Here is a 72,089-nt window from a genome sequence, read left to right as displayed (position 1 = left end):
ATAGCAAGGTAAGGAATTTTTCGGAAACATAAGATGATGGTTTTTCTAGGGATAAATAGTACTTCTTATTTTTATAGCCTTATATGATTTTCAAAAACTTTTACATAGTTAACTAGTTCATAGCACTGACCACATTAAAAAAACAGGTCACTCATTTTACAGATAAGACAAGTAAGATTCAAAGAGAATAACTGGTTTGTTTCAGGTTTCATAGCTGGCAATTTGTGTATTCAGGACCAGTAAACTGATTCTTCTGATACTGAATTCAAGGTTGTTTTTACCACAACCTTCTATTGATAAAATGAGTAGATTTTATATTCCTTATAGTGTTTAGTACATGTTAGGTATTTATAATAGGTATTTAATACATGTTTACTAATTGCTTAAGGTAAAATACATATTTATTCTTTTACTCTGACTTATCAGACCAAAGATAATTCACATCATTTAGTAGTCAATCTTACTCCAAAATCTTACTAACTCTCATATTGATTGGCTCAGTACTATTTTAAGGTATGAAAGCTACTGTAATGGGCCCATGATTTTATACTGATATTCTTAAATACTCTTTGTCTTTCCCATGAAAAGACACCCAGTCCATTTTCTAAAACTTCTGTAAGATTGATGCCTTGGTTTCATGACTTGGATCATTTTCCTTTGAACCAAAGAATAAATCTTCAGACCTTGTAAGATCTGCTTCCTTCTGTATGTGTGATGCTTACTCCTCTTCTTCCATATTTAAACATTCAGAGATATTTGACTTTAAATTGTCTTACATAGGGGCTTAAAATCTGATGCTTTAACTTTCCATCTCATACTCCCAACATTTTCTACATATAATAAAATAGAGAAAATAGTGTGGTATATTTATATTCAAGAACTTATGTTTGAAATAATAATTTCTTTTTATTTTTTTTCAATTATACTTTAACTTAATATTATTTTGTATTAGTTTCAGGTATAAGCATAGTGGTTAGAAAATCATATACTCTACAATGTGTTCTCCCTAATATTTCCAATAGCCATCTGGCACCATATAAGTTAATACAATATTATTGACTATATTTCCTATGCCGTACTTTACATCCCCATGACTATTTTGTAACTATCAATCTGTACTTCTCAGTCCCTTCACATTTTTCACCAATCCCCCAATCCTCTTCCCCTCTGACAACCATCAGTTTGTTCTCTGTATCCATGAGTCTGTTTCTGCTTTGTTTGTTTGTATGTATTTTGCTCTTTAGATTTCACATATAAGTAAAGTCATGTAGTATTTGCTTTTCTCTGATTGACTTATTTTACTTAGTATAATACCCTCTAGATCCATCCACATTGTCACAAATAGTAATGTTTTGTTTTTCTTATGGGTAGAGTAATATTCTGTTATATATATGTACCACAACTTTTTTATCCACCTACTGATGGGCACTTGGGTTGCTTCCATACCTTGGCTATTGTAAATAGCCATAAGTGGAATCACTGGATCATAGGGCAGTTCATCTTAAAATACGTTCTTTTTAATAACTTTTTATTTTTCAATTATAGTTGATATACAATATTATATTAGTTTCAGGTGTACAACCCACTAGCAAAACATTTATGTAACTTATGAAGTGATCACCATGATAAATCTAGTACCCATCTGACACCATACAGAGTTATTACAATATTATTGGCCATGTTCCTCATTCTGTACTTTACATTACCATGACTATCTTGTAACTACAAATTTGTACTTCTTAATTCCTTCACATTTTTTATGCATCCCCCCAACTCTCCTCCCATCTGGCAGTAGTCAAAATGTTCTTTGTAGTTATGAGTCTATGTTCTTCTTATTCGTTTGCCTTGTTTTTTAGATTCCACATTTAATTGAAATCATATGACATTTCTCTTTCTCTCTATGACTTATTTCACTTGCACAATAATGTCTAGGTTGATCCATGTTTTTGTAGATGGCATAATTTTATTCTTTTTTATAGCTGAGTCATACTCCATTGTATATATGTACCACTTCTTTATTCATTCATCTATTGATAGACACTTAGATTACTTCCATATATTGGCTATTTTGCATAATGCTGAAATGAACACATATTTATTGCCATTTTATTATTCATATTTTTTATTTTCTATTTAGTTTTTTTCTTCTTCTTAAAGAAGGCCCTTTAACATTTTTTGTAATATTGGTTCCTTATAATGGATTCCTTCAGCTTTTTCTTGTCTGGGAAGATCTTTATGTGTTCTTTTAAAAAAGATCTTACTTATTTACTTTTAAAGAGGGGAAAGGAAGGAGGAAGAAAGGAAGAGAAACATCAATGTGTGGTTCTGTCTAACGTACCCCGTTCTAGGGACCTGGCCCATAACCCAGGCATGTGCCCTAGAATGGGAATCAAACCAGAAACCCTGTAGTTCACAGGCCAGCACTCAGTCCACTGAGCCACACTAGCCAGGGCCTGGTGTTTAGATTCTAAATGATAGCTTTGCTTGGTGGAGTAATTGGTTGTAAGTCCTTGCTTTTCATCACTTTGAATATTTCTTGCTAATCTTTTCTGGTTTATAAAATCTTGGTTGAGAAATCAAGTGACAATCTTATGGGAGCTCCCCATGGATAAGTAACTGCTTTTCTCTTGCTGCTTATAAGATTCTCTCTTTGTCTTTAACCTTTGGCATTTTATGTGTCTTGATGTGGGCCTCTTTGGGTTCATCTTGCTTGGGACTCTGCACTTCCTGGATTTACATGTCTATGTCCTTCACCAGGTTAGGGATGTTTTCTGTCATTCTTTTTTCAAATGTTTTTGATTTCTTGCTCTCTCTCTTTTCCTTTGCACACCCCCATGATGTGTATGTTGATATACTTGTACTTATCTTAGAGGCTCCTTACACTATCCTCATTTTTTTAATTCTTTTTTCTTTTTGCTGTTCTGATTGGGTGTTTTCTGCTTCCTTATCTTTCAAATTGCTGGTTTGATTCTCTGCTTCATCTATGCAACTATTGAATCCCTGTAATGTGCTCTTTATTTCAGTTAGTGTATCATTCATTCTGATGGTTTTTTTATGTTTTCTATTTCTATTTATATGTTTCCTATCTTTTTGTTGAAATTCTCACTGAGATCACTGAGTATCTTTACAACCAGTGTTTTGAACTCTACACCTATTAGATTAGTTGTCTCCATTTTTAGTTCTTTTTCTGGAGTTTTGTTCTATTGTTTTATTTGAGACATGTTTCTTTGTATCATAATTTTGGCTATGTTCCTGTGTTTGTTTCTATGTATTAGGTAGGGCTGCTATGTCTCCTAGTCTTGGTAGAGTGGTTGTATATAGTAAGTGTCCTGTAAAGCCAGTGGCACAGCCTTCCTGGTCACCAGAGCTTGGCACTTCAGATGTGTCCCTTGTGTCCCTTGTGTGCACTGTGTACACTGTTATAGCTGAGTCTTGGCTCCTGCCAGTAGAAGAGATTTACCCCTAGGCTGATCAACTACAAGGACTGGCAGTGCCCATAGCAGAGGACCCACTATGCAAGAGCCGACCCCACATAGCAGGACTAGTTTCAGTGGGGCCCTGGTGCCCACTGAGTCTTCCTCTGAAGTGTGTCATTTGTGGAGGTGGTTGAGTAGTGGTATTTTGATGTGGTCTGAAGATGTCCATTATGTGCACTGGCTCTGGGGGCTCCCAGGAGGTGCAGGTCAGCTGTTACCTATGCCCTGCCTGGTGCCACCCAGCATGAGCTACAAAGAAATCTGAAGATAGATGGCTACTACTTCTGCTGGACATGGAGGTACCTGGAAGAGGCAAAGATACAAACCAAAGCCACCTGCAGCTAGTGCTGGGCCTAGGGCCACTAAGCAAGAAGTATGGGGCATGCTGAGGCCAGATGCTGCTTGTCTGAGATCTGTGAACCTTTGAGAGATTTTAGGTAAGTCTGCAGCATGAGCCAAGATAGGAAGTTGGTATGGAAAAGCCACTGGAAATGGCTTGGGTGGGTCCAAAGGTTGATTGGGGTGGGGTCCCAGGGAATCACCAGGGCTGAGTGAAGTGTTAGCCAGGTTGATGGAGACTCAGATATGAAGCCTGCCTACTGGCTCTGTGTGAGGGAAGCCTCAGCAACAGAACAATGGCCTCTGCCAGCATTTGTGTCTGGGAGAAAGCTGCCTCTCCAGAAGCCTGACAATTCAGGCATCCAGAAATCTGACAATTCAGGTTCTCCCTCTATATCCCTGGTTCTTTTTGAGCTGCTGCCCTAGCTGGAGCTCACAGGGAGTGAGTATGAATAAGTCCATGCATGGACAAACCATGCATAATCCCTGCTGGTTTGTACAGCCAGAAGTTTTAGGGACTTCTCTTCCCAGCACTAGAACCATGAGCTGGGGAGCCTGGTGTGGTACTGAGAACCCTGGCTCCTCAGGGGGAATCTCTACAGCCTAGATATCCTTCCAGATTTTTAACCACCACACGCGGGTGTGATACCAGCCCATTTTGTGTCTTTACCCCTCCTATCTACCTCAATGTGGCTTCTTTTCTTTTTTGAAATTTTTTAATTTTATTTTTAGAGAGAGGGGAAGAGAGGGAGAAAGAAAGGAAGAGAAACATCTATGTGAGAGAGAAACATCAACTAGTTGCCTCTCACCCAAAATAGGGACCAAACCCACAACCTGGGCATGTGTCCTGGCTGGGAATCAACTAACGACCTCTCACTTTGGGAACAATGCCCAATCACCTGAGCCGCACTGGTCACGGCAATGTGGCTTCTTTATATCCTTAGTTATAAGACTTCTGTTCAGCTAGATTTCAGATGGTTTTGAATGATGGTTATTCTGTAGCTTAGTTGTCATTTTGATGTGGTTGTGGGAGGTTCTAAGTACTGCATTTACCTACACCAACGTCTTGACCAGAAGCCAATCATAATCAAGTTTTTTACTGAGCTATAAACAATGGCCTCAGAAGAAAATTTGGCAGATACTATATGATAGACTTTTATCTTTTTTATTTCAACTATATTAAGGAGTAGTTTCTCTAAAGCCAGAAACACTCATAAAAATCTCTTGTTTTTCTAAGCCTGATATGAAGAGCTATCACAAACAAAAACTTTTTTGGAAAAAAAGAAAACAAAAGAAATTTAGGCATTTGGCCCTTAGGGCAATTCAAAACAGCAAGCACAATCTTTTGTGGGTCAGTTGTATGTTGTGGTTTATCTCCCCAAAGGGGTAGAAATATTTTCTCTATCAGCTATACCCTTGGTGACACTCATGTGATGGTTGTTAGGGCTCACCAAGGAAGCTTCCCCAGTGAAATTCACCTGCAGGTTTAAAACATTAGAAACCAGGAAGCTCACCTCCCTCAATCTCTTCTCCTCAACCTCCACTATTGTTGTACACATTTTACCTGTCAAGAACATACAATAAAAAATCTGATCCAGTAAAGGAAGGCACACATCATCCAAGTTTGGTGGACATCATGTCTAGACATTAGGCAGAGAATGTGTTTTACATGTCACAGCCTACTCATCTAAATTGTTATTCTCTGGCACCTGCACACTAGGGTGAGAGTCCAAATTAGTGATTGGACAGCAAGCCATGCCAACAGATGGGCACAGGGATGAAAGCCAAGGAGCTATGTATGTGCATCAAGGATAGGTGTTGAGAATAGGAATTCCAGCTGAGAAGATCAAAATGACTGTCTCAAGCTTATAGTTATGTTACTTCATGCCGTGCTTAATATAACTAGACTAGAATTCAAGAGAATTGACAGATTTTGACAAAATCTGACATTTATTTTTGTTTTTGTAGAAATATAAAAATAACAGATATTTGCAGTAAATGATTTGGTGGCATTTTATTGGCAGAAAATATTTTGACTTCTTCAGGAGTTGATGATTATTCAAGCTTTTCTTAAGGAAATATAGAATTGAAACTTTTAAGAGAAATAGCTGATCAGTTTCTTATATGCTATTAAACTTCTTAAGTGCATTCAACCCTATTATTTCAATGTCATGCATAACTCTTTAGGAAATTTATCCTAACAGATCAATAACATTGACTTTCCTAATTTAATCATTCATTAAATCTCAAAAATACCTGAAATCCACTTACTTTGTTTTTAATGCAGGAAAAACAACTAAGAGGGCACTTTACTGGTGTTTTAAGTTTTCTAAAAATAATTTCAAAACTTCAATTTCTAATACTATATGGTTTGAATCATAAATGGGAGAAGGGGAGATTCAGAATCTCCAAAGATTGCTCACATGAACAGAGAAGGGAATATGTGGTTTATATTATTGAAATTATCTGTGCTTTTTTCCTAATTAATAAAATTACAGAATTTTTCTAGGTTATCTCTAAGGTCCTCTCCAGCTCTAGAAAATTCCCTATTGGTAATGCAAACAAATGAAATGATGCTGTCTTTTCAAAATAGGAATTGAGCCCTAACTAGTGTGGTTCAGTGAGTTGGGCATTGTCCCACAAACCAAAAGGTCACCAGTTTGATTCCTGGTCAGGGCACATGGTTGGGTTGCAGGCCAGTTCCCTGGTTGGGGACCTGTGAGAGGCAACAATCCATGTTCCTCTTCCTCTCTTTCTTCTTCCCTTTCTAAAATACATAAATAAATAAAATCTTTAAAAAAATAGGAATTAAAATTCTGAGTGCAAATTTCCTCATGGCTATTACAACTTCAAAAGAAGACAGGCTACAATGATTCCCACTACACTATATAAGTTGCCCCAGATTCCTAAACTTTTTGGAGGTAAGAAAGTCTTGATTCATCCCCACTCTTTCAAAGGCCCTTAGAAACAGGTTTCCACCTGACTTACTTCACTTAGCATAATACTCTCCATCTCCATCAATGCAGTTGCAAAGGGCAGGAGCTCCTTCTTTCTTTCTGCTGTGTAGTATTCCTCTGTGTAAATATACCATAGTTTTTTATCCACTAACTTACTCGTGGACATCTAGGTTGCTTTCAACACGTGGCTATTGTAAATTGTGCTGCTATGAACATTGGGGTGCATAGGTTCTTTTTGATTGGTGTTTCAGGATCCTTAGGGTATAATCCAAGTAGTGGTGTTGCTCGATCAAAAGGGTGTAGAGGGGGCCATGGAAGGGTAAAAATGGAGACAGCTGTACTTGAACAACAACAAAAAATCCCTCCCCCAAAAGAAACAGGTTTCGTCTATCAACCAAAACTTCCTTATAGAAATACTTTTAAAGTTTTCAATGAGGAATAATATAAATAGAAAAGGACACATATCACAACTGTATAATTCATGAACTTTCATACTCTGAATATGTCCATGAAAATAGCAACAGATCAAGCAAAAGAACATCATCAGCACTCCAAGAGGCACTAATACTCCCTCTTGTCACTACCTCTTCAATAGCAACCACTGTCAAGACTTCATCAGCATAGATTAGCCATAAGTGGCTTTTGAACTTTATATAAATGGAATCATACAGCATACATTCTTTTATCTGGCTTCTTTCACTAAATGCTATGTTCATGAATTTCATCCATATTGTTGCATGTAGTTTTAGAACGTTGTTCTCATGGCTGTGTAGTAATCCATTTACCTATTCTATTGTTGACAAGCATTTGGCTAGTTTCCAGATTTGGGCTATAACAAATAGTATTCCTATGAATATTTGAGTACATGTCTTTTAACAAACATATGTAAGCATTCCAGAGGGTGTATATACTAAAGGGAAGACTTGCTGTGTCATAGGTTATGATATGGTTCAGCTTATCATATGGTTCAGATACGAGGCGTCCCCCCAAAAAAGCAGAATTCTCTTCTGGAGAGCAGGCCCCTTGTAGTACAGGATTTCTCTGCTAGGTAAGTGTTCTAGGAACCCATCTGTACCAGCTGACATTGTTGTGAGAGGCTACATTCAGCTTTGGTGAAATTTTTCTGAAGACTCTTTCAGTGCGTTTACCCATTTCATGATGGGTGATTTATGAGTGCACCTGCTCACATCGCACTGAGTGCTCAGCAGTTTTTAACTGAAAACGGCACAACCCCTGTGTTCCACCCTCCATATTCACCTGATCTCACCCCAAGTGACTTTTTTTGTGTGTTTCCCCAGATGAAAATGTCCTCAAAGGGAAACATTTTGCTGATGTGGAAGAGGTGAAATAAAAAACAGCAGAAGCACTAAAAGGCATCAAATCAACAAGTTCAAAAATTGTTTTGAGCAGTGGAAAAAACATCTCAATATGTGTATTGCATCAAATGGAGAGTACTTTGAAGGTGTCTAAAGTTTAAACATGTAAGGATAAGTACACATTTTTTTATAAATAAATTCTGTTTGGGGTTTTAGGGCCCCCCTCATATATTTTTTCCATATAGGTATCTAATTGACCCAGGACCAGTTTTTTTCTCTAATGGCCTGCAGTATCACTCACCTTTTTTATAACTTAGGTGACCATATATGTATGGATCTTCTTCTGGATTCTTTATTCTAATCTATATGGCAGTTTGTCTGTCTATGCATAAATACTACATTGTACTAATTATTATAGCTTTTTAATATAAGTCCTAGTATCTGATAGTGAAAGTCCTCCAACTTTGTTTTTCAAGATTGTCTTGAATATTCTTCACCCTTTGCATTTCCATATTAATTCTAAAATCAACCTGTTAATTTCCACAAAGGAAAAAGAAAAGGCCTCCTGAGATTTTGATTGGGAGAGTGTTGTGGCAAAAAGGTTTTGGAAGCTGAAAAAATAAAGGACACATCTAGAAGTTAGGGAAAAGACCAGAAGAAACATTGTTTAATTCAATAAAATTTATTCAGTGGCTGATTTAGGCCCTTCAGTCTGTGAGGTATTGGATTTGTGTAGGGATATAATGGTATATAAGACACAGTACCTACACTGAAAGACCTAGTCTCTGAATTCCACACTGAGAATCTCCACAGAATTGATGCAGTCTGTGTGTTCCTTTTTAATTGTGTCAGTTTTATAATGGGTAAGATTAGACAACTGCTGAGGCATCTTGTGATCATTTGTAAATGTTTTCGTGATAAAACTGGGCACTTTCCGAATCTTCTTGAGGTTTCACTTAAGAAATAGAGGCTCAGAGTTTATTGAGTTTTTAATATGTGTGACTGAGCACTTTACAGATTATTTTATTTCATTCTCATAATATCACTCAACATTGAGGTAAATATTATTCCCATTTCTTCAGGTGAGAAAATTGAAGCTTAAAGATATTGAGTAATTTGCTCAAGATCATATAACAAGTATATTTTGGATCTCTTGTTGGAACTCAAGTCTTCCTAATTCCAAAGCAAGTGCTCTTAACCAGTGTACATAAAAAGTAGGAACAATATAAAACTATTATTCTTATGATTTAATTTATTGCGACATTTGCATGTTCAATGTTATAACAGAAAAGCCATAATATGAATGGAGTCTTAAACAAAGATAGACATATATGAACATGTTGTTTCTGTAGTGCTCCACAGAGGATGGTGGTGGTGGTAATAAGGGAGCTAGGATTGGTTATCTGGTCCACTTGGGACTGAAAGGAGTGAAAATACAACTCATTCTGAAGGATAGGGCTTTGATCTACATATGTATCTAAATGGCAGTTAACTATGGTCACCTGCCATGAAGTGATACAAGGCATTGAGACACTCAAGGGCTGTTCCTAAGAAACAGTATGAAGGCATGAAGAATGCAAAGACTACAGGATGGTGTCAGTGCTTCTAATGATACTGGACAGCTTAACAGAAGAGAATGTCCCCACTCAAAGTTCTAAACTCTCAGATTATGTCACAGGCTCAAACTAGGAACTTCCTATAATTCTTTTTAAAATTTTGTTTTATTTATTGATTGGGGGGGTGGAGAGAGAGAGAGGAAAGAAGATAGAGAGAGAAACACCAATTCATTGTTCCACTTAGTTACACATTCATTGGTTGATTCTTGCATATGCCCTGACCAGAGATCAAACCTGCAAACTTGGCATATCAAGATGATGCTCTAACCAACTGAACCACCTGGATAGAGCTATGATTATTCTTAAAGGATCTCATCAATCATGGAGCAGGGTTGATAGGTCCCAAAATAAATGCTGAGATTACTGAAAATCAAACATCAATTTAAACCTTGTGGGTTATCTGATTGCAATATTAGTTCAAATACCAGCCTTACCAGATTCTTCATGTTAAAGTTAACACACTGAGTGAGAAAGTCTAGGATCCTGAAGATTGGAGTATGGATATATGAGAGGATTATAATTACTCAGAATATGAGTATACCAAACTTCCAACCCCCATTGAATTTCCCTTGATAACTGAAGCTGATCAGACTATTCTTGCCTTTTGAAGACTTTGGAAAGACCTAGCCTGATGAAAAATATTTTCTCCATACTCTACCTCCTCCATCCCTCATTGTGTCTGCCTGTCTATCTACCTATGTCATATATATTTTTGTGTGTATGTGTGTAGTTATACATGTATCTATAACTATATATGTTTATATCACTATATAACATATTACTATATACATATATAACTGTATATGTACTATATAGAATACATATATTTGTATGTATATATATAGTATATAGTTACATATATTATATACATCCTAACATGCCTTGCTAGAGGTGAGCTATAACAAAATCCAAGGAAAGAAGTATCATCAATACATCACAAGAATTGTAGAATTATAGTAATTTATACTGGTAAATTTTGGAAATGGATTCTGAGGGTTTTAGGCCAAAGACAATGGCACAGAATTTTAGGTCAGGTTGAATTTATTAGGTGTGCTGACTCAGGAAACTGGGAATGTTTCTAATGGTTTGCTCAATTGGTTGACTGAAACCTGGTTAAAAAAAAATTGAAACATCAAAATCCTTTCATATGATATTGAGAAACCCAAATAGTATGGAGATGAAAATGTTGAAGTGGATTGGCCATGCAGAGGCTGCTCTTCCGACTTCTGACTGTAGTCTATAATATTCCTTGTTGAAGTGAGTGTCAACACTGAAGAACAAATGCACATTATACTGGCTATTCTGTGTAGTCTGGGGATGTGCTGGGTAAAGTGGACTTCTGATTTTATTCCCCACTGAACTCACAATGGGAATTCCAAGTTCCCAGGTTGTATCACCAAGGCAGGTGTGTGTGGTGGCAGAGTGGAAAAATCCCTCCAGTGATATTTGTTAGCAGATATTTGAGTATTCATTTCCTAAAACCAAAATAGATGGTTGGCCCATTAAACACCTACTTGATCTAAATAATGAAAAATATCTAAATATGGTGAATATAGACTTGCTATGAGACTTGATGGTGGAGATTCAGACTTATTTACCCAATTGCAGAACCTGAGTCAGTTCAGTGCCCCAGAGTCTCTGCATTGAAAAGGAGGCTAGGTCCCTTAAAGGAAGAACCTGTAACAATAACATACATATGTACTGTGATTCTTCTGGACTTTGCCAAAGGCACCTGCAAGTCATTGATCAGGGTAACTGTACAATGTAAAGGCAAATACCTTGATGATTGGGAATTTTTAATTCCTGAGTGAAATTGTGATTTTTGGACAGAATGAGATCACTCCCTTGTTTCCTTTCATCTTAGCTCAAATAAGGCCTTCCTTGAGCACTCTATATAAAAATGCAAACACTTCTCCATGTAGAATTCCCTGTCCCCATTCCTTGACTTACTTTTTGCTACATAGAATGTGTTGTCTTCTAATGTGCTATATTATTTAGTTAGTTAATTTATTTCCTTTTTAGAATAATAAGTTCCATGAGGGAAGCATGTCTGTTTTGTTCCTTGCTGTTTCACAGCAGCCAGAACAATGTCTTGCATATATTTAATACTTAATAAGTATTTAATGAATAAATAAAAATGAGGAATAAAGTTATGATCTGAGTTTTTCTCGCATAGGCCTGGTGGTACCCTGAGCACATATCGTGTTTAGTTCCTCTGTTGCAAAGATCATAAAGGAATAGATCAACTCAAAATCTAGAAGTATCTCCACAATGACTCCTTATCATAGCAAAAGCAAAAGCTATTAAGGCAGGAGGGGTCACATTCTGGGCCCTTGGAGCATCCCCTGTGTACCTCTCCATACTAGGAAGTCACCAAAAAGCAAAACCCCATCCCTCAAGGATCACAGAGATAGGGTTATCATAATAAACCTATTAGGCAAGAATAATGATTTCTTTCACATCTCTTTTTAAGTCACTTGTATAGTCAATTTTTGGGAACCGCCCTGCCTGGTATCAGAAGCTGTAACCCCTGCCAAGGCTAAGGCTAAGGGAACGACCTTGGACCATAAGCCAGCAAGGAGACTAAAACTTATCTCCCTGGCAGGAGCACTGCTTCTGCTCCTTTTACTTCACCTGGCCTGGCCCCCAATACTTGGTTGGTTAGCCAATGACGGGTAAGATTCCCCAAGGGTGGAATAAACTAAGACAGGCACGATCATGTGGGAGGCCCCCAAGGAAGGACTTTGGGGGCTACAGTAAAAGGGGGTGATGGACCCTTGCCCCTTGGCTTTAACAAAGCCTGAGTCCTCATGGTCTGTGATAAATATCCTAATCTCTTGGCTGCCTTACTTCCCTTGCTCTACCTAAGCCTGAAACAATGACAGAGGGTGATGCAGCCCTATGCTGGGAAGGATGGGTTCCCCGGTGATCAGGCCTAAGAAAGAATATGTAAAATCCTGTGAAACCTGCTTTGTTTAGAATGCTCTCAATTAACTAGGGTCCAAGGAAGAAGTAAGTTTGTACCTCAAGGTTTTACAGCTCTTTAGCTATCTGACCCTGACTCAAAATAGGCCCTCAGAGTTCTTTATTATCTATTGTTTGATCTTTACTTCCTGGCAATGATTAATGAGCTTTACCTGAATTCCTGTGTAAACAAACCCAATAAAAGCCTGCTCGGGTGGGAGAACTAGGCACTCTCCCTTAGGGAGGGTGGCCGGAGTGCTCCCCACTAGAGAGAGTGGCTGTTTTGTACCTATTTCCCTACAGGACCTGGTTGTCTCTGTGTACGTTTTTCTCATGTTTTGACGAACCATCTGCAGCATTTCGAGGTCACTGCAGGCCAGTGGTCGTGTCCATCAATGAAGCTGATAAATGTCTTTAAAAGACAGTATATTATAAACAATCAAATTTCCTTTATAGAAGAAGCAAGACAGTGAGCAGATATTCATGGGATTCACTTATCATGTATACATCACCCAGAAGAAGTTGGCTTTATATAATGGTGGAATAGTCTGTTTGAGACAAAAATACATGTCTTTGACACAATAGTGTACTCTCTTAGGGGATGCAACAAACCAGCAACCAATTCTCCCACAGCTACAATAGATGGATTTGGGGACCAAAATATGGAAGTAAGAATGGGACCTTTTACTATTATCCTTAATGATCCTGCACAATGTTTGCTTCCTACCCAATGATACTGGGATCTAGCATAGAGGTCTTAGTACCCAAGGGTGAAATGCTTCCAACTAGAGGCAAACCATTGGTTCCCTTGAATTATAAGCTGAGAATGTTACATGGCCAATTCAGGCTTCTCATGCCAGTGAAGAACAGTTCAAGAAAGCTCGACATTGTATTCTGGGGTGAACACTCCTGACTGGTAAGGAAAAATAAGGTTGCCAATACATAAAGGGTAAGGGAAGAGTATGCACTGATTCTTGAGGATACATCAGGTCACTTCGTACTACCATCCTAGCAATGATGAAATGATAAAAACCCTATATATGTAGGGTCATTATGGGCTCAGATTTTTCAGGAATGTTGGTTTGAGTCATCTTTTTGGCTTAAGAATCCCAATTAGCTAAAGGCAAAGGGAACATAGCAGAGAAGGAAAATCATATTACCTAATACCTACTTTGGCCTGGTGATTCATAATATAAGTGAGGGCTGTTTTCTTCTTTCCTAACTCAAGTATATAGCTATAAATTTTTAATGTTCTATTTTTCTCTCTATATAAAATAGGCTCTAAATTAATCTAATAATTAACCTTATAACTTAGTCTACAGGTAACAGAATATTGAGAGGGATGGTGATAATCTAGAAGAGGCACATCATCCTGAGGTCCTGACTTGGAACTGGATGCAGTTACTAATGAGACTTTGGGTTGACCACATGCGGAGGGAGGGGAACACATTCTCCTTTGGGACTGGAGGTTACTCATCATGTTAGAATCATTGCTTTCCTTCCAACACTCTTCTTTTCTCTTGCCCTCCTTCTTTTCTTCCTTTTCTTTTTTCTTCTGTTTTTGAAAGTTTAAGTAATGAAAGAACATTGTATGCTAATATGAGGCAGTTTAAGGAGTGATATGTAGAACTGGGTAGACTCTTGCTATCTTCTTGCCATCCAATAGCTGAACTCTTTTTCAATTTTTGGAGAAACCCTCAAGCCTGTTAGCTTCTAAGCTGAAAACATGAAATACTTGTTTTTAAAATTCCCTGCACCTAAGTGAGAGCTGTCAGTGAGATGCATCTACCAATCAAGGTCTTATAAGCTAGCAACAAGAATATACAAGAGTCATGTGCTCTGGTGACAGATGCCAACTGTGGCCATTTCTGGAACTGACAAGGGGCAGTAGTTCTAGCAGTACCCTCCTGCACCCAGCTAGTGACAGGTCTGTGTCCAGCTATGGTGCATGCTATTTGTTCATTCATGTGCAGTGCTATCTTCCATGGAGCAGTGTTGTGGGTGATTTGGGGTTGGTGTTTTCTGGCTGGGTGGCTTAAAAGCATTGGCATACTAGATAGAGCCAACTATACCAGCTTGTAAAATTCAGTTGCTAAATTTTTAGGAATTTTGTAAGTCAGTCATTAAATTTTATTCTATTAAATTATATAAACTTATTAAATAAATTATATATAAAACAAAGAATAAATATTGAAAACTCATCATTTCCTAATTATTTTACTGTTATCTATGAACTTAAGGTTATTTACATATATTGCATCTGTATGGTACATCTTTTCCCAATTCTATGATCAGATATCACATTGAGAACTTGTTATCAGCTGTGGTGGGAGTATTTATACCACAGAAATTGGCAAACACTGCAAATTGGGGCTTTACTTATTATTTTTTGATTGTCTAAAAAATTGATCATGAAATGTTAATAATACAGATTAAACTTAGAGGTATGTCATGTCTATAATCATTATAGAAATTAAGAAAACTTTTTTTTCCAGAGAGCTGGTTTCACTTACCAAAAGCTTCATTCTCTGAATCTCCCAGAGATTTTTTCTGAATAAATCAGTCAATATATGTTTCTAATGACTAAGAAAACTGATGGATGCACTACTTTATTTATAATGGAACAGGTATTTTTTTTAGTAGCATGTAGCAAAAATCTCTACAATAAATCCACAGTTTCAAGATGGGCAGGATTCTGCCTTTCATTCTGAAGCATAGCTTCAGCCTGTATTAAGAACATCCCAACGTTTTAGATAGTAGTCAAATTCCTATTTTAAATTGTTCATCTTTCTATACATCCCAACTTAACATCTCTTCCACATATTATGACATATCCCTAATGTCCCCAAATGTAAGTTTGTATTCTGATGTAGTACTATTTTACATATTTTTGAGGAACTAAGCTACTCATATTAAAAGTTAGAAACATTTATTGAGTACAAACAATTTGCACAATATTGTAGCTGAAATTTTGGGAAAATAAGAAAGTTTTGTTTGGTCCTCAAAGACCTTTATCATACAGTACTAGAGATCATGTAAACACAGTGACTATAATTCAAAATAGAATGTATAGGGAAACATGAGAGGATTAAATTACTATGAAACCTACTTATTTCAGCTAGATAAACACTAAGCAATCATAACATCTATAACAATAAGCCATACTTGATAATGTCATCCAAACAAAAATGTTAATGGCTTTTCCAGTTGAAATGATGGCTGAGATGAGCTTAAGAGTCAGACAGATCTGGGCTTGAGAAGCAACTCAGTAATTTGCTTGCTGCATGTATCAGTTAATAGTTCAATCAGGAAGGCAGAACCACGAGAAGTGATGTGGAATAAGAGATTCATTATAAAGATTACACCTTACACAACTGTGGGAGAAGATGTGGTAGGAAAGCTATGTAAAGGAGAGGATAATTGGAGGATCAAATGAAGTAGCTAACCTGGGAGCCTATAAAGGGCTCTACAGAAGGCTGATTCCTCAGCTGGTGGCCCTGACATCACTCCAGACCAGAAAGGAAGGCTGTTGGTAAGAAAAGCTGGACATGAAATACTAACACAGTGTGTTGGCTTTTATTGTCTCTCACTGCATCTAATCTGGCCAAGGATTGAGAGTGCCTGAAAGAGAAGATTGGCAGAACCTGAAGGAACTGCTTGCTGCCCAAAGCCAAGAAGGTGAGCCAGATCAGCAATAGTGTGCTTTGGGTGTCGTGGCTGCTGCCTCACTTATACATTCCAAAGTTTGCAGATCTGTCTTGCAACAACTTTAAATGAGAATCATACAAATCAGGGAATCTTAGGAAACATAATTCCAATTTAGCTAAACTGACAGTGTAAATCTACCACACTTTGTTACCTCAGGTAAGAGACTAAAACTCTCTTAGCTTCAGTTTCCTCATTAGTGAAAAGGGAATAATAATACCTACTGGAAGCATTGTCATGAAGATACATATCTTAAGGCATACCTCTTCTTATCTGGCATGTAGCCTATAGTATTATTTATCCCATAAAACAAATTACTTGAAATCCTAGAATGCCACTTTTATAGTACTTCTCTCTTTCACATTATCCTCTTTTGATAAGATTATCATTATGATTTGCTGTTTTATTTGCCTGTAATAATTGCCAGTTTTATTCCTCTGGCTAAGAGATCCAGAGGTGATTTAAAGTTTACATGTTAGTAGTTATTTCATCAAGAGTTTAGGTGCTCCCCCTTGCCCTTCTAAGCTTGTGGCAAGTTACTTGATTGTTTTAGGTATTAAGAAAATTTTAATTCTGTCTGTGACATATGTTCATTAAAAATACATATAAGCAGAAAGAAAACTCACATCACACAGAAATAAACACAGTTAAGTTTTCAATGCATGTATGTATACACACATGTGCACACACACAATGTGAGTTGATACTAATTATGTTGTTTTGTAACTTGTTATATTTTACTTTACACTATGGGATACTGTAGGGCAGAGGTGTCAAACTCATTTCACCAGGGGCCACATCAGCCTGCAGTTGCCTTCAAAGGCCCAAATGTAATTTTAGTACTGTATAAATATAATTACTCTTTAACTAGGGGCAAGGAGCTTGGCGCTGCTGCAGGGTAGACACAAGTTCTAAAACAAGGTGGAGGGCTGGATTTGGCCTGAGGGCCTTGTTTTTGCCATCTGTGCTGTGGGTTAAATGGAGGCAGTCTGGCTTCCTCACCCAGGTGTCTAGGTAACTAAGGGAAGCAGTTTTCCCCTAACCTTGAATGGACTTGATAAGCAGTGTTCTCATAGCCTTGAGACTGGGTCCAATAAACGGTTCCCATAACATGAAGTGAGCTCGTATGTGCAGAATCATGCTATGTTAAATAATTTTTTGGCTTTTTGCTGACTTTGTTTGTCTCTAGTACTTCAGCAGCTAGGGGCTTCTCACTAGAGGGATGTGCAGCTTGCAGTGTGCGTGGCTTGCCCACCTGTGAATAAAGGCATGTAAAGCATCCCCACAGCTCAGTGCATTTCCTTCCATCTCCCTGAACCTAGAGTGGACCTGCCAGGCCTTTATAGGCTGCAACACAATTGGTGTAAGCATCAGGATTCACATGATACGAAAGTGGAGAAGCCCCTAGAATCTCCCAAGGGGAACCTCAATGGGTGGTCTGATTTGAGGGGGCCGTGGCACCCAGTGGTGAACCCCCTGGCCTCATGGGCCACCCCCAAGGGAGTGGCCCGATGTCAGTGGTACATCTGACACCAGGGAGAGAGCCCTACAGGAGGCTGGGGAAGATCCTAGAAAAGACTATTGCTCATGGAGCCGTGGGGACTGTGGGCTGGGTGTTTCAACTTTCCGAGCTGAAACAAAAACTGCTTCTCTTAGTTACCCAGATACCTGGGTGAGGAAGCCAGATTGCCTCCATTTACTCTTACAGATATATATTTTCATGCATTTGTGTGAAAATTCCCAACTGAAAAACAGAACTGGAGAATGGGTCAAAATATAAAATCCTGTCAGATGCTAGTAACAAGGAAACTAAATAAAACAAAATTCCATCAGAGGATTAAAAGTAAAACAAAGGTAAAAGATACATCAGAAAATGCTAACAGAGAAAAAGCAGTAGCCAGATTGTACATTAGATTAAAAAAATAGAATTCAAGGTCTAAAGCACACAGGATAAGGATGTCCATGTGAATGACTTTGCTTTCAATGCATCATCACAAACTTGTTTCTTATTCTTCTTATTTTGTCCCTAAGCCTTTCTAATTCATCTACTGCTCTTAGCATTTCTTCAGCATCCAAATACCTAAAAGGGCTGTCCTCTTTAAATCCTTGGACAGGATGGGTCATCCTGTTACTAAGGTTTCCTTCTGCTTCCTGGCTTACACCCCCAGAAAATTGAGGATTTCCTTCTGCCTCCTGTGGGACATCTTCTGAAGGCTGGCCTTCACCAGCCTTTGGCTTGTTCTGTGGTTTTCCTTCATTTTCTTCATAAGACTCTTGTATGTTGAATATTTTTCTATTACTTCCTTTTTGGATTAATTAATCCTGCATGGATCCAAGGGATTTTTCTCCTTCTCTCACTTGATTTGTGTCATGCCCCAAAGACCAAGAGTCCTGAAAGGACCTTGGGCTCTTTTTTTCTCCAGCAGCAGGGAGCTGCTATAGTGAATCAGGCCCCAGACTAAAAGGACTTCTGCACATGTATGACTTTCTATTTTTAAAGAAATTACATTTAATTTTTTGAATATATACTCATATTATGTTTAGTGTATCATTTTCTTTGGTTAAAATGATTTTTAGTATTATTGAGAGCAAAACTCATATGCAATTAACATTTACATTTATGCATTATATGGCCCCTAAAATTGGCATATGGTTTGGATAATATGAGTTTTCTTTAAGTCATCATCAGTCTTGTCCTCAACCTAACTGCATGGGATTTTTAGATTCCTCCAAAAATGTTGTGATCCTTTTTTGATGCCCTCTTCCTTTAAGGCCCTTGTGACCAACATCTTTGCCAGATTCAGCAATAGAAATATAAAATGCCCTGTTAAATTTGAATTTAAGATAATCAATGAAAAAATTTTAAGATAAGTATATCCAACCCAATATTTGGGACAAGCTTATAAAAAAACATTCATTATTCATTAGAAATTCTAATATAACTGAGCATCCTGTGTTTTATGTAGTAACCCTCTCTGATTCTCCAATCCTTCAGAGGCACCCTGACCTCACTAATTCAAGAATCTCTCCTATTATCATATCTTTCAATGCTATTTTGCTGACAAGTCCTATAGCAACTCTACACTCAACATATCCCAAGATGAAGCATGACCTTGACCTCTAAAATGACTAGGTTTTTCATCAAGATATTTGCATCTGTACTATTGACATTCTTCTCATTTACTCAGATAGACTTTAATTCTTGAGTATACTTCTCCATTTTACCTACTTCTGGACATTACTAAATTCTGTTAATTCTTTATTTAAAGTAATTTCCAAGTGCTCACTTTCTTCTTCATTTTTACTGTTACCACCACTGCCCTATCATTGGCTAGATCATCTTCTTAACTCCAGTCTCCTTCTTTGATAAATTCTGGATTACACTCATCTCCCTAAACCATTAATGTTTCACTGTTCTGTGCTTCTCAAGAACTTACAACTGCTTGCAATTGTCTATTGTATTAAGTACTATAACTACTGTCAAATCATTTGCTCTTTGAGAGACAATGTTAAGAAAATGAAAAGTGACAGCTCTCAGAAATAATAGGTAACTTGAATAGTACTATATCCATTTTAAAATAAATCATAGCTAAAAACATTAAAACAAAGAAAACTACAGGCCCAGGTGGATTCCCTGAATTCCAAAAAAAACACTTATTTTAAAAATAATGTTAATTCTGTACAAACTGTTCTAGAAAGTAAAAGAGGAAGGAGGTCAGCATTACCCTGACACCAAAAAGGAGACAAAGACATTAGAAGAAAGCTACAGACCAATATGCTTCATGAACATATATACAAAATCCTCAACAAAATATTAGCAAATTATATACAGCAATGTATTAAAAAATAATACATCAAGACCAAGTGGGCTTTACCTCATGAGTACAAATTAGTTTCAAAATTTAAAAATCAGCCAATGTAATTCAACAAACTAGAGAGTTGTATGATTATCTCCATAGTACAGAAATTGCCTTTGAAAAAAAATTCATCATCTATTCACATTGTTTAAAAAAACTCTCAACAAAGTAGGAATATAAGGGATGGTATTATGTTTCTCAACCTAAGAAAAGATATGAAATAAGGTAAGGATGTCTACTTTCACCACTCCTATTCAGTATCATACTAGAAATCTTAGGCAGTACAATAAGGTATGAAAACAAATTAAAAATCCACATATTGGGTGAGAAGAAATAGAGCTATCTCTATTTACAGAAAACATGATTGTCTACACAGGAAAATCCCAAATAAAGTCTATAAAAAAGGTACTAAAATTAATAAGTGGGTTTAGCAAGGTCATAGAATATAAGGTCAACACACAAAATCAATTATATTTTTATATTTTTGCAATGAATAATTTGAAAATGAAAATTTTAAAAAGCACCTAAAGCATAAAATATTTAGGTATACGAGGTCTGTCTGGAAGAAGTCCAGCCATTGTTAATATAACAAGAATGATTTGCACAACATTGATGTAACCTGGCAGCCAAGGAGAGTGGACAGGAATGTGCATATGTGAACAACGACAATTTCACTCTACTAGTCAGTGCAGGTTGTAGATGCTGTTGAGTGAGCATGTGTACTGTGTGGCCACCGCATTCAAAATGACTGAGTGAGTAGAGCAATGAATCTGCATCAAATTTTGAGTTAAGCTTGAACATTGCCTAACAATTCAACAAACTATCAGATGATGCAGAAGGACACAGCTATAGGTAACAGGTGATTGGCAACTTCATCATGACAATGTACCTGCTCATGTATCACATCTTTTGCTGAGTTTTTTTTGTGAAACATCAAATCATCCAGGTGACTCGGTCCCCCTTACAGCCCAGATTTGGTGCCCTGTGACTTCCAGTTTTTCCCTAAACTAAAATCACCTTTGAAAGCAAAGAGTCTTCAGACTGTGGATGAGATTTAGGAAAATATGATGGATTAGCTGATGGCAACTAGGAGAACTATGTGAGGTTCCAACATGCATACTTTGAAGATGACTGAAGCATTATTGTCCTATGTATAATGTTTCTCATATGTTCTTCAATAAATGTCTCTATATTGCATATTACACGGCTGGGTACTTTCTGAACAGATCTCATAAATATAACAAAATATGCATAAAATCTGCATGCTTAACTATAAAATATTGATGAGAGAAATCAAAGAAGACACAAATAAAAGTAGAGATATGTCATGCTCTTGAATTGGAAAACTCAATGTTGAAAAAGAAAAAAGTTAAAAGACTCACAGTATCTTCTTTTAAGGCTTACATAAAGCTATAGTAATCAAGATTGTGTGGTATTGGCAAAAAGATAGACAACATATATCAATGTGTCATAGAAAATCCAGAATTATCGAAGATGGCAGTAGAGTAGGTGGAAGGTATACTCCTTCCTCCCAGGACCACATTGGAATTACAACTAAAATATAGAACAATCAACCAGAATAACCAACTGAAGACTAGCTGAATAGAAGTCTTATAACTGAGGATTTACAGAAGCAGCCACATTGAGATTGGTATAAAACATGGAGATGCAAAAAGAGCTGACCTTGCAGCAGCTGAGATTCTGGAGGGATAGTTCAGCTGCAAAGGTTCTCCCTGAGGAGCATGGGGGTCTCACCCCATGCCAGGCCCCCTAGCCCATAGTACCAGAGATGGGAAGAGGTGTCCACATCATGTCTGGTGTGAAAAATCAGTTGGTATTCTGTCTGCCATGGAGAGAGAGTTTACTAGAGACATAGGCATCCTCTTAAAGGGCCAACACACAAAATCTTGTTTTGTAGCCACTTATCCTGAGCTTTGGCAGAGGGAGGGTGAATGGGATGAGAGTTGTGTGACGAGGGACTAGGGTTTGTGAATCTGGGGAGAGAGCTGAAGAGATAGCCACCAAGATCCCTGTGCTGAGTTCCACTCCCACACAACAGATGCCATCTTTCTCGGGTGGAGCAATCCCCTCCTTATGGCATCAGCTTGAGGGAATACAATAGCTCCACCCTCTGGACATCCTGTTGCCCTATCCTCTGGACATCCTGTTACCTCACCATGTGGAGCTCACACCTTGCTGAGGAGTCAGCTACTTGGGCTGGGGAGTAGAGATCTAAGCAGAATCAGGGGGTATCAGTGACTGAGTTGGGTGGCTTTGGAATGGGAGCCATTCACTCCTCTTTTCCATGAAACTGACTGAATGTTCTCCTCAGAGGAAAACCCCTTACCCCGTCACCCAGGCTATCAGAGGCCCCACCCTGCTGAGTACAGGTCCCCTAGACAGAATGAGTTGTGTGGCTCTGGAGTAAGGACTACTTTCCTACCTTTCCCTAAGCCTAATTGGCACCACAACCTCATGGGAGATCCACTATCCCCACTCTTCTGACTTCTGGCAGCCCAACCAGTGGAGCTACAGCTCCTGGAGGAATCTGGGACAGACTAAGTTATATGGCTCTAGGATGGGGTCCATTTTACCTTCACATTCTTGACTGGTACAGAGCCTTCCCTTCATACAGCCAAATCTCGGTCTGTCTGGGCCAGATAAACTCTGCTGGGCTCACCCTGACAACTCCCTGAAATCCTGCCTCACCACAAATTTCTGGAGGGACCTGGCAGGGGGCAGGTAGACTTGGTATACTCTGGGACTTTTGCTGACTGGCCTCAGATCCAGAACTAGCACTAAGTGTGAACCTGAATCAATCTGGAGAACACCTCTCACCCCTACCTGGCAACTCTTCATGAGAACCTACTTCATGCCACTCCATTACCACCAGAAGTTCTTTCATTGACTCAGCCTATCAGGCAGAGGCAGGTGGAGGTAGATCTTGGGATGCCTTGGGCCTTTTGATGACCTCTCTCAGGCTTGGTGCTGGTAGAGGCTGGCATTGGTGCTCAGCTTGGTCCTTCCCCCACACACCCAAACCCAGCCAAGGAAGCTACATACTGCAGATTGCTTAGTAGCTCCATAGAGGTTTGCCAAGGCCATTCACAGGCAACATCTGTCATTGACCTTGTCAGAGTCCCTCCCAAGAGGCCCCAGAACAGATACACCAGTGGCCAGATTCAGACAACATCAAAGCATTATACAATTTTGCTTTGTGTAGTCAGTACCTGACAGTGATTCATATGCTGTCAGCCAGCATGAGAGTTGACACCACACATGAACAAGCCAATAACAATTAAGACTTAATTACATCGGGAGGGCTCACATATCCCACACAAGGGACATTCTTGGAGCACGCAGCTCAGGTGATCAAAGAGACTACACCCTGGGTCCCACAGGACACCTACTGCATAAGGCCAACCTACCAAGACTGGGATGTATAGCAGATCAACCTAATGCACAGAAACAAACACAAAGAGGTAGCCAAAATAGGGGGACAAATGAAATAGGAGAAATCTCAAGAAAAACAGCTAAATGAAATGCAGGCAAACAATTTACCAGTTATAGAGTTTAAAAAATGGTTATAAGGATGTTCATAACACTAGAAAGAATAAACAGAAGGTTGAATGAAGCAGAGGGTTGAATCAGCAATTTGGAAGACAAGGTAACAGAAAACACCCCATCTGAACAGTAAAAAATTTTTTTAAAATAAGGATAGTCTAAAGGACCTTGGGACAACATGAAGCATAGCAACATTTACATCATAGGGTACCAGAGAGAAGAGAGAAAGCAAGAAATTGAGAACATATTTGAAAATAATAATGACTGAAAATGTCCCTATCTGGTGAAGGAAGAAGATACACAAATTCAGAAAGACCAGAGAGTCCCAAATAAGATGAACCCAAAGAGGCTCACACCAAGATACATCATAATAGAAAGACAGAATCTTAAGCACAGCAAGAGAAAGAAAGTTACCTACAAGGGTACCCATAAGTCTGTCAGCTAATTTCTCAACAAAAACATTTCAGACCATAAGGGAATCTCACGAAATATTTAAAGTGATAAAAAACAAGGACCTATAACCGAGACTAATTTACTAAGCAAGGCTATCATTTAAAATTGAAGAAGAAATAAAGAGCTTACCAGACAAGAAAAACTAAAAGAGCTTATTATCACCAAACCAGTATTATAAGAAATGTTAAAAGATCTTCTAGAAGAAGAACAACAACAACAACAAAAATAACAACAGCAGAGGAACATAATTATAAAGAATAAAATGGTAATAAATACATACCTACCAACAATCACTTTAGCTGTAAATTGCTTAAACGCTCTAATCAAAAGATATAATGTAGCTGAATGGATAAGAAAACAAAACCCATATATATGCTGTCTACAAGAAACCCACCTCAGGAAGAAAAGCACACACAGAGCAAAGTAAATGGATGGAACAAGATATTTAATGTAAGTAAAAATTTTAAAAAGCTGAAGTAGCAATAATTTTGTCAGACAAAATAGACTTTAAAACAAAAGTTATAGGACTTCTGGTCAAGATGGAGGCGTAGGTAAACATGGCTCACCTCCTTGCACAAACACATTAAAATTACAACTAAACTACTATACAAATCACTCAGAATGGTCATAAAAGAACATAAGGAAACAAAAACCCACTAAGCAGAGCTACAAAATGGAAATGAGCACTCTTCAACAGCATAAAAAAGAGGCAGACAGAAATGAAGGATATACTAATGGAAACACAAGTTGAATGGCAATCTGGCAACTATGGAATTAAAAAAAACACATCAATCCAGACTGGTAGGAGACATGGAGACCCAGAACAGGTGGGTCCCACACCCACATGTGGTGGGTGACAATTTGGGAAGGATACCATGGGAGTGAGAGTTCCCAGCCCCACACCAAGCCCCCAATCCCAGGGCACCAGTGCCAGGAAGAGAAGCCCCCACAACTTCTGGCTGTAAAATCTAGTGCGATTGGAGTAGGTGAAAAAAAAAAACCACCAGACTCCTGTAAGTTCCTCTTAAATGTCTCATGCCTAACTGACTCAGATGCACTCCCTCTGAACTCCAGCAGCTTGGGGTAGCAGCTTGAAAGGCACCAATGGCATACAGGGAGGAACTAAAGTGTCTGGCATCAGGGCCAGAGCTGGGGCACAGCTGTTTCCAAACAGAAAAGAGGGCTGAGGCCATTGTGCCTTTTTTGAGACCCCTCCCACAGAGCCACAGAACCACCAGACAGGAGCCACATCTGAGATTCCATCAACTTGGCTTACACTGTGTGCCCTGCCCTGGAGATTGATTACCTGAGGCTCTGACCCACCCAACTTACGGGCTGACCCGTACCTCTCTCTGTACCTCTCTCTAAATAGCTCCAGGCCTGGCACTAGCACCAGCCAGCTTTGGATCACAGTTTAGCTCTGCCTGGGAATGTCCAAGCCCAGCACAAGTAGCAGCCATCTGAAGATTGCTTTGAAGCTAATTCTGGGTGCCCCCAGGTGGAACACAGGTGGTGGCTGAACCTGATCTATACCACCCAGGAATCCCCAGAGCCTGCACACCCAGTGGACAGTTACAGACCACATCAGAGCACCACCATCCTGCCCCATCACAGCTGATCCCTCATGGAGAGCGGACATTGGTTGTCAGTGGTCACAGCCAGTCCTTGCAACTGACTAGCCTGGGTAAATCCCTCCTATAGTCCTGCTAACAGCAAACAAGGCTCAACTACAAGAGAAGGGTGTACTCAGATCACATGGAGGGTGCGCATGGAGTATGCAGCTGGTGTGGTAGGGAAGGCAGTGCCACTGGAGCCTATAGGCCATGCTCCCAAGACAGGGAGTCATAGCAGCTCTACCTAATACACAGAAACAAACACTGGGAGGCTGCCAAAATGAGGAGACTAAGAAACACAGCCCAGATGAAAGAACAGATTAAAATTCCAGAAACAGAACTAAAAATGAAGATGAGCACTCTATCAGATACAGATTTCAAGACACTGGTTATATCAGTGCTCAAGCAATTCAGTGAGTACTTCTAAAGCATAAAAAAGACTCAGAAATGAAGGATATAATAATGTAAATGAACAATGTACAGGGAATCAACAGTAGATTGGATGAAGCCAGGAATCAAATCAATGATATGGAACATAAGGAAACAAAAAACAAGCAAGCAGAGCTACAACAATGAAAAAAAAATCCCCCAAATGAGGATAGCATAAGAAGCTTCTGGCACAACTTCAAGCTAACCAACATTCACATCATAGGGGGTGCCAGGAGGAGGAGAGAAAGAGCGAGAAATTGGAAATCTATTGGGAAAAAATGAAAGAAAATTTCTCTGATTTGGTGAAAGAAATATACATGCAAGTCCAGGAAGCACAGGGAACCCCAAACAAGATGGATACAAAGAGGCCCTCTCTAAGACATAATTTAAAATGCCAGAAGTTAAAGATAAAGAGAGAATCTTAAAAGCAGCAAGAGAAAAACAGTTACCTACAGAGGACTTCCCATAAGGCTGTCAGTCGATTTCTCAAAAGAAACTGCAGGATAGAAGGAATTGGCAAAAAATATTCAAAATCATGAAAAGCAGGAACCTACAGCCAAAATTGCTCTGCCCAGCAAAGTTATCATTTAGAATTGAAGGGCAGATAAAGAATTTCCCAGACAAGAAGAACTAAAGCAGTTCATCATCACCAAACCATTATTATATGAAATGTTAAAGAGACTTATTTAAGAAAAAGATAAAACTATGAACAATTAAATGGCAACAAATACATATCTATCAACATTTGAATCTAAAAAGCAAACTAAGCAAACAAGAAGAACAGAGACAGAATCATGGATGCAGAGAGCATCTTGATGGTTGCCAGATGTGAAGGGAGTATGGGGGAATGGATGAAGAGGTGAGGGGATTAAGAAGTACAAATAGGTAGTTACAGAATTGCCATGATGATGTAAAATACAGTATAGGAAATGGAGTACCCAAAGAACTTATGCATGACCCATGGATATGAACAAAGGTGTGGGGATTGCCTGAGTGGAGGGGATGCTGGATGGGAGTGACAAAGGGGAGAAAATTGGTATATCTCTAATAGCATAATCAATAAAATATAATTAAAAAATAAAAAATAAAAGAGCTCAGTCAGAATTACTTTAGTCCCTGAAAGTAAAGACATACTAGGCAGTTCAAAGTTTTTATTTCATTTTATGAGTAGGGGTTTATGTGCTTGAGATCCTCAAATGCTTATACCATGTGCACAACAGCTATAAATTTGAATAAAAAAAACCTATGACAGTAAAAACAAAACTATAATTACAGAATTATGTTATTTGGTCATAATGTATGTATGGAGCACATGCACAATTTGGCTCTGAGAGCTTTTTCAAGAGCCATGTAAAATGAGTTGTCATTATTATGTCCACTGTACATTTGAGGAAAATAGACAGAGAAAAGAAGTCCAAGATCATAGAAGTAGCAGTAGGTGGGATAAAGCTGTAAGCTCCACTTGTTCTGTCTCTATTCTCTACTATCTTCATTCAATTAACATTCTTGACTAATATGTACCAGGTACTTATCTAATTAAAGGACTCTTCACAAACGTAGCAAAGTAAAAAAGTAATAACCATAAAAGTTTAAATCCCATGAACTTCAGTATTTTTAAGAAAGCATTCTAACTTATTTATATGATTTATAGTGATTTTCACAGTTATTAAAATAAAAATAAACTTTTAAAGCAAAGTTATAAAAATCTCCCTATTAAAAAGAATAGAATACATATCTGGACAAATACCCCCAAAATATTTTTATATTTCTTGTCACTAAATCTTGTTATCCTAATTGAATATGTTATTCAAAAGACTGATACTCCATTTGAAACTAAGGATAAACTCGAATCATTAAAATTGTCATTTAAATTCTTATGTTTCCAAAATAATTATTTAGATTGTCTTAAAAATGAGTAACAATTATTTTCATTAAAAAATGGTGTAATATTATTCCAATATAAAAAGTAGCATTATCTACTATTCTGTTATATTTAACTGGAACAGTCTTTTAAATTTTCTGCATAATATAAAACTGTGCCTGAGATTCTAATGGAATTTCAATGTAAAGTTTTTTTTAAACCATCTTAGAAATCACGATATGTTCAAATATAACCAAAGGGGAAAAGCTTAAAGCAAACACAAATAGATTGTCTTCAAGCCATTTATGTCAGTCAACAGTTACTTAATGCTTAGCTAAAGAATTGTGTGTTACCTTATTGACATGATTACCTTCCATCCCCCATCCACCCCTCCCCCTGCCAATTACCTGACAGGATGTTTGCTTGCAAAATGACTACTTTCCTACAGTCACTCTTGATTTTAATATAACAGGGTTTCATTATGACTCAATTTGAACATTAGTCATCATGGAATATCATAGTGTCTACAGACAAATATTTTTCATAGTAACTTCTACAAACAGAATAAAAACAAACTAAAATTCATTTAAAAGTATTAGTTTGAAATGCTTTAGTTTCCCAAAAATAATTTTTGGTTAAAATAGTTCTCAAACACTTAGATTTAAGATTTTTATTTATGTCCAACTTGTTACAAAAAAATTGAAGGCAACCTTCAAATCTATAACATATGTAGAGAATATTGTTTTTCTTCTATTGTAATTGACAAACATAAAATCAATATTTCCACTATATACTGTTGAAAGAATTCCTTTAAAAAAGAATGTATATTGTCTGGGGAAATTTATAAAATACAGTTGTCTCTTCACTGGTACCATTGGTTTATAAAATGACTCATTTTCATTCTCAAATATTTTAATTACTATTTTAACCAAAACAGAAATTTTCTTATACCTCTGTCAGCTACTCATCTATATATCATAGCTGGCCTTCATTTAAAATTTTCTGTCAGCTTCAAATTTTAAGAAAGGCAAATGAAAATTCAGTTTTCCTGACCTAATTTGCTGATGTATTTCCATTTATACCTTATCAAAGTTCTTATTTTTTGCTCTATAATTTTAGAGCAGCAAAAGTCCAATAAAAATTGCCAATATCTAGTCCTGGCTGGTGTAGCTCAGTGGATTGAGCACGGGCTGTGAACCAAAGTGTTGCAGGTTCAATTCCCAGTCAGGGCACATGCCTGGGTTGCAGGCCATGGCCCCCAGCAACTGCACATTGAAGTTTCTCTCTCTCTCTCTTTCTCCCTCCCTTCCCTCTCTAAAAAAATAATAAATAAAATCTTTTTTAAAAATTGCCAATATCTGATTAATTTTGATTTAGAATAATCTTGCTCCAAATAATTCAGGCCTATTTCCACTTAGAGCAAAAGAAAATTAAGTAATTGCCCAGATGCTATTTAACACACATCAAAGTGTCTAATTACATGGACTAAATTGACTATGTTAGTACATTTCTCCCTTTCCACTGTTGCTGGTCATTCACTGCAGATGCTCCTTGACTTATGATGGTGTTGTGTCCAGGTAACCCATGTTAAATTGAGAATACTGTAAGTCAGAAATGCATTTAATACACCTAGCCTACTGAACATCATAGCTTAGCCTAGCTTGCCTTAAACATAGTAAAAACACCTACAGTAGCCTACAGTTGGGCAAAATCACCTAACACAAAGTGTATTTTATAATGTCCAGCATCATGAGAGAGAATCATATGACATATTGCTACCCTGGGAAAAGATCAAAGCTCAAAATTGAAAAGGTTTCTACTGAATGCATATAACTTTTGTCCTATCATAAAGCTGAAAAATCTTTAAGTCAAACTGTTGTAAGCTAGAAACCATCTTTACTTTCTTGGTATTTTATGACATTAAAAACATCTTTAAAAACCTTTTCCCCAATCCCTTTCCCTAAAATACAGAGACTTCTGACCAAGATGGAGGCATAGGTAGATATGCTTTGCTTCTTCGAAAGACCAAAAGAAGGACAACAACCAATTTAAGAACAAAAAAACTACCAGAACTGCCAGAAAATTGAGCTGTATGGAAGTCTGACAACCAAAGAATTAAAGAAGAAACATTCATCCAGACTGGTAGGAGGGGCAGAGACAGGCAGCCAGAGTGAAAAGGACGTGAGGCAAGGTGGCGACCTGCAGACCCAGCAGTCACACATTCATGTGGGATAAGCCAGGAGGAACAACTGGGGAACAAGACAGACCACAAAACCCAGGGTTCCAGTATGAGGAAACTAAAGCCTCAAAACCTCTTGTTGTAAAAACGTGTGGGTGTTGCAGAGGCAAGAGAAACACCCAGCCTCACAGGAGAGTCCTTTGGAGAGACCCACAGGGTCCTAGAACATATACAAGCCCACCCACCTGGGAATCAGCACAAGAAGTGCCTAATTTTCTTGTGGGTAGTGAGGGAAGTGACTGACAGTGGGGTGAGAGCTGAGCTAGCAGCATTGTTCCCTGTCTGATCCTTCCCCCACATACAGTATGCACCACAATGAAGCAAAGTGGGCTGCCCTGCCTTGGTTAATACCTAAGGCTCCACCCCTCACAATGTCACAGGTGTGCCCAGACAAAGAAATAATGCCCAAATGAAAGAACACATCAAAATGTCAGAGAAAGAACTAAGTGATGAGGAGATAGCCAACCTATCTGATGCAGAGTTCAAAATACCAGTAATCAGGATATTCACAGAAATGGTTGGGTATAGTTGCAAGGTAGAGAAAGATGTGAAGGCTATACAAAGTGAAGTAAAGAAAAATATACAGGGAAGCAAGAGTGAAGGGAAGGAAACTGGGACTCAAATCCATGATTTGGAACAGAAGGAAGAAATAAATATTCAACCAGAACAGAATGAAGAAACAAAACTTTTTAAAATGTGGAGAGGCTTAGGAATCTCCAGGACAAATTTAAATGTTCCAATATCTGAATCACAGGGGTGCCAGAGAAGAGAAAGAGAAAGAAATTGAAAACTTATTGGAGCCCTGGCTGGCATAGCTCAGTGGATTGAGTGCGGGCTTTCAACCAAAGTATTGCAGGTTCGATTCCCAGTCAGGGCAAATGCCTGGGTTGCAGGCCACAGCTCCCAGCAACCACACATTGATCTCTCTCTCTTTCTCTCTCTCTTTCTCCCTCCCTTCCCTCTCTTAAAGAAATAAATAAAATCTTAAAAAAAAGGAAAAAAAGAAAACTTATTGGAAAAAATAATGGAGAACTTCCCCAATCTGGCAAAGGAAATAGACTTCCAGGAAGTCCAGGGAGCTCAGAGGGTCCCAAAGAAACTGGACCCAAGGAAGTACACACCAAGACACATTATAATAAAATTACCCAAGATTAAAGGTAAAGAGAGAATCTTAAAATCAGCAAGAGAAAAGGAGACAGTTACCTACAAAGGAGTTCCCATAAGACCATCAGCTGATTTCTCTAAAGAAACCTTGCAGGCAAGAAGGGGCTGGAAAGAAGTATCCAAAGCCAGGAAAGGCAACGGCCTACATCCAAGGTTACTCTATCCAGCAAAGCTTTCATTGAGAATGGAAGGGTAGATAAAGTGCTTCCTAGATAAGGTCAAGTTAAAGGAGTTCGTCATCACCAAGCCCTTATTACATGAAATGTTAAAAGGACTTATTTGAGAAAAAGAAGAAAATCAAAAACTATAAACAGTAAAATAACAACAAATTCACAACTATCAACAACTGAACATAAAAAAAACTAAGCAAACATCTAGAACAGGAACAGAATCACAGAAATAGAGATCACACGGTGGGTTATCAGTGGGGAGAGGGAGTGGGGAGAGTGGGGGAAAAGGTACAGGGAATAAGAAGCATAATTGATAGGTACAAAATAGACAGGGGGAGGTGAAGAATAGTATAGGAAATGGAGAAGCCAAAGAGCTTGAATGTACAACCCATGGACATGAACTAAGCTTGGGAGGGGTGCGGGCAGGGAATGCTAGTGGGAGGGGGGAGTGCAGGATGGAGGGGATACAAGGGGGAAAAATGGGACAACTGTAATAGCATAATCAATAAAATATACTTAAAAATGCTTACACAAAGGAGTGTAATTTTGAAAATAATACCTGAAAGAGAACAGTATGTTTAACTTTAATAAAACAATCAAAGCTTAGGGAGAAAAAAACTTAGTCTATGGGGGGTGGGGGGAATGGAAAGTTTCCATGTTTCATAGGTGCCTGTTTTCACAACAATATATAAAATTACTTCCTGAGCATTTATTATGGTGGAAAAATTCGTTTTGTATAAACTATAGTGTTTTCTGAATAGTTCTATCTGTGCAAAAAATATGAGTGAAAGAGTTGAATCCAATTATTCTAAGAGTTTTTAAAAAATCCTCACCCAAGGATATGTTTTTATTGATTTTAGAGAGAGAGGAAGGGAGAGAGAGACATCGATCAGTTGCCTCCCACATGTGCCCTGATCTGGATGGAACCCACAACCTTTTGGGTGTACAGGTGATGCTCCAACCAACTGAGCCGCCTGGCCAGGACCTCTACTAAGTGTTTTAAAGAAGTATTTTTAGACTGAATTTCACATACAATTCTTTCAAGTCCATGTTTTATTTTGATAAGGGAGATAAAATATATATTCTCTTAAAAAATAAGAGATTAAAAATAACCACAATTAAAATGTTGAATCCCTGCCTTGTATTATTTAAAATATCATACATATCCCAAAATATTAAAACACTTTACCTAGGCCTTTCTTTGCCAGGTAAGCACTTTTAAAATATTAATTTTTGTTTAACTGTTTACTTTAAATGAAATAAAATCTCATAGCATTTTTAGTGTTTGTATTGTATTTAATTCAGATTATGTATTCTTATGTACACAATTTCCATTCTGAAATGATTCATTTCACAAGTGATGGTCAAATCTTTCATTTGATAAGCAAGTGTAGATTACTGTTACCTGACTTTTAGTTTATAAAATATTCCTTACATATTTTTATTTCCATTTTATTTAAAAATTATACTCCTTTAAGCAGATAAATATGAATATTTGTATATTAATTAAATTTCAAATTTTAATATGTAAAAAGCATGCTCTCAAAATATAAAATTTTAAAAATCATTGGCTTTAGATGATAGTTTATAAAGTAGGCAATTTTTTTCTATTTTTTCTTGAAATTCACTGATGTGGCAAAGCCTCAATTTCTGAGGTATGAGAAAATTGTGTTAGAGATTCCAAGATCAGAATTTTAAAAAAATCTGTTAGATACTCGTGTGTCATAATCTAAATATTGAGATACAGGATATTTTAAAACTGATTAGGTTCTGGACATGACAGATGAAACTTCCAGTCTACTCCAAGCATTATTTTGAGGGTCAGTTGAATTCAGTGTAGCTATGAGAATCTGGCTATATTGGATCATGTGGGAGAAAATAAATAGTCAATAAGTTTTCTGTGATGTTTCTTCTCACAAAGGGAAAAACTAAACTATGCTCCTTCCCTCCCTTTCTTCCTTCTTTCCTCTCCTTCATTCATTCCTATTTCTTTCTTGTTTTCCTTCCTTCTTTTTTCTTTCACTCTCTCTTTCTTTGAAAAAATATTTAATCTCTCTTTTTTAAAAAAATATGCTAACAATTTAAAGGGCAGTCTGTAGATATATGACAGAATTCACTGGATGTATTCATCCAAGTAAACTTGTTTCAACTTTGCCCATGCTTCATTTTCATTCTCTTGTAGCTAAACCATGGGTCATTCCAGCTGAAGTGGCAATCTTTATAATTTAAGAAGAGAAAAAAGTCAACCTGCTGTTGAGGTAGAACTAGTGCTTATTACCTAAATTGTATATTTGACAGAATTTATTGGATGATTGGTCTGTTCCTAATGTTCATATCACTGGCAAAGTGCATGTGAATTATGTGATTTGAGGAGTAAACTTGTTTTTTTTTATAATCTATGAAAAGATAAGTAAATTGTAATCATTTAAACCACTTACTGAATTTAAATATAAATTATTAGTTTTTATTTGCCTACTTAGAGAAATTCTAAGGCATAATTTAACCTGTTCTTTTCTCATTAAATGTAATATGGAGTATTATTGCTTTCCTTTTTAATTCCTGGCCTTTAAATTAAAATGTGTCTTTATGCCTTGTGAAACTGCATTTGTTTATTCTCATTTCCTTAAAAAATCAATTCCTCATTTTTTATTAGCTGAAGACTTCACAATTTTAGTCTGTATGACTCAGATATTGCTATGTAATATTAATTGCTTTGCTTCAAAATAAGGGATCAAACTTCCTAAAAGAAGCCCTAAAGGTCAGGCATGGCACAAAATCTTTTTAAAACTTCAGACTGATTAGATACAAAGATTTTATATTAAAAATTATAATTTGATTTTTATGTACAGGCCTTTAATGATAGTCATCTTATTCTGACCCAAAGCTAGTAGAATTATGGCATAATACTTGATGATAACTCAAATTTCACTTCACAAATTCAAAAGTATTCTCCTTTTTTGACAATACCTTGACTATAGAATTTTCTGTTACAAAGTTTAACAAAATTAAAGTTTGCTAACTTCAGGAAATGCTTTGAGACATTTTCTGAAGAAACTCAATTTTTTATTAGTGTGATAATTTATCCTGTTAAAACTTAGATTTAAGATATTTAATTGTTTATTGTTTTATCACATTTTGAAGTTTTATACTTGATATTTATTTCCCTGATACAACTATCTTAAAAAATGTGATTTTAAAATGGTACAAGCTTGTGGAAATATTACTGAAATAACAATTGTACTATGTAGCCAAAATATTTTGAATAAAAGTTTTAGAAGAAAAATCCAAAACACTTGGGCAAAACCATAAGTATGACTTTGCTAAGTGTTTTAGATAACATTGTATCATTGATTTTCATTCCTTGGTTCTAGTTTCTTGAATGTAACTAGCATTTCACTTTCCTCACATATTAAGGCACAATTTCATTTAAATGAATTTGAGTTTAATCTAAAAGTCCATATATACAAGATAGGCTATATTATGTGAAAGGGAAAAAGGCTCTATTTGGTTATATTAATTATTATAGCAATCACCATTTAGAAATTATCAGGAATTAGATTACATGCTTAATTTGAAAATAAAAGCTTTGTCATCCCCTCTGAATACTTGATGCCATCTGTTTGACAACATAGGTGACAGAAGACTCAATTTGAAACCACTGAACTCTGTGATCATGAATGTGCAAACACTTGACCATTCAGATTCCAAGTCCTACTCTTTGCCTTACCAAGATACTTAATAAAATAAAAGAATGTACATAGATGTTATAAACTTCACTGAAATAATTTTTACCTATACATTCAAATGTCATATATAACTCAGTTAAGTATTCCCTCCAACTGTTCATTTGTGGTTAAAATAACTTTAAAATAGTAAATTTTATTTTTATTAATATTTACCTCAAGGCTTGAAGATCACTAACTATCAAAGAATCAGTACAAGGGGGGCAGAGAAAAATGGTTTCCTGTGTATAGGTAATTTTTAAGCATTTTTAACTTTCTTCTACCTAGAAAATGAGCAGGTATCCCATGGACAGGAATAAAAAAGAACCCCACTAGAACAAATAGTTTATACACCAGGTAAAACTTCTGGATGTCTCATGTGTGCTTAAGCATATTGGCTTTTTTCCCTTCCCCATGGATATTCAACAAACTCTTCAATCTAAAGGAATACTTTTCTTCAGCTTTCTTTGCACAAAAGCAAAAGTACTTATACTATCTAAAATAATAAAAGAAACATTTTACTTCATAAAACTAACAAAAATACCAATGAGGCCTTTGGGAAAAACTGACCACATGAATCCTATAAATGCCCTAGACCAGTTTAATTGTATTCCCAGTGCAAAAGCCAATATTAAATTGGTTTCAACAAAACAAGAAAAAAATCAGTTCAAAGGATACAAAGCATTTTAAAATATTGTTTTAAATGATACTTCCTAATTCTTTGAATAACTCTAGATTTTCAAAAAGAAAAACATATTTATCAGCATTGTTTATCTTGATATTTGCAGTATAAAAGGAAAAATTCATTATTAATGTAAGAATGTTTAAATATCTATTTTGTTATTTTCAGCTGTGCATGATTGTTATTTTTAAAGGCTCTTTGAGGCCAAATTTAGTCTATTGACTTTAAGCCTACAGAATTTTAAACATTCTAGTGAAAGCTCCAATGCGGTTTTCAGTGATTAAAGCACAAATTTTAAATATTTTTTTTCTTCACACATTTAGAATGTGTTAGTACTTAGTTTTTCTAACAACATAAAATATACTCATTTTGTTGCTGAAACCAAGAGAGTCTACATCTGGATAATCATGCCATTTTGAGTATCATACTTCAATGTATTTCAATGGCTGAACTGTCAAAGACACACATGTTCTGTCTGCATTGAAAAAAATACTTAATCCTGTGCCTCCTTCAAAGGGAGTTGAAATAATTGTACCTACAGTAGAAGAATTCAGTTTTTCTAGCATCAGGAAACATTATGGTTAAAATTTTTGTGTGATCTGGAAATGTACCCATCACTTGGGCCTAACACATAAATAAATTGAGGCAGAAGAAGACAAATGCCCTACAAGGGAAAGTAATTACATCTGTACAAGAGAGTAACATAACAGCTATTAGAGACATAATCCTTGTGAATTTTCTAACTTTTATGCCCACAAACTCACAACCATTTAATTGTATTTCCTTCCCTCTTAAAAAATTTTTTTTAAAAATGTACACTCAAGCATTAATGTTTTCTTTTTCAACACCAAATTGAATATGATTACAATTATCAACTCAAATTTTATTACAGTATTAACAATCAATGTTATGCAAGGTCATAAAATATATGTGTAATGAACATAATGAACCTGGGCGTTGTTAATATTGTTTAACATTTACACAACTCTGCCCTGTAAAACATACCCCTATGTAAATCAGGTATCTGGAAATTTGTCGACTGAGATTTTACTACTGAGGAGAAACAAGGAGTTTAGAAAGAAAACAAGAGATGGAAAGAAAAGATGAACATGATTAATAGGTGTTTGTTTTATAAAGAGGCTAGGGGGACTCTTAAATCCTTCACTGCTCCTTCCTACGTGCTCATTGAACTGAAGAGGTAGTTCACATGCCTTTCAAAGCCTTCAAAGAATTTAGTAGTCTGTTACTGATGCTAAATTATTCCACTTGCATCCTATTGTATATGAGGTGCTTTCCATGTATTGGTGCAAGGTGAAATATTGGCTTTATTCATTAGAAACTTTCTTTTCCAAAAAAGCAGCTAAATTATGCCTAGAAAAGTCTTTCACGTTGAGTCTATTTCAAATAACCTCTGCTGAAGACTAAAACACCTTTCTAGTTCTTTACCCTTCTCCTCCACCCGTAAAAGACCGGCATTTTTACTTTTTCTTTTAAATTCTATTGATCAAAAATGCGTAATCTACTTCGCGTTTTTTTTTAAAGAATCACTCTTATTCTCCAACTTCGTAGAAATATAAAGGAGAAGTTAAACTTTATACAATATTTGAATCTTTAAAGTTACGGGTACCCAAAATAGTAAGTTAGTTCTAATTAAAATTCTTGCCGTTCCTAACTATATTTTACTAAGATTACTCTGTGATATAAATATATGAAGATTCTTTGAGTAATTAAAAATGGACCCATAGATGTACTGAGTACAGTAACACAAAATTTGTGTTTGTTTGCTTTTGAAAGGTACTTATTTGCAGCGGCATATGCAAATTTTAATAATTTTGTCAAACATCTTCGTGAATAATTTATTAGCCCCTTAATCGTTTTAGTATATTACGTACACACGCGAGTTATACGTATTATGTATGTGTACACACACGCATACCCTACGCAAGAATCAATTACCATATTCCAGAAATGACAATGAAAAAGGAAGAACAAGAATTACATAATTAGATGTCAACACTTTCATAAAAGGGGGTGCGGGGGTGTTAAGCAGATGAATAAAAGAAACGCCCCAAACTAGAAATCAGTTGCCTCAAATTGAAGCTTTCCGCAGGTTGTCGCGCTGAGTGGGGAAGGCGTATTTTCAAAGAAGTGGGGGTGCGAGGGATTCTGACACCTTTCACCACCTCCCAAGGGGGTCTGTCAGTGAAGGCGGCCACGGAGTCCTGCTGGAGCCGGTGGCGGTACCAGGTGAGCACGAAGGGGAAGGGAAAGCACTGGACGTGTCCACAGGCACGCGGGGCTGCCCTTCTAGCTCACGATTGGCAGATTTGTCGGCCGGTGCAGGAGGAAGTGGCAGCCGACAACAGGGCGCGGGTTGCAGGAGGTGGCGGCTAGGGGCGAGGGCAGGGTGACTTGAGCCCAGGGAAAGGCGGCGAACGGAGGACACTCTGAGCCCGGAGGCCCACAGCCAGCGCTGCCGCCCGGAGCCGCGTGCGCGCGCGGCCGCATCAGCTGAGCGCGCGGCACGTATCACGTGGTGCGCGTGTCGAAGGTCACAGCGCGCTCACAATGGAGCTCTCGGAGTATGTGCAGAAAGGCTTCCAGATGCTGGCTGATCCCGGCTCTTTTGACTCCAACGCCTTCACGCTTCTCCTCCGGGCGGCTTTCCAGAGCCTACTGGACGCCCAGGCGGACGAGGCCGTGTTAGGTAAGCCGCTCGGCTCTGAGCTGGATCGGCCTGGGTGGAGGGGCGCTCAGAAAGCTGCGAGAGGGGTAAAAACCCCGGGAAGAGGAAGTCACCGGGCTTTGCCCTTCGCACCGGACTGCTGAGTGTGGGGTTGTGGCTCTGCCAGAACCCAAAGCAGACCCTGAACATTGTTCTATCTCCTGTCGGCACCTGCACACAGCCGGCTACACGCTCCTGGCCTGATTACCCCCTCCCAGGCTCTTTGTTCCTTTCTAAAGCCCGAGTTTAAGTCTTGTTTGTGGCCTAAACATCTAAGGTTTTCAGCCTGGTATGGGAAAAAGGCTGTTTGACACTTGGATTTCATCAGGCGAGCTCTTTGGCAATTCAAGCTTTTAGTGCTAGGCTGGCAAAGGTTTTAAAGGGTCTGTTTCCAGAGTAATTACTAGGGCAAACAGTGTCGATACTTTACAATTTAGAGTAATACCTCAAGTTGCTACGATCACTCCAACATTGTAGTTAGGTATGTTTTACACCTAGAACGTTAAGATATGGTGCATAATGTTTTGCTCCGCACCAGTTACCAGGAGGCGAGTCTCTTTTAAGTGGTGTGGTCAGTGATTGCTGAGTGGGTGTATGTATGGGTTGAAAACATATTTTAAGACAGATCGCTTTTAGATAATTTTCTTAAATATAAATATCCCAGCAATTCAAATTTTTGTGTTTTTTTTCTGTGGTTTCATAAACTAAACACTTGTACAAAAAGTATGAAAGTGGAAGTTCTTCAAACGAAAACAGTAACCACCACCTGGGTGGTGGTAAAAAAAAAAAGGATGGCTGTCAAAACCTGAAAATATTTTGAAAATTATATTTAATATTCTGAACTCGTGCCCTCGCTTCCTTTGATGTATTAATGTCCATGGAGCAATTTACTCTATAATTAATCTTTAGAGGGAATGTTTATTCATTCTTAAATTTTTACCATGTAAAATATTTATGTTCTTATTTTCTTCTGAATTTACTCCATCCAGTGTTAGAATGAACACTATATGGTTTTATTTTCTTTAGGACCATAGTGTTTTTTTAAAAGCAAAAAAGACCAGGAACAGTAAAATTATTGCTGTGTGCTCTCTATTGTTTTGCCACTGACGTTGCTCATCTCATTTACTTATAATTGACAGTCCTTATAGTGGAATCATTTTTGTTCTCTTGTCAAAGGGGGGGTTTTACCCAAATTAAAATATCCCTTTTAGAAAAAAGACTAAAAATTTATTACAGGCATCACTGGCAATTTATTTTAGATCACCCAGACTTGAAACATATTGACCCAGTGGTTTTAAAACACTGCCATGCAGCAGTTGCAACTTACATACTGGAAGCAGGAAAGCAAAGAGCTGACGAATCGACTCTAAGGTATAAATAACATTTACTTAAATTCCACTTATTAGCAAATAACTTTATGATTCCAATTTTAGTATTTAAAATGGGAACTAAACTTTGGCTTTTTTTCCTTTAGCACTTATCTAGAAGACAGTAAATTTGATAGAGAGCGAACAGAACTGTTTTGCACGGAATATCAGGTTATTTACATCAATTTTTTAAAATTAAGAATTACTATTTTTTTCTACTCTGTTTGCAAATTTGTGTTTTCTTTCTTTTTTCTTTTTTTTTTTGTCCTCCAGAATAATAAAGATTCCCTAGAAATCCTATTGGGAAGGTACGTACCTTTATAAGGTGTCAAGTTGAGCTACTTTTCACTTGCAGGTATGAATGGAGAATGCTGGTATGAAACAAAACAGGGATCTTCACCAAATGAAAAGGGGCCAAAGGGCAAGTTAAACAATTGAAGTTAAGCTAATGTTTTTAAAGATAAGTTTATTGAGATAATTTAAAAAATGTTCTTTTACTGTGCAGAACTTGAAACTGAAGTTTAACAATATTTCAAGTTCAGAATGGATTAAAATTATGTGTGTGGGGGGAGGGGTTGGAAGGTAGACACCATATTTAGTAAAAATACTGAAAGGTTTCTGTAGATATTATGTTCAAAATTATGCTTGTGTCTTTCAGTATAGGCAGATCTCTCCCTCATATAACTGATGTTTCTTGGCGTTTGGAGTATCAGATAAAGGTAAAGTTTAACTGTTCTCTAGGGTTACTTAGGAAACTTTAAAAAATATAAAGACTGAAATGTGTTGTGTTGTTTTAGACCAATCAACTTCATAAGATACACAGACCTGCATATTTGGTGACCTTAAATGTAGAGGTATTTATACATTAGCCCTTGGATTAGCCTGTCTAAAAATTAAATGTATAATGGAGTTTAATTTCCTTGATTTAAGTAAACAGCATTTTTTTTTCTTCTCTAGAACACTGATCCCCGATCCCATCCAGAAATTAGTTTTAGTTGCAACATGGAACAATTACAGGTACAGTATTAGGACCTGTGAATATGCCTACCTTTTTATAGAAGTTTAACTGAGAATTAATGCTTTTAGAAAGTTCAAAAGAAGAATAATCTAACTCATGTATCAGTAGATAATGAAGGTTGGTTAAGGATTTAATGGGAAGGGGACTTCAAAAGCAATACAATTTTAATGTAGGCTTCACTTTTGAAATTAAAATGTTACTAATAGAGAATTGATATATATTTACTGTTCCCTCCAATTAAAATAAACTTCTGAAACATAGTGTTGAGGGAGAATTCCTTCTGTTTGTGATCAGTTTGATCCTATAGGACAAAGCAAAGTTACAAGCATGGCTTTTAAAATGTCTTCTTTGTTTTCAGAAATTGAATTAAACTCTCAAAACAGGATTTTAAAACTGTGGTTTTAAATGACTTTTAATAAATGGGAAAGTATTCATAAAATTCTAAAACTTTATATTGCCAATGTAAGACTGGGGAAATTAAAAATTACATCAATTAGTGGACATGACAGCGAATTTGTTTCTTACCACTTAAAAATGAAGATCATTGCTTGAAATTTTGATGAAATTTAACTTTCCAAAAGACATCCCCAGAGTTTTTAATGTAACCATTAATCAAACTTCGAATTTTCAGAAAATGTGAATACACCATAATCTTTGTTAAAATAACATGGGAAATTTAATTTAGATATGTCTTTCCAGTTAGGATTTGGTTATAAATCATATTTCAAATCTGAGGGCAAGTAGCCTATTTGAAGATTAACTCTTTTAGAGGAAAAGCTTCTTTTGATGGTCTGTCAAAGGTTAATATCCTCGTGAATTTTAAACTTTATCAAATGTCTCCCGACTTTTTTCTTGAATCTTTCTCAAACTTAGGTACCTCTTTCCCGTGTTTTATCTTAAAAACTTAGCATTATATACGTCTTTTAGGACTTAGTGGGGAAACTGAAAGATGCTTCGAAAAGCCTGGAAAGAGCAACTCAGTTGTAACTTGGGGAACTTAGCGATCCGCCCGGGTCTAGAAGACCAGGAGCTCCTTGCCGTCGGCAGAACCTCAGAACCATCGTTTGTGCGAACTGGATATACTCCTTTTAAAAAGAAAGTTCTTTTTGGATTTATGCCGTTCATAAACTTTGACGCATTTTTTACACTTGTTTAAGAGTTAAGAAGGAAATTCTGCCTATTTGAATCTTTATTAATTGTACATTGGTAAATTTTGATCATTTTTCAAGTCTTACAAAAGGCAGTATTTACATTCTGAATAAATAAGTTCCCACCAAAGCTACTGAGCGTTTGTTTGGATGTGAGTTTTGTGTGTCAATTATTACTGTGAAGACAGAGCTATTAGCGTTAACTTTTAACGACCGCCTTTTCTCTGAATTAAAATTAAACTCAGTGGGAAAGGATGCGATCTCCGGGGTTTGTTGAAGACTACAACTTCAAGACTTGGAAAGCAGGCGCGGTCGCTCTGCGGAGTGGAGCTGGCCCGTCCCGTTACCTGTGCTGGAGGGCTTGCCCGCAGCCGGACCCTCCCCCGCCGGGCTCCCGCTGCCCGCTGGGCCATCACCCTCGCGGAGTCCCTGGCCAGAGAGAACAGCTGCCCGTGCGCGCCCCTCCTCGGCCGCTGGCGGGAGCTGGTGCGACCGCGGGAAGACAGAGGCGGGCGCTGTTGTTTCCATAAGCCCAACTCGGGCGCGGGTTCCGCGCCGCGGTGCCGGAGTCTGGGCCGCAGCCCTCGCTGGCGGCGGGGCCGCCAGGGGGGCGGTGACCAGCGCTCTCCTCTGTTGGAGCCCGGGGACTTGGGTGCCGCGGGCGGAGGCGTACGGCAGAAAAAAAGAAATAACGGAGGGGGTGGGCTGGGCTGAGCTGCGAGCTGCGCCGGAGCGATGCCGGCGTCGAGAACCGGGTAGCGCGTGTGGCGTCGTGGAGAAACGTCTCCGCAGCCGCACTGAGCGAGGGGGAGGGGGTCGGGTCGCGCAGCTCGGAGGGGAGGGGGCAGCCACCGGCCCGACTACACCGACACTAATTCCCAGGCCGCCCTTAAGGAATGAGGGGAGCACGTGACCCGGTGGGGGGGGCAGGGGAGGGGGCGGGCGGACTCTGAGCCATTTTGGAGCCGGTGTCAGTTTCCACTCTGCCTTCAGCGGTGCATTTTTTTTTCCACCCTCCCCTCCCCCCTCCTCATCCTCCCTCCCCTCCCCCCGCCTCTCCGCACGCACATACACAGCGCCCCTCACCCGCCCTCCTCTTCCAATAGCAATATGAAATAATAATCGTAGTATTAAAGGCAGAGATCCGGGCGAGACAATGGGGATGTTGGCGAGGGAGCCCCGATCCGGATTAGAAACACCTCCCAGCCCCGCAGAATAATACTGATCGCGCCCCCTCCGCGCGCTCCCTCCCCCGAGTGCGGAGCGGGAGGAGGCGGCGGCGGCCGAAGAGGAGGAGGAGGAGGAGGAGGAGGCCAAGGAGGAGGCGTTGGAGGCCGAGGAGGAGGAGGCCGAGGCGGAGGAGGAGGAGGCCGAGGCAGAGGAGGAGGAGGAGGCCGGGCTCGAGAGGCAGCATGAGCGGAGCGCGGCCGCCGCGGCTCCTCTCGGCTGCGCTCGTTGCCCATTGACAGCGGCGTCTGCAGCTTGCTTCAAGATGGCCGCTTGGCTCACATTCATTTTCTGCTGAACGACTTTTAACTTTCATTGTCTTTTCCGCCCGCTTCGATCGCCTCTCGCCGGCTGCTTTTTCCGGGTACGTAAGAGGCGAGGCGCCTCCAGGCCTGGGCCGGGGGCCGGCTGGGGCCGCGCGGGGCTGGAGCCGGCCGCGGGTGGCCCGGGAGCGACCCCCCCGCCCCGCGCCTCGCCCCGCCGGCCAGAAGGGCGCTGACAGCGTGGGCGCCGAGCCCCGCGCCGAAGCCCGCCGCCGCCGCCCTCCGGCCCCGCGCGCCTCCCGCGCCCGCGAGCACGCGCCCGCGCCGCCCGCCGACTCCCGCGGCGCCGGGACCGACCCGCAGCCCGCGCCGCGCCGCCGCCGCCAGCCGGGCTCGGCGCCGCTCCAGCCGCCTCCCGCTCAGCCCCGGACGCGCTGCGCGCGGCCCCACGTTTTAGTTCCTTTCTCCCCTTAGCGCCCCTTTACACCCTCGCGATGCACATGGCCCCCGAGAAGAACACTTCTATTTGCAGCCTCTGCGGCTCTCGCGGCCACGGCGCCCTTTGTTGAGAGGTATATTTTGATGAAACGGGGACGGGTTCCTGAAATCGGGAGCTGCTTGGGTCAAGTGGCTTCCCTCCTCTCCCAAAGAAAGGGCTTTTGAGGGGTTTAAACAGCCAGAGAACGCCCCCATTTTATAGGGACGGGTTACGTGGGGGGCAGCGGTCCCGCCAAGGTGGATGTTAGACTGGGGAGAGCCAAAATAAAAATGTTATTAACTTAAGTTGGAGGGACACTTGTGTGAAATTGGATGGCTTGTAAGATGGCGGTTCCCAGTTGTTTCCAAGGTCTTCTGCATTTGTGTTTAAAATGGTAAAGTTTTCAAGGTGTTATTTGTTATTAGTCTTGAATAAGTTCTTTAAACATCATTTGGGAAGTGCTCGCTGGGAAGTGGCCATTTCAAATTTGGAGCTTTTTGGAGTGATGATGGTGACTGGACGTTAGTCTTGCAGGAAGGTTTCCTTTCTTTCAAGCTTCTTTTTCCTCTTTCTCTTTTCCCCCTTCGGAAATACAACTTTTCCCAACCTCTACTATGGGATGCACCTAGAACCGTGACCTAAAGTCTACTGCCTTTTATAGATTTTGCTGAATGCCATCATAGGTCATAATGGCAAAGAGATGCTTTGGAAAAGAAGCACAAAAAAGTGCTTGAATGTGTTTATGCAGTCTTTTGGGTTTGACAGCTATATAGCATGATCTTTTCTACAGAGATTTACAGTTAATAATTGGAAGTAAACAAGTAGAAAGACTTTGATCATTTCCAATTGCAGCAAAAGGATTTAGTGGGCTTAGTAGTCACCGTAAAGTATTTGAAAGAGAAGGATGTATTAACCCCTTCCCTTAACGTAGGCAAAATTCTGGGTATAGTTTTTCAAATCCGACTGTAGGTTGGTGGTTCCTGGAATGTTATGAATAGTTCAACTTATTCCTTAACCCCCAAGTTCTGGAAATACATGATAAGCTATATTAAATACTTGGAACTTAGAGATGCAAATTGTTGACAGTATGTACTAATTTATGAGACTATGTTAACATTTGAGTTTTAAGTAAACTAAGCAAAATCCTTCAGAGGTTGATTTTATGAGCAAATTTGTAAATTTTTCATACTTGAGTACATTCCTATACTTCTGCCCCAGAGTGCAAGTGTTTGAAATAGCCTACTTATGCAAGTTATACATCTAGTAACAGTATCTTTAAAGCCATGCAAAAGTCACTGTATGTGCATGTGTGTATGCACACACACACTTCTGCAAGATAGTTGAGCATTTCATTGTTATTGATAAATCAATTAAGATTCTACCAAGTTCTTGGATGTGCATTAAGTGCCCAGATAGGCAAAATTCTCCCTAGGAGCCAAGTTAACCCCTACTTCACCCATACTTGTATTGAGCTGTGAGCCTCAACTGAAGTTATGAAGTTCATTTGCATTTCTTAGATTGCAATAGTTAAGCTGATTGTTAACGTAAGAACTTGCTTCTGTTTTCCTTCATTTTGACGTTACCGGTGTCAGGCCTCCAACCAAATTGACAACCCCAATTAAGTATGCTATAATGGCAAGTTTTAACTATTGAGTGTTTTTACCTTTGTATGTTTGGTGCATCTTTGCTGGCAGTTTCTGTGTTAGAACCTAGAAGGTTTTCATTTCTAAGGTACCAGTGTTTCTTAAACCTTATCAACATGTCAAATGTTTTCATTTTTTCACTAAGCTGCCAGTACTTTCAAATGGAATAAAAGACAAAGAGCTGGTTTTTATATAGTAACAAAGTGATACTATTTAGCATTATAAATGATAATAAGGTTGTAGTCAAATTCTTCTGAATTTAGGTTGAGGAGTTGTGTGAATTAAGATTTGGGATAAATTTGAAAGGGTTTTGGTCAAGCACATGTGACCTAAATGTTTAAAGCAGTAGATTACCCTCCACTGAGGCTTGATTGTTCTGTGTGTTAATATTTGTATTTGGTGTTGGTTTTCTGAAAAGTAGAGAAGGAAAGGCAGCTCTTTTTACTGAAGCCCCTAACTTCAACTTCATGATCAGTGACAGTGTGGTATGCTTTCACAGGCAGATGGAAGTATATCACCTTACTTTCTAGGAAAGTTCCCGCAGTGTCCCAATGAGAGTCTTCTTTAACAACGAAGAACGTTTGTCTTTAATCATCTAATACAGTGGATTTAAATATTGCTCCTCTTTACGGACACTGCTCTATCCACAACTCCTCTGCAACCCCACTTAGATTGGTATCAACAATATGTTGGAAAATTCTTTTAAACAGGTAACCCAACGATAACTGAGGAGTCAGTCATGAAGCTTTCTGGTTGAAGTCGCTGGTTGCCACTGTAGCCACTTTCATAAAAGAGGTTTTGTTTTGTATTTTATCATTTTTTAGTACTCCAGAGCATTTAGTTTCAGCCATTGAAGTATGTTGATTGCTATTTCCCTCTTCTACATTAAAATTTCCTAAGAATTAAAACCTCAGATACTTCTTCAAGTTTCACAAGCTCCCAGATTTCTATTCAAGGAACTTTTGAGAATGTACTTCAGACAGGTCTAGAAGCTTAGTCTTATTTTATGTTCTGAAATGAATGAAGTGGGAGTAAGAAATGTTATTTCTAAAGACTACTACATGAAGTAATTGACTTCCTAGATTGTACACTGGTGTATAATTACTGACAGTGACCTTTTATAACATATACTATCTGTTGGGAATGTCATTTCATTGTGTGGGGGTCTCAGTGGAGTTTAGGCTGAAAAAAAATGACATTTGTTTTTCTTTCCTATGGTTGCTCTGGGTTGACAAGGTGTTGATTTAGCCTTGGGAATGGGTTGGTCACATGGTTCTTTACATATTGTTACTATTGTACCTATTAAAGTAGTTTTTCTTGCATCCACCATAGCTCAAATAAAATACAGGGCTTTGCCTCCTTATCTTCTTGTAGAACAGATTTTAGTTTTCAGCCTTTCTAAAACTTTATCACCCATCTAATGTACAGCAGAACTTCATATTAAAGAAAAAAGTTTTAAAGAGGTTCAGTTCAATAAACATCTTTGCAATTTGAGCCCTGAGAGTTTGGGGCTAAGTGCACCGTTGGCAATTCTCAAAAAATCCCTTCGTGAAATTTTTGACCTAGTGATTGCTAACAGGAGAGACGGAAAGAGTCAAGCAAGATCTGAAAGAAGCGCGGAGTCGACGTGGAAAGAGGCCCCCAAGAGTGTCCGAAATGGCCGGGAGTGCGGTTTGCATTTTCCTTTACCACTCGCCCACTCCGGGGTCCCCCCAGCTGCTCTGCTGGGTTGCAGCGGGCGGGGGTACTGTTCCCTAGTGTCACGGGCCTCGTGGGGCCGCCCCACCCCCCAGCGCTGCTGCGCCCGCACCCCACCCCGCCCCCGCGCCGGCCCCGCCCCCGCGCCGCGCCAGCCCCTCCCCCTCGCCCGCCGCCGCCCCGACCGCCCCGCACGCCCCGCCGAAGCTCCAGCTCGGCCTGGGTCCGCACAGAGTTGTAGCTGTGGCCGGATGCCAAGTGTAAGTGTAAGTTGCTATGGAAACCCCGACAGAGGCCAGTGCCGAATCTGGAGCGAGACGGAGCCACGGAGCCACAGAGCCGGATCCGCCCCTCGCATCCCGGCACCCGAGTGTCCGCGCGCTCAGGCCCCAGCCCGAGGCCGACTTGGAGGTGCTTCTCCTGAGGCCCCAGCACCCAGCTCCGGAAATGCCAGGGATGCAGATAGAGCAGAATTTGTTTTCCCTTTGTGTTGCGTAAAAAAACGTGCCAGGTTCTGGTTGCTGGAAGCGCCTAAAACAACAGGAACCCCTGGAAAGCCAGGGCATGCTCCTGGGTTTTCGATTGGAGATCCTTAAAGAAGTTTTACAATAAATTCAGAGACTGAACAAGCCCTAGCGGTTGGTAAATATCTGTGGGGACGGTGTAGCGACTGCAGCAGCCGTGGGGCTGCTAGGTTGGAGGACAAATGGAAGAAAGAGACCCGAATACTCTCGGCTCCCTGCCCCCACCCCAGTCCTTTTCTTTGCCCTGCTGGAATGACCGGAGGGACCACAAGTTAACTTTAGTTGGAACATTTTTCACCAGTTTAGTAGACTTGACTGGAGTCTGATTATAAATTTCTTTTGTAGAAAACATTTGGACAGTTTAGCTGTACAGTGTTACGAGTTTCATGAACGGCTCAGCATTTCAGAGTGTACTGTTACTGAAAGTTGGAGATAATGTCGATTCTCTTTCTGTGAATTATGGCCATTTCTATGTCTTGTAGGATTTTTTATCAAGCAGAAATGCATCGAACAACCAGAATCAAGATCACTGAGCTAAATCCCCACCTCATGTGTGTACTTTGTGGAGGGTACTTCATTGATGCCACAACCATAATAGAATGTCTACATTCCTGTAAGTACAAAGTTTTAGACCTTTTTTGTGTCATAGGTATTTCGCATTTCATCCTGAAATAGGGAAATTAACTAAATTTCGCAGTCCTTGAGAATGTTGCTAAAAAGTGATGGAATCGATTTTTCTCTTGCATTTAGTGACTTATTAATACATATTTAATATATAAATATGCAATGTGTAAGTATCAGGATATTAGTTTAGTTCATTGAAAATATCTTTTGGCATTTACCATTTTGCTAGTATTAGTTCTCCATTTCTGACACTAATTTTAATGGTTACCATATAATTTCTAAGCTTACAAAATGTGTCTGTATTTCTTAGTCTGTAAAACGTGTATTGTGCGTTACCTGGAGACCAGCAAGTATTGTCCTATCTGTGATGTCCAAGTTCACAAAACCAGACCACTACTGAATATAAGGTAGGAAAATATTTAAAATCCTGGTTGTAAGTATTGTTGGAATTGCATAATTTAGTGAAGGTTACCTTGTTTATTTCTTCACAGAAAATATATTCTTGAGTCCCATCTAATATGTAGGCTTTTTGGAGGGTAGCCCTTAATTTCTTGCTGTGTTAACAGTGACTAATTTTAAACAAAGCTCAGTGCTATTCAAGTGATTTTAAGATTCCTAAAAACTGAATCAGTTCTCCATTTTGCATTGTTTTATTGACTTTATGAAAGGCAAAAAAGTGAATGCGTTTAAAGTGCTTCTATTTTTGTCCCTTTGTTCCTTCATAACTAACTTAATAAATTAAAGGGCACATGTTTCTTGACTTAGAGAAATATGGAGAATTTATCGGTGAATATAAAACATTATTCTCCTGATTTTTGAGTGCTACTACATAAAGAACTTTCATACCTATAATTATCATATCGGTGTAGTTATAGACAGTAGCACAATCAAGTAAAATACAATAGCACCAGGAAAACAAAGAATATATTAATAACTTACGAGCATTTTTAGCTTTTGTCATATTGATAGTTTACTTTTGTAATTTATTCTTTTTCAGGTCAGATAAAACTCTTCAAGATATTGTATACAAATTAGTTCCAGGGCTTTTCAAAAGTAGGTAACTTGCTTAAAAATGAATTTTAAAAAGTATTTTATCAGTTTTACCCATTATACCAAATGTTTAAGTCTTCTCGTCCCCTTCCCCCTTTAGATGAAATGAAGAGAAGAAGGGATTTTTATGCAGCTCATCCTTCAGCTGATGGTAAACTCTTGGGACCTGGGAAGACATTTATTTGGAGGGAGAACTTACTCAGTAATTCTTAAATTTGAATTTAATCTAGTATCACTTCTATTCTCATATATATATATATATACTATTTAATTAAATACTTAATTTTTTAATATTGAATTTCAAAATGTCTTTACAGCTGCCAATGGCTCTAATGAAGACAGAGGAGAAGTTGCAGATGAAGATAAGAGAATTATAACAGATGATGAGATAATAAGCTTATCCATTGAATTCTTTGATCAAAACAGGTGAATTCTTTAGGAAATATGTTTTATATTTATGTGTTTATTAGATACATTGTTTTACTAATAAATGATCTGTTTCCTAGATTGGATAGGAAAGTAAACAAAGACAAGGAGAAATCTAAGGAGGAGGTAAGATTCCATGTCCTCAAAGCATAAAAGAAACATTGTTTAGATTCTAAATTTTACAACTGTATGTTGTCCTTTAGAATATTCTTGGGTCAGATGATGCTGTCAAATAAAAGCAATTTGCCATGTTTGATGTTTAAAAATTATCTATATCTGGTAGTTAATAAATAGAATTTATTTCCTATATGATTACTATTGTTACAAAATATCTTAATGTTTAATGCTTTATATACTTAAAGTTTCCTTATTATATCAGGTATACTTTCATTTAATATTTGTAAAAATAGTAATCTCAAAACATAGTTGAAAATTTAGTCATATCCCAGTTTGGGGGACACCTTTTATTATATTCAGGCAACCTAAAACTTTTTTTTAATCTGAAAATTAAGAATAAAAAATATTTTTCTAAATGTTCTTAGGTGAATGATAAAAGGTATTTACGATGCCCAGCAGCAATGACTGTGATGCACCTAAGAAAGTTTCTCAGAAGTAAAATGGACATACCTAATACTTTCCAGGTATGTACTTTATATCTTTCATACATTTTATATACATCTCTTTCTCTTTTTTTAATTCAGTGACTTTTTTCTTTTTAGATTCTGAACAATAGAAATTTTTTAAATGTAATGTTATTTAGTATTTAACATGGAAGTATCTTTTAAAATAACTTCTGTTTTGTGCTATGAAAACAAATCCCTAAATAATTTCAGGAAATATTTTCCCTCATTTGAGATTACAAGAGGGATTCTTTGTACAAATATTTGGAGAAAATGGTTTTTAAGACATTTTTTATTATATTTAGATGGCAAAAGAAAAATCTAGACTTACCTTTGTTGTTTGTCATACTTAATTGAAATACCGTTTTTCAATAGATTGATGTCATGTATGAAGAGGAACCTTTAAAGGATTACTATACACTAATGGATATTGCCTACATTTATACCTGGAGAAGGGTAAGTAGGATATCTAATACAGATTATTGTGGTAAACTGTATTTAAAGAGTTAAGACTGATTTTTCCCCCTTTTAACTTTATAGAATGGTCCCCTTCCTTTGAAATACAGAGTTCGACCTACTTGTAAAAGAATGAAGATCAGTCACCAGAGAGATGGACTGACAAATGCTGGAGAACTGGAAAGTGACTCTGGGAGTGACAAGGCTAACAGCCCAGCAGGAGGTATTCCCTCCACCTCTTCTTGTTTGCCTAGCCCCAGTACTCCAGTTCAGTCTCCTCATCCTCAGTTTCCTCACATTTCCAGTACTATGAATGGAACCAGCAACAGCCCCAGCGGTAACCACCAATCTTCCTTTGCCAATAGACCTCGAAAATCATCAGTAAATGGGTCATCAGCAACTTCATCTGGTTGATACCTGAGACCTTAAGGAAAAAATTTTAAACCCCTGATTTATATAGATGTCTTCATGCCATTACAGCTTTATAGATGCTAATACATGTGACTATCATCTAATTTGCTTTCTTTTGTAGTGACGTTAAATTTGGCTATAAAAGATGGACTAGATGTGATACTGATGTGGACGTTAATTGAAAAGAAAGACTGTTCCTATAAAGAATTGGTTTCTGAGAAGGCAGGCAAGATTTTTTTTCTGTGTTAGGAAAGAGATGAAATGGCTTCTGTAACTGTTTTTTGGATTTGAAATTATTCTGCAGTGGATATAAAGATTTGGCCATAGTTTGTTAATTTCAACTAACGCCTACATTACATTCTCCTTGATTGTTCTTGTTATTAAGCTGTTTTGTGAACCTGTAGAAAACAAGTGCTTTTTATCTGGAAATTCAACAAACAGAATATGCATAGAATAATGCATTCTATGTAGCCATGTCACTGTGAATAACAATTTCTTGCATATTTAGCCATTTTGATTCCTGTTTGATTTTTACTTTTCTGTTGCTACACAAAACTGATCAAAGGAAAGTAAACTTCAGTTTTACAATTTGTATGCCTAAAAGCGGGTACTTCCGTTTATTTTACTGACTTGTTTAAATGATTCGCTTTTGTAAGAATCAGATGGCATTATGCTTATTGTACAATGCCATATTGGTATATGACATAACAGGAAAACAGTATTGTATGATATATTTATAAATACTATAAAGAAAATATTGTGTTTCATGCATTCAAAAATGGTTGTTAAAATTCTCCAAACTGGTTCGACCTTTGCAGATACCCTATGTTTGAGCCTTCTTGGCATATAACATTTTTAATGTGGATATCTAACTCTAAAGTCTGTTCCTTTGGAAGCAATTGGCAAATCATTATATTGGCTTTCTCTAGTGGTACATGTTTACTTTTAAAATTGTTGCAGTAAAGAAAAACTTTTAACTAAGGAATTTGGAAATAGTGTCTTCATTTCCCATTGCTTATAGTGAAATTAATGTGTTTTTAAAATACATACTGATCACTATAATCTTAAAACAAATTTTAAAATAAACCAGCCAATTGCTGGAAGAAGGCATTTTATCTAAAATTATTTTAATATGTGATATAGTAGTAGTAACTTCAAATTTAAGATTTGCTTTTACAGTTTTCAACAATGGCATATGCCCTTTCTCTAATGTCTGGAAAAGAAGCAATTTATTATGAGCTTCTTCTACAGGTATTAATTTTTAAATAGAGTGAGCATGTTGAATTTAAAATATGAATAACCCCAACACTTTTTAGTTTGTGTTTTGCTTTGGTCGAACTTGGTGTGTGTTCATCAACCATCAGTTATTTGTTGAGGGTGTTTATTCTATATGAATCTTGTTTCATGTTTGTATGGGAAAATTGTAGCTAAACAATTTCATTGTCCCCAGTCTGCAAAAGAAGCACAATTCTATTGCTTTGTCTTGCTTATAGTCATTAAATCATTACATATATTGCTGTTACTTCTGCTTTCTTTAAAAATACAGTAAATGAAGTTTTATGAAACCACAAAATACATATATTTTTATTTTGACCTAAATTTGTACAGTCCCACTGTGTTGTTTCTAATTATAGATGTATAATTAAATTTTCATTTGTAATTGGGAAAAATCCAATGAAAGGGTGGATATTCATTTAGAAAATAGCTAAGACTAATAAAAATTTGTTATGAAAAGCACAATGTGCAGAAATTTTGGAAACCCTATTGTGGATAACAACAGGTTAAAAGCTAAAGAGAATCCATTGCTGTCTTAAATAGTGATGTTGCTAAGAAGTACATGATTTGTTGTATAATTGCTTGAAAGCCCAATTGAAAGATGTATCTGTTTATTTACTTTATAATCTTTGAAGTAAAAGTTACCCATGTTTGCCAATTTTGGTGCCAGTTTCATTTTTCTAGGCCTCAAGTTTTTTGTGATGTTATCTAAGACAAAGAAAAGTTAGTGGAAGTTTCAAGTGGTAATTTTACTTTGGATGATCATGTGTATAAAAAATGAAAAAACTTTTTCAAAGGCTAAAAACTTCAAATGCTAGTGGACTGTCATTTGACTCACACAAAACCAAGTTGTAAGATCAAGATGGAACTTTAACAATGGACTTATTTGGGAAGTTATTTATTAAAACATCAGCTGTTGCCTTTATGGCTTAACACTTGTCATACTTGAAAATATGTACATTTATTTTATTAGAAAACGGACCCCCCCCCCCCCCACTATTTGGGAGTTGCTTCAGGCTATTTCAGCTAAAACTTCTTTGGTTTTTATTGAAACAGAAGATTACATTGTTTTGCATTCTCCCATAATCAGCCATCACAGTTCTGACAATAAAGATTTAAAACTTGCTGAACTACCACTTAAAAAAATTTAAACGTTACAAAAAACTATATCAAAGTTGCTAACTTTTGTAACTCTTAGCAATAAAAGCAGAGTACATGAAAAGGCGGCTTTAAGTTTGGCTTTGCCTCCGAAAAGTATTCTAGGATTCTATACTACAAAGTTAGTACTAACAATATTTTCCACAGAAAATGCCTAAATTGATTCCACAGATTTTAGTTAAATGCAGAAAGAGAATGAGGCTGTTTGCTGTTGTGTAAATAGTGATCTATCTTGCTCTACACATGCATACCACTTTACAAGTACATTTTGCTTTTAAAATTGCCGGCCGTTAATTGCACTGAGTTGGGGGGAAAAAGTTGCCTTAACCCACCAACCACATTGCTTAGTTTCCATGTCTGTATGTGTAAATGTTAGGATCTCTGGAGGAATAATGCAGCCGACAGAGTAATCTGGTAGGGGCTTTTCTTCACCCTTTTCTCTTAACTATTTTCCCGGATATATTCATTTGTGAAATCTTTTGGCACACTCATACAGGCAGGCCTACCAAGGTTTTTGTTATGAAATCTTAACATGCATTTAATAGGACATACTACTTGCATTGCCAATAAGAAACGAACATGTTTGGTTTTTGAAGACTAGCTTACAGTAATCTTCGAAGGGATGGGATTCTACTTTTAGAGACAATGTTCACAGGGAACCTAGACTCTTGTAGAATCCTGGGGTGAAGGAAGCGTTAATTTTTCTTTTGTATATATGTCTATACATCTAAAGTTTTGATAAATGTATATTTTCTCATTGCCCCTGGAATGACTGGATATTCTGGCTTAGGTTATTGCTTTCCCCCATTAAATCTAATGCGAATTTTACCCAAAGTTCTTGATGAAATTACATGTAAATGACCCTTTTTTAAAAACATACACCTTTAAAGACATCTAATAGTGCAAAGAACACAACACAGCTCCAACTTAAGGCTCTGGGTTAGTTAGATAACGTCATTTCACTTGATGTTACTTTGAGTATAAAATGAACACTACAATAGGTGATTCTTGTTCAGGTCACTTTAAAAATAAATTCTGACTCCTCTAAAATAAAGCCTTGAACTAAATTGGGACTACAGATTTCAGATAGCTGGATCCTTCACCTATTAGAGCCTCCCAGTAAATCAGACTTGGGGAAATAGTCCCTCGAAGACTGTGAGCCTGTAGATCTTGCAAATCTCAAGATCGCCCAGTTTTGATTGTGAAAGTCTCCGAAAATGTTTACACAGTCGAGTGTTTCCTGTTTCCGCAGTTAATTTTTTTTAACGTTTTTCTTCTTTTGGTTCTTGAAACGGATTTCCTTTATTTGCACCAGTTTCTTTTTCTTAGTGTGCATTTTCTAGAGGTCTCATAAAGACTTCACTGTCAACTTTTGTCTTCAAATCGACGGCATCAAAAGTCATTTATCTCTGGAAAGACAGCACTCTAAGATACTTGTGGGTTTTCTGAAGAAGTTCAAGTGCATGTGAAAAACTCATTGCGAAGTGTCATTTAACCCATCAAAAAAAAAAAAAAAAAGCGTTCCAAAACTTTCAGTGAACCAGTTATATTATTTCCATTATGTTAAATCTTGTCTTTAAGATATTTTATGTATCCCTTCCAGACACTATCAGAAGGAACTCCCCAAATAGTAGGTGGTGGTGTAAGAATCACTTATATTTCAATACAAATATTACTTCTTGCTCTGATTGTTGGACGTGGGGGTCGCAATAAAATCCAAACTTCACAGAGAACGCGATTTCAAGTTCGGAGCCGATTCGGCGCTCTCCAGCATGCTGTCCTCCTAAGTAGCTACAACCCAATTTGAGAGGAGACGTGGATAGTTGAGGACCCGGGTACTCGGGGAAACGGGTTGAAAACTGGGATGAGAAAGGGGACGTCACAGAAATAGATAAAGAGATGACTGGATAAGAGAGGTCTGCCCGGGTCTCCAAACCCTCAAGGGTGGAAGACACTGGAACAAAGCCCAAAGCCGAAGACCGGCGCGCAGTGCTGCACGACTTGGAAGATAAAGCCGGCGCGACGGCGTTTAGGGTGGAAAGATCGATGGCTCTCCATCACCCCCTAAAAAGCCTTTTTATGTTCTGGTGCTCAGTGGAAAGCACCCAAGACGCCCGCCTGCAGAAAATGACCTCCCTTTCTCGGCAGCGCTGCCCCTCCCGGTTAGGGAACCTTTACCAAACGGACACCTTCGGAGGAAAGCGCCCTTCTCCCACTCATTTTTTAACCAGCAGCTCTCGGAGGAGTGCGAGGAGCCGCGGCTCAGGCCTCCGCCACCAAGCGCGCTGCGGGGGCCCGGCCGGCCGGCGCGAGCCCGGGCCGCCTGGGGCACCGGGAGGCCATCTTGCGCGTGCGCCGCTCGCCTCGCGCCGCGCTCGGCCGGGCGGATTCGCATCCCGCCAATTTTGAAAGCTAGATTGTCAGGCCCTTCGCGGCTTGGCTGGCGGGGAAACGAGGTCGTTTCTCCAACGTCTGACCCCGTGGTGATCGGCGGCGACAGCACGGTGCTCATGGCCTCACAAGGTGGGCCCCTTCCTGCCGAAAGCGAGGCAACGGCGGGTCCGCCCGGCCAGGAGGCACAGCGCCGGCGGGAAACGGACCCACGTCCGGGGGGCAGCGCCTCGAGTGCAAAGCCCGCAGAAGCGCGGTTTTGCTTGGTCGTTCGAGATAACCGCTTAGCTCTGACCTCCTGCCTCAAGTCCTATGTCCTTTCTCCTTCAATAGCGAGGTGTCCTTGGCTTTAGGGATTTTGTTGGATGCATTGTAAACTCAATTAACAAAACGTAAAACTGCCACCTTTTTTAAAGTTCCCCAAGGCTGCGTTTCGCAGGCATGTGCCTGGAAAGGCCGAGGATGAGAGAGAACTGTCCAGTTGAGCTTCTTGGGTGGGGAGAACAGGCTCTAGTCCTTTGGGAAGAAAACTTGACCAGGCGACAGAATCGAGGAGAGGGGAGTGGCTGCGCCCCAGGAGTCCGGAGATCTTGGCGAAGAACCACACCTTGAAAACCATCAGCGATGCCTGTGTGGGTCCCGGGCAGGACAAACCTGGGAAGGGCCGGTGCTCTCGCACCCCGGCGCCCTCGGCAGAGGAACGGGCGCTCGGAAGTGAAGTGTCACCTCCGAAAGCCTCGGGGACACAGCCAGCTCCCTGCAGAGCCCGCGCCTGCCGGACCCCCAGGGTATAAACGTCCTTCTGACCCGGGAGTCCCGCGTGCACCCAGAAACCGGGAGAGCGAGGAACGACTTCAGAGAGAGAGGGTCGGGGCAACGGCAGAGTCGTGGAAGCGGCCTGAGAGGGGCGACGCGAGCGAGCGCTCTCTCAGTGCGGCCGACTGCAGAAGCCGCCATTTGGTGGCGGATTTCGGTATTTCAGTAGCACGTTGTGTTGAACGTCACAACTGGCTTGTCCATGTGGCATGATTTTTTTCCAACCACGGTTTTTAAACATTTAAATCTCCCCCTAGGTTCTCCCTTTACCCCCTTCCCCACTCGTGGAAGGCTCCGGTTCCTCGAGCCCCTGGACTCCAGGGTGGGGGAAGTTTCCTTGGGGCGACCACCGCTGCCACCACCCGAGGGCCAGTGTGAAGCGCGATGAAGTCCAGCACAGACCTAAGGGGGTGTTTTCCTCCCCGTTTTTCCATGACTGAGGCTATACCGAGGCCGCAGCTTTCCTCTCCGCGGTGAGAGGAATTCATTTCCTTGGGGTCCTGACGGGCCTAGTCATCTCGCGGGCCCGCGTCCCCGCCCAGGCCCCCGCCGCGCACCTCTGGGCTGGGAGGCGGGCGAACCAGCCGGGCCTAGCGGGCCGGGAGCCGCCCGACGAGAGGCGGCTCCTCGGGGAGTGGCGGGTGGGGACCCCGCACTCGCACTTCCAACTCTGCCCGGAGCCCACCAGAGACCCGGGAAGCTAGAGAGCTCTGTGCAGGGCCAGGAGGCCTGGAGTCCCCCCCACCCCCTGGGCCGTCCTCTTCGAAGGTTTACATTAAAAGCCCCCGAGGGTGAGGAGCCCACCAAGTGGAGAACAAAGGGCCGAGGGGTGAAGGTGAGGCGGGTTCGCACACGAGGCTGCCCTGCGCTACGCCTGGCTCCCACTCGGGGCGCGAGCAGGGCAGACTCCGGGCCTAGAAAGAAGCAGGCGGGTGCTTTGCGGCGTCCACAGTCCCTGGCTTCCCGGCAGACTGAAGGAACCGGGTGTGGGAGCCCCAGATGCCATGTTGCATTCGCGGAGGGCGCCAGTAATTTGACGCTCCAGAGGCAACGACACCTCCAACCCGGGAGTTCTTTGGCCCTTCGTGCGGCACAGCTGTGGTCAAGGCCCCAAGGGGCGGCAGAGCGCGGGCGGGAGGGAGAGTCCTACTGGCGGCGGATTCGCCGAGACCGCGGCGCCGCAGCCGCTTTCCCTAGCCGCCACCTTCCTTCCAGGGGCTGCGTGGCTGCGCTCTCCGCAGAGGCTCGGTTGCCAGTAGCAACCACACGACGGCGAGTTGCAGCCGGGGCCGCTGCCGCTGGTATCGGGGCCTCCCGGCACACCTCGGGGTAGAGCATTTGCAACTCTGGGGGTGGCCCTCGTTGACATCTCTGATCCCCGCCCCGGGTCCTCATTTTTTCAGGATCCTCAGCTCCGCTAAAAAGCCAGCTCCCGGGGCTTGGCCCTGCCCCCACGGCAGACAATAGGGGAGCTCAGAGCGCACTCTGCAGCGCCTGCCGCGCTGAACAGGCACCTGAGCCCCCCGAGAGAGGGGCGCTTTGCTTAGTCCCAGCCCCAGGTGCCCTGTCTACACCTTGAACCGAAATTCTTTGTCAGTCCATTAGAAAGCTTTCTTGACATCATTAATAAGGATGGTGGTAAAAAAAAGAAGTCAAGACCAGATGCCCACTCCCTTTCTAGTAACGTCATCACAAAGAAAAGCTTAAGATTGTGTTTGCTTTTGGTAATGGTGGCTTTTCTCTGGGTTAGAGCCACAGACAAATGCTACTGTCTTCCATCTTTGTCTGCCACGAATATTTTGCACGAAATCCACAACATAAGCACTCGTGTTAGTTTAAACCTTATATCCATATACTTATCCTTGTTTATACATAAGTGGATGGTTCATTTCATTTGATGAACCACATCACCCCTTGGCAGTGTGGACTGGGTGGTTTGATGCATAAAGAAAATGACTGACTAACCCACACGAATGTTTCTGCCTTTTCTACTTTCTGTGGTTCTGGGACACTGATTCATTTTTTAAATAGGACCCCATGTTAGTGTTTTAAACAGGTTTTTATTGAAGAAAAATCTCCAAAGTATCCAGGAAAGTTTTTTATTTAGCCAGAAGGATAACTCAGGAAATAGGTGCACTGCTAAACTTCTTCACTCTTAATAACTGTCCTGATTTTAAATGGTTACTTAGTTCAGTGTTCTTCGTGGGTTGAAATTTCATGTAAATCACAGGTGTGCTGAAATTTATAAGTAGGAAGCTTCTTGAGGACAAGCATCTGTTTTATTTATCTTTTTTTAAACACAACTCAACAAATGTCTGTTGAATTTCCAGAGGATTCCAGAAGTTCAACAACCCTTATTAGAAAAACAAAACTTTACTAGTAACTATTATAAAGCTTGGATATCTTTAATGAACTCACTGAAAACCTAAACATTTTTCAGGCTAGTGACATTAATCAGATATTTTCATTCATCATATTTTAATCTAATTATGTTTCAGATATGGTATATTCTACTAAAAATATCTGACAGATGTTTCCAGAATTCTAAGAATAATAAATTGTAAATAAGAAGTTGTAACTTGGCTTTTCCCCCACCAAAACTACCTGAAGACTGGTTAAATAGCCATAAAAATAAGATGAGATATTAAAATGACTTTCATACTTTCATAGAGCACAGACATGGCATTAGCTATCTTTAGAGTTCAACAGGAACATTTAAGGGGCTAGTATTGGATATTGCTAATTTGCTAAGACAATGCTTTTTGAAATATCCTATTTAATTTAAATAAGCTTTAAAACCTACTAAAAGTAGTTAATATGTCTCAATCATATCAGATGGCAAACTCAAATCAACATGACTCCTAAAATGACTCTTAGGTATGATGTTATAAAAGGGTTTCACCTTTAATCTACACAAAATGTCAAGTTCACTAAATAAGACAGTTTACTTCAAAGAAGAAAGTTAGCACTACTTGGTTCCTGGAGGCAACATAATGACCTGTAGCTTGCCCAAATAGCCCCACCATCACCTTAAAAATAGGAAAGCAAGGCTTTAGTGGAAAGTTTCTTTCTATGGTCTTTCAAGAATGAAAAGCTCCAACAACTTGCTTTGGACCAAGTTAAAGAGATTATCTCCCTTTTTCATTACAACTGTGTCTTTCAATGAACTGAAGGATAAGATCAAAGTACATTCATATTCATGTGAATTATCGCTATTGACGTGAATAATGATGGATTTCATTGTTTTATTTAAACTGAAACCAGAAATGCTGCTGCTTTTGAGTCTATATCCCAAGGCTGTAGAATTTCTTCTATGAGTACTCAAAGGCAAACAATTAAGTTTGACAACCACGTCATATCCATAATGTACTTCCGCACAGAGGACATTTTATTGGAATTGGTTACATTTCCATAGAACTTTACCGCATAATTTTTTACTACTTTCCAACATCCTGAACAAAACTCCAAAGTTCAGTAAACACACTTCCAAAATACATAAGTATAAATTGTATTGGAAAGATTATGTTTAGAAAGCATCTAGCTGTTCATGAATCAAAAAATTAATGTTATCAGTAATTAACTCAGGATAGTGTTTTTGCTTTGAACATGATTCATTACAGTTTATTTTCTAGTATAACTGAAAAACTCAGAATAAGCTTGGGAAAATGTGTTTACCAGCTGTTTCTTTCTACATATGCCTCATGACAATTTTCTTAAAATATTTTCACTTGGGTTCTCTTCAAGCTATCCCATCATTTTCTGAAGAAAAAGAGATGATGAGATTCAGTGGACCTTATTCACTTACATCAAATGGTCATTCTGCTCAAATTACTCACCTGTTAATTTTTTGTCACTTTGGGGAACACTTTTAAGGAAATGCACTACAATAAAGTAAGTTTACAATGGAATAAGAGCAACCTTTAAAATAGACTTAAGGGGGTGCATTTTCAAGAACTTTAACATACACAATTCATGCAGGCTCTCTAAACTTAGAGAGACACTCTAGTGCAACATAAGTCAATTATAATGGTCTGCAATGGGTTCTGGGAACATCCTTTCCCAGAAAGTTAATTGATACCAGTTATTCATAGCACTCGTAAACATTTGCCATTTATTTAAAGCATTAAGCATCACATTTTTTTTAAAAAGTTTTTTTCTATCCAACTGTGCTACAAGAAGTCTATTTCTTTACTATCACCACTTGGGATACTCAGTTAAGCAAAGAGTTTGTAAGTTTGTTTTTCTTTGGGATTTGACCACAAACATACTGGCATTATTTGTATAGTTCAACATTTATCTGTAAACCTCCAAGATCTTTACCCTTGACTTATAATTAAAGTGATGAGCAATTACGTATTTTTTCACCAGGAAGAGAAAAAACACTCCTAGAATAAAGAGCATTTCTTTATAACTCATTTTTTACCTTACTAATGGGAAGGGTGTTAGTATTTTCTTATAGGTGGCCATTAATCTTTTCTTACGCTTTTCATATAAGAAACTTTATTCACTTAAAAAAATAAATATGGGGTAATGTTGGATTAGGAAGTAAAGTAACCCAGCTTTAGCAGCATTCAGATATTTTCTCTGAATCACAGAAAAAATGATGGGAGTTGAGAATTGTAGTGCAAATATCTCCTCTTAAAAAAAGAGATGCTGTGCCATCACGTCTTCCAATTAGTCTACGTTAAGGTAGCTCTCTCTACGCTCTGATAATCCCTGTGGGGATATGCAGAATAAATAGCCTATGCTATTTTTGCGAAAGTAAAAACACTGAAAACCGTTTTTTCTGTACTTTTGCTATATTTCCTAGGCGTCAGAGTAATGCCTGAGCAAAAAATTTGGCTTGGGTCTTGATAAAGAGAAATGACGTCAAAAATTAAAAAATTGAGGCTCGCACATGCGCAGTGAGGTGCAGCTTTTTTTTTTCTTTTTAAGTAAGCTTTTGGCTCTTCACCCAGCCATTGGGATTCCACTTGCGCAGCAAGGTCTAGGGAGCTAGCTGGCTAATGTAAGGTAGTGCAGGGTTCCCAAACCCACTCCGGGCGAAGAGTGGAAACCCCACAGACTTTCCTCCCCTGCTCCCCGCCCCCCCCCCCCCAGTAGGGCTCTCTTTATAAGTCCTCGGGGCAGAAAGTCAGCGGGAAGCAAGGGCGACCCGTCCGGCCGTGGCGAGTTTTTCTGACTGCACCAATGCTTCGGGGTCTTGGCTCTGGGTTCCGGTCTCCGCCGCGTCCAGTTCGCCCCTGCGGGCCGACCGCCCCACTGCCCGCCCACCGGTCAGCCGCTCCGCGGGCAGGCTCGGGCCGGGGCCCGGGGGCCCGGGGGCCCGGAGGTCTCCGCGGAAGCTCGCGCGGGGTGCGGTTCCTGCCGGAGGCTCGGCCGCGGAAGCAAAGCGAAAGGACAGAGGCCTCTTCATCTCACCTCCCCGCTCCGCACCCCCCCCCCCCCCGCAGAAGCGGGCTCTGTGGGACCGGCCGCGCTTTCCCTCCGGGGCTCCAGGCCCGCGGGGCTGCGAGGGAGCTGAAGGGAGGGACGCCGCCCCCGCTCCACGCCTGCGCTCGCGGCGCCCCGGGAGGCCCCGCGGGACGGAGGCCCAGCGGCCGAGCCTGCGCCGCTCTTCCGCACTCGCGCCCGGGGCCGCGCGCCGCCCCTTCCTCCCGCCCGCGCTGCCGCCCGGCCTCGCCCGCGGCCCCCTTTCGGCCTGGCCGGGCGACTCGCGGGGGCCGCAGGGGCTCTAACCCCAGCGGCAGCCTGATGTAGCCCCAACAGACTACCCGCACTCGGCCTGGTTAGAAAGTGTGCGGGGAGCTCAGAGGTGCTCGTTGGGGGTTCTAGAAACTTCGGGGTAAAGGAAAAGCCGTGGACGTCAGGGAGGTCTGCATCTCCCTCCCCCTTGCTCTCCAACTCCAGCAGCCCTGCCCACACTGAGCGCAGGTGTCTGCCGGCGCCAGCGCCTGCGAAACCGGAGCCCTGCGACCACGCCGCGCAGGGACCCTCGGTGCCTGGCTCTGCGGTGCTGGTTGAGAACCCTGGGTTCGGGGCTGGCGGAATCTGCAATGGCCAGACCACAGCTCCGATGCGGGCTTGGGGGGCTCCAAGGGTCGCTTTACTCTATGGCACCTCCCATCTTAGTCTCCTGTGTCCTGTACTAATTAAAAAAGTGACAATTATCTTCTCAGAAGTCCCACAACACCAAAATTTTAAAGGGGTGGTGGGTTTGGGGGGCGTTTAGAGGCTGACTTGTTTGGCAGGGTGCTTAGAGATTTCTACCTGGTGATATGGGGTTTTGGTACAATTTTTGAAGAACACCCACGTAAGTCTTTAGAAAGATGATATTCATACACACAGACACACCCCAATTAGCAATATTTTATTTTTATGCATGCACATTGTCTTAGAAAATGTTATGCCATATTTCAGACTTCTACATTTGAAGCATCAATCAATTTTTAGTATCAATGTTGTGCTATATATATGGTGTCTTTGGAGATGAAATTATTTTTGTGTGTAATCCCCCTGATGTCGGTTTACTTTGGGAGTGTGGGAAAGCTCTGTATCCACTGAATTAGTGGAAAAGATCTTTAGGACTTTGGGGCCAGCTAAACCACTGTCATCTTAACGTTTTATTGACCTTAACACTAAAAAAACCCCCTAAAACGTAAAAACTTTAGCGGTTAAAATGTAAAGATTTGACTTAAAAAGTCTTGAAAAGCAAAGAATGGGAAGACACAAGCGTGGAAATGTTAATCTTCCCCTCCTGGACCAAAAAGTCTGAGAGTCTTCTCTGCTGACAAACTTGATAGCAAAATTGGTCTGCTCAGACTCAAACGTAAACTCATGGCGTTTTCCCCCCCAAGAATGCAACATTTAAGCTATATGTTTGTTTACTTATAGATATTTTGAATCCAGTAACTTGGTTATAGGATATGTAATGCCTTTATTTTTAATTAAAGTATGTAAATATGGAGTTATTCCATTAATTTAAAACTTAGTGTTGGCAAAATGATTATTATGTTCTCATAACTTCAATTACATGCAATTGCCAAATGAGTGCCTATTTAAATACTAACACTATGTTTTTATTGTTTTAGGGGAGGAGAGAAGGAGATTTTATACCTAGATAAAACAGCTAATTTTTCTTAGTAACAAGAAGCCTTTTATTATTTAAGTGATGTTTTAAATAGCCTTACCTCTTCACCTAGGTTACCCTAAGTCCTTCATGTTTGCTTCCAAAGCACTTACAGTGCTTGGAGCAATTACAGCCTTTAAAACAAGGCAGGATGCAGTATGTGCTTGTTGAATGAATTAATACTGTGTTTACATGTCTGTCTCCCACTAGACTTCATGTCTTAGAAGACAGGGACATTCTGTTATTAGCAAAGCTTCTAGCACATATGTATATACACTTGATTCACCTCAAAAGCAGTTTAAAAAATGTGGATGTTAATATTAAGTATCATATATAAAACTTTAATTTTTAAAATTCAGCTAGGAGCTGAAGAAAAAAACACATGTTAAAATTAACAAAATTTCTTTTAGGCATGTGTAGAATATATTCCCATGATAATGGGATTTTCTGAATTTCCAAAGCAAGTTTTTAAAGAGAAACAGCAGAATTTTTCAACTGACTTTATACTGGCTTTTGGAGTTTCATTTATGTAAAGAGAGGAACACAAAGACAATTTTGAAGTTACATAAGGTTAGCTTTTTACAAAAGAGCCAAAATCTTCCAAACAAATCTTTCATGGAAACATTTTTGCAAGTTTTTTTAGATAATATGTTTCATTCTCAATCAAATGTAGTATTTAATGTGTCAAGTACATTGTATGTCTGTATTTAAAGCCAGCTGGTACTTTAGGAACTTTAAGTTATTTTTAAATAGCACTTTGAAAAAAACCCTGAAATATCCCTTTGAATAGTTTTTTCCCCTCACTGCTTAGATGTTAGAAGTGTGTATGTGATCATGGGGACATTCAATTAACTTTGTAAGAACAGAATGGTATTTTAAAGTTAGGAAGTTGGAAAGTGGGTCAGAAAATATAGCTTGGCTTTCTTGTTAGTAACAATAGTCTGTTGCCATATTTTATTTGAATTCCTAACTATATTTATATTATATTTCTGTTATATTTATCCATTTAATTTTAAAGACTTCTAAAAAGAAAGCGAGAATTAAGGATGAAGGATCTAGTTTCTTTAATATGTTCAATTTCAGATATAAAGGAGGAATCCTATATTGTGTTTTATCAGGAACAGTGCAATTTAATCCATAGACATTGTTAATGGCAGACTCTCAGGCATCTGTAGTTAAAAATAAATTTGATACCACTTGAACTTAAGTTTTCAAACTTTGTAGCACTCCTTAAATAGACTTAGGTTTATAGGTTTAGACCCTTTTCACCACTGAGCTCTAATCTCAATACTTTTAAGGTAGAAAATACATAGCAAAACATTTACTAAAAATGGAAGCTGTACCAGCTTGGGAGTTTAATTGTTTAAGGACTGAAACCAATTATGGAACCTTTTAGTTTTAAGGGGATTTTTTTTTTCATAATGCAACAAGGAACTGAAAACAAAATTACAATGAAGGGTTTTTTTTTTTTTTTTGCAATTTTAATTATTTGCTTCATCTGTTTCTCCCCACATCTCAAAATAAACACACACAACAACCTTAATTTTAAAGGTCTGTTTCCTTATGGAAATGTGGAGATCATTGTGAAACTTTTGCCTTAGAGTTAAGTAAAGGGATTGTGGGTATCACTGGCTTCTAAACAGGCAGGCACCTGCCTTACTGAACACGCTGCCCTTTCTGATTGCTGGCCCATTCCCCAGCTATTGGGGCTCCACAGAATATCAGGACTTCATCAGAGAGCTCACGTCAGAATGAGATCTCCAAGATTATTTTATAGGACTCACCCCAAATATAAGAACCAGCCACGTTTGCATGCTCCCTTCTATTGAAGAAGACATATTAAGAGGTTTCCTGTCTTGGCACTACTCAGCAGCAGCTGTGACTATCTACTCACTTGGCACCTGGTGAAATTGTAGTTTCTGCTAGGGAAACATTTCAAATTGACACCTGTGATTGAAACATATGGTCTGCAGTTTTTTAGAGAAGCTAGAAAGCAGTAATAGACTAAGGATATGATTTTTGTTAAAGGAGATCCAGTAAAGAGTTCAAGTTATATAAGCTAGGAAAGTCTAGTTATCATTCGAATTAAGACTTTGCAGGTAAAGATTCTCTCCCCTCCAGCTGTTTTTTGGAAATGTCATTCAGCAACAAAATAAGCCTACATTTTTCAAAAGTGAAAATGTTTTTAAAAATCACACCAAAGTGAGGAAAACAAAGCTAGAAGTAGTAGGAGAAAGTCACTGAAGACAGGACATTTATCCCCTTGTTTCCCCGTCTGCTTTTCTCTTCGAATATCTAGGAGTGCTTATTAAATGCTTTCAATACAATATAATTCAGTGTATCAACATCATGTCTTGACGTGGCGGGACTTCTGAAAACTGAAATGCCAGGTATGTGAAAGCTGGACTCAAGGGGAAAGTGTTTGGCTTTAAGGTTGCTTTGACAAGAATGTATTTATCAGATTATACCATGTCACACTGAGATTTCTCTTGACTGTCGGAGGCAAGACGACTCGTTGACCAGCCTCCTCGTCTCCCCGCACTTGCACCGGGTTTTCCCCGCGTGAGGGGTTCCTGTGTGGAGGAGTCGCGCCCAGTCGGGCCGCGCGCAGGTCGGGGCGGTTTGGGAGGCACCGACGCCCCCGGCGGCGCCCGACTCCCGCAGCGGCTGGGCGCGCGCCGCACGTCGGGGGGTGGGGCGCCCCCGGGGGAGCCCCCGGGGCCCGCGGTCCCGGCGAGCCCGGCCCTGCGACCGTGACGTCACCCCGGACTGTCAGCCGCAGACCGACGGCCGCGTTCCGGTTCCGGTGGGTTGGCCACGAGACGCGGGTCCACCGACGGGACCGGCTCGCGTCCGAGCCCGAGTCGCCGTCTCAGTCGCCCGGTCCCCTCGCGGACGCGCCCCGCGGGCGGAGCGGCGGGCGCCCGGGGTCAGAAGCAGGTGCTGCGGGGCGGGGCGGGCGCCCCGAAGGCCGGCGGCGGGAGCGGGGACGGCGGGGCGGCCCGCGGCCCGGCAGCTCCGGCCGCAGGGTTCCGGCGGTACCGCAAAGCCCGGCTTCAGTTCGCGGGATGGCGGCAGAGCTGGCGGCCGGACCTCCAAACATCCAGACCCTGCAGAGCGCGGGCGAGCCCCTCCGGGACCCGCGGACCCGCGGGGCTGTGCCGCCGGGTGCCCCTGCCTCGCCCCGCGCCTCGAGCCCGCACTGCCCCCGAGGCCTCGGGCCCGCCTCGCCGCCACCCTCTCCCCGGCCGGTCGCCGCCCGGAGACCGCGGTGCTCCCCCACTCGCGCCGCCCCCGCGCCCGCCCCCGCGCCCGCCCCGCGCCCCGCGCCCGCGCCGCGGGCTGAGGCTGGGGAGGGGAAAGGGGAAGACTGGACGGCGGCGCCCCCGCGTCCCAACAGTTCTCGGCGAAGGCGGCACAAGCTCCCACTCTCTAGCGGGGCTTTGGGGTGAGGCCGAGAGGGCGAAGCTGACAGACGGGTGTGAGAGAGGCCCAAAGTCCCTATTTCCATCTTTATCGCAACCAGGCAAGTGTCAAGTTGGAAGTCAGAGCCAGAGGAATTGCCTGGAAGTCATTTTACGTGAATGGGAATCTACCCTAATCAGACCCGTTTTATCCGGGTGCCGGTGCATGTCACCCTCCCTTTGATCACCTTCCACTTCTTTACACCAAAGGAATTCCAGAGTGGTTGACACATTATTTCTCGTTTTGCATTAGTGAAAAAGCAATGATGTGCTTGAATATTTTCCAGGAGATTCAAAGTCGGTAAAGACCTAAGTCTGAGAAATCCTTATGGTGTTCTCTTGTCACCTCTCAGCCCGGACTCACGCAGACTACGGAGGAGAGTTGTGTGCGTGCGTGAGTGCGTGCGTGTGTGTGTGTGTGTGTGTGTGTGTGTGTGTGTGTGATGTGCTTCTTATCTGTTAACAAAGAGATAAGATAGGGACGGCTCTCTTTTTCTCTTGTCTCCTCCTCCCTCCCTCCTCCTCTTTCAATCTCTCATTAAGCATGATTCCACTCACGATCTGAACTCAAAGTAAGATAACATTTTAGCACTACCGTGAGAAACCTTCAGTTTATAGGCTATGATCTTTAAAACTCATTTAAATTAACATGGAATTAAAAGAAAATTAAGACCATATTGGCAGGGCAAGAATATTTAGACATAATATTTACTCTGTTCCCCAGCCCTCAGGGGGATTACTAATGTACCTAGATGATATATATTTTTAAATTTTTGGTCACTGGGAGGGATTTGGGTGTTTTTTTCCTGTATGTTTTTATTTGGAGTCAGAAGATGTATTTAGAAGAACAAGTGTATTTTATAATCACTTAAAAACTTTTTATTTAGGGATAGTTGTAAATTCACATGTAGTTGTAAGAAATAATAGATGATCCTGTATACTTCAAAACTGTAGTATGATATCACAACCAGGATGTTCACATTGATAATTCATTGATTTCATTCAGGTTTCCCCAGCTTTAACTGCATGTGTGTGTGTGCTCTCCAGTTTTATCCTGTGTGCATCCATCACCTCCATAGTTAAGACACCAAACTCTTTCATCACCACAAGGATGCCCCTTATAGTGCCCTTTTATGATCACACCCACCTCCCTCTTGTCCCTAGCCCTGGGCAACCACTAATTTGTTTTCCATTTAAAATAAAACAGTTTGTCATTTCAAAGTTGGTAATCTTTTCTACAGTTGTTTCATGTGGATAACTTACTTCTTGCATGTATGTGTGTGCTTTTATGCATGCATACATACTCCTCAAAGTACTCAGAACAGTGCTGGATGCACGAATTTTCATATATATTGACTAATTAAAGATGATTAGATTATATTACATTTTTTAAATGCACTTATTTTTTAGATTATTTTTCCCTTTCTCAGTCCTACTCAATGGCCTTTGTAAATGATAATTTGCAATTTACACATATTTACTTTTTGGGCAATATACAGCTAAACAAAAAAAAGTTAAAGGGTAAAATGATTGACATTAAAAATTTGATAATGAAATACGGAAGTATAGATAACACTTAAGACATAGACTACCATGTTTAGTATAATAGTGGCAAGTTTTCTCTTCCCATAAATGTACATGTAGAATATATTATGGAATTTAATCAATTCAAACTTTTAGGCTAAGTGATCACCAAAATATAAGTGACTTAGATATGAAATTTTAAATAGCCAACTATTTCCGCTTATGGTCTGGTTTATGAAAGAATGGAATACAAAAGTAATATAACTTAATATTTTAAAGTTATCTACACTTGATGGAACACTAATAAGATTTTTCCTTTCCTGAGAAATTTATTTTAACATATTTCATGTTAGCTAGATTTAATTTAAGTACCTGTTCAGTTATTTTAAATAGAGACAGATCATGAATATTCTAATATATTTATTTTTAATTAAAAATAACCTGTAAGCTTTGTTATGAAAACATTTCTTAATACTTTATTAACTTAAATATTCAAGTGGTTTATTCTTTAAAAAATCTGGATTTAAAAATGCTTTTGAAGAAGTCACTGGATGTATGCATCAATTATATGTTCTCAGCGAGCTTTGTTTTTTCAGACATATGACTTTATTTTGGTAGCCTAAGATACCAGTGCATTTTATTCCTGACTTTGACCTAATTTCTGCATACATGGGAAGGCTTTAATTCACTTTTTCTAATAAACTATTTAAATAAATATATATTATATCTAAGATAATGTGAAAACCATTTCCATATAAGCATCATGATAAATCAGTAGGTCACTTGTTAAGAATTCTTGAATTCATTCACTGTGAAAGGACTTTAAAGGTGAAAATCATCAGTGGAATTTTATTTCATTTTAAATCTCTGCCCTTTTTCATTGTGTTTTTGATGTGCTAATCAGTTAATGAGAGAATTTGTCTCATTAAATATGTCTAAAGTAATTACTAAGGCAAGCAAAGCATTGCCAGATATATTCTTCAGAGTATTTGGACAAAACTAAGTTTAATTTCTAATCAAACTTGGTTCTAGAAAGACTGTGCAGTGTGTCTATAACCTAGGGTTCTTTTTTCTCATTGAGATTTTATTTCTTCTAAGTAAAAAGAGCATACATGAAAACATTAGAAAGTTTATTGGGTGTGAAAAGTCTCTATGTACCATCAAACCCTGTACATTTGAACCATTACATGTTGCAACTATTTAAAAATGAATTTTGATAATTTTCCTCTTTGAATAATGCCTGTAGTAGTAGAAATATATATTGCTACTTCTACCAAGTGTAGAATTTGAGCAAGTTAAGGTGGCTGTTTAGTTATAAAATATAAGAATCATGTTTTATGGCATATTAGAATACCAGGCCACTCTTAGGTTGTTTAAAAGGTCTTTTGAAATAAGCTAATAAAAGTTCCAAGTAAATTATTTTTAAACTGCTTAGCTAAATAAAATAAACTTCTCTGAAGCAGATATTTTTATAAGTAAAGTGGGGGTAAAGTTTAAAATAATACCTTGTAATATGTTACATGTAACCTATAGTAAAACAGTGAACATGGCAAATCAGTAGGTATGTCCATATTCAGAAGAGTAGAAATAAAGTAGTTTGCATAACACTTTAAATATGCATCCGTATGAATCTGATTTGCAAGTTGAGTCCATAATGGGTTCAGAACTCAAGAAAATAAGTAATATATGTTGACATAAAATGGTTTTAAATTACATGTGTCTGGGGCAGGGTTAAAATCTTCAGACTAATCCACTCATAGCACTTCAATTTGCTATGAGAATGAAAAGCCTGTGGTAAGCATTTATGATGTATTTAAAACACGTGTGGTAGGTAAATGTATCCTGATTCTCTTACAAAAACTACTGTTCAATAGGATAAAGATAATTAGTGGACCAACTTCAAAAGACCTAATGAATTATGCTATTTAAACTTACTGCATTTTGTCAATATAAAAGGAGTTGTAAATATAAGATAAATCAAAGTACTGATCTTTTTTTTAAGATAAGGATAGAGGTTTTTTTCACATATGTTAAAGTGGAAAATATTCTAGGGAAATATAAAAATTCTAAACATGTAGCATCTAACAATATGTCTTAAAAACAAGATTATTCAGAATTTTATTGTGTTCCAAACCACTGTTCCTACATGAACATTTATTTATTTTGTTATATAAGCATTGGCACATAAATAGAAAATAATATAGTGAGGGCTGTGGCTCATTGTTTTCTTAGGAAAAACTGGATGATTAGAAAAAACAAAACCAAACCCAAGCTATCAATCATCCTATGAGAATGGGGCTTAGAAATGGCAAGTGGTGTGGGTTGAATTTAAGTGTTACATGTTAAATGTTTTTGAAAAGTTATTTAAAAAATTTTAAATTCCACTTTACATTTTAATGTTTCTTTATGGCCTTTGCTCCTATGACTAGAACCTTTTCCTATACTTCTTTGCCTAATTAATTTATACTCATTCTTTATGGCTCTGTTTAGATGTTGAGTCCTCCCGGAAAACTTCCTTGGGCCTTCA

The 72,089-nt window shown here is 39.4% G+C and overlaps 2 protein-coding genes and 1 pseudogene across 10 annotated transcripts; 2 read left to right on the top strand and 1 right to left on the bottom strand.

The window, feature by feature from the left end:
- Window positions 1–18,302: 18,302 nt before the first annotated feature.
- On the bottom strand, window positions 18,303–23,114 carry LOC123831080 (annotated as a pseudogene).
- A 15,330-nt stretch (window positions 23,115–38,444) lies between these two features.
- COMMD3 (COMM domain containing 3) lies at window positions 38,445–42,519 on the top strand. Of its 2 annotated transcripts, XM_045857782.1 has the most exons (8): window positions 38,502–38,834; window positions 40,112–40,223; window positions 40,327–40,390; window positions 40,493–40,527; window positions 40,878–40,938; window positions 41,017–41,073; window positions 41,177–41,236; window positions 42,165–42,519. In XM_045857782.1, exons 1-8 carry the CDS (start codon window positions 38,696–38,698, stop codon window positions 42,222–42,224), a joined length of 588 nt encoding a protein of 195 aa, XP_045713738.1. In that variant the 5' UTR covers window positions 38,502–38,695; the 3' UTR covers window positions 42,225–42,519. The 2 variants fall into 2 exon arrangements, with proteins under 2 accessions (XP_045713739.1, XP_045713738.1); XM_045857783.1 differs by lacking the exon at window positions 41,017–41,073 and having other exon boundaries at window positions 38,445–38,834.
- Window positions 42,520–43,668: 1,149 nt separating this feature from the next.
- Window positions 43,669–53,738, top strand: BMI1 (BMI1 proto-oncogene, polycomb ring finger). Of its 8 annotated transcripts, none has more exons than XM_045857774.1 (12): window positions 43,669–43,976; window positions 47,576–47,667; window positions 47,987–48,105; window positions 48,701–48,831; window positions 49,153–49,249; window positions 49,840–49,895; window positions 49,993–50,043; window positions 50,210–50,318; window positions 50,399–50,444; window positions 50,861–50,959; window positions 51,314–51,394; window positions 51,479–53,738. In XM_045857774.1, exons 2-12 carry the CDS (start codon window positions 47,653–47,655, stop codon window positions 51,806–51,808), a joined length of 1,134 nt encoding a protein of 377 aa, XP_045713730.1. In that variant the 5' UTR covers window positions 43,669–43,976; window positions 47,576–47,652; the 3' UTR covers window positions 51,809–53,738. The 8 variants fall into 8 exon arrangements, with proteins under 8 accessions (XP_045713730.1, XP_045713729.1, XP_045713733.1 ...); XM_045857773.1 differs by having other exon boundaries at window positions 47,563–47,667; XM_045857777.1 differs by having other exon boundaries at window positions 43,682–43,976; window positions 47,576–47,662.
- Window positions 53,739–72,089: the final 18,351 nt, after the last annotated feature.

This window comes from Phyllostomus hastatus, unplaced genomic scaffold, assembly GCF_019186645.2.
Source record: "Phyllostomus hastatus isolate PE091 unplaced genomic scaffold, TTU_PhHast_1.1 phas_scaffold_1674, whole genome shotgun sequence".
Lineage (NCBI taxonomy): Eukaryota > Metazoa > Chordata > Mammalia > Chiroptera > Phyllostomidae > Phyllostomus > Phyllostomus hastatus.
Note: the sequence above shows the minus strand (reverse complement) of the source record. Positions and strands in the feature narration are given on the sequence as shown.

Excerpts from the sequence above, each read along its gene's own strand:
- COMMD3 (XM_045857782.1), top strand. The coding sequence starts at position 38,696 with ATGGAGCTCTCGGAGTATGTGCAGAAAGGCTTCCAGATGCTGGCTGAT. Across the intron at positions 40,224-40,326 it reads GCTGACGAATCGACTCTAAG|CACTTATCTAGAAGACAGTA; the intron begins GTATAAATAACA and ends TTTTTCCTTTAG. Across the intron at positions 41,237-42,164 it reads GCAACATGGAACAATTACAG|GACTTAGTGGGGAAACTGAA; the intron begins GTACAGTATTAG and ends TACGTCTTTTAG.
- BMI1 (XM_045857774.1), top strand. Across the intron at positions 50,319-50,398 it reads GAATTCTTTGATCAAAACAG|ATTGGATAGGAAAGTAAACA; the intron begins GTGAATTCTTTA and ends TCTGTTTCCTAG. Across the intron at positions 50,960-51,313 it reads ACATACCTAATACTTTCCAG|ATTGATGTCATGTATGAAGA; the intron begins GTATGTACTTTA and ends GTTTTTCAATAG.